Here is a 57500-nt window from a genome sequence, read left to right as displayed (position 1 = left end):
TGATTGCTAATTTTTCAAACTTCAATTCGTGTAGGTTTTTAGCTGATTATGGGTGTAAGGATGAAAGCTTGATTAAAGTCACCCAAGCTTGTAGATTTAGTTAGAGTTTACATTTTATTTTTGAATATAATAATCTGAGATAATCTGCCTGGTTTTAAAATAGTAGAAATTTTTCATATTTTAGATTTTTTCAGCAAAATCAGCATATTTTTCAGATATTATCAAAATAAGCTTCAATAGAAGGTGAGCTTTGGTGTAAGATAAGTGTAATATCCAAAGATCTTATCGAAAAAGGTTAGGCGAAAGGTATTATTTAAGTTCTTCGGTCATGTATAAGTATCTAAGATCTTCCTTGTGCATATTCCATGTGCATGTTACTAAATAGATGATTGCATATATCTTCATACACTCCCTAGTTTAAGTTTTGGCATCATTGCGAAAGATCCAAATCTATTCAAATCCAATCACAAATACTACGATCTACTCGTAACCAGCCTCAAATGGGCTCATATTGCAGTATCACTTCGTCCACATAGGTTGTGGGGTTTGTCTGCATTAATACCATCTGTAAGGACCCAGACAGCTAAAAATGCTACTTGGAAAGTGCTATTAGAGTTTCTTATTCCTATATAAGTACCCAAAATCCTCCGAATGCATAGCTGATGTGGGATGAAATAACTGCCTACATAGATCTTCACCTATATTTGCAACGATCTAGGATCTCATCCAAAAATGCTAGCATGAAGGCATTATTTGAGTTTCTTGGTCCTATATAGATATTTAAGATTTTTCTAATACATAGTTGATAAAAGAGCAAATATAAAGCTCGTATGGGTCTTCACAATAAGATTGCTTCATTATGATATTATGATATGGAGGTCATGAATTCAAAATGCAAAAATAGCTGCTCTATACATGAGATAAGGTTGCATATATCAAATCCTCTCCAAACCCCATAATGATGAGAGCTTTATTTATTGGAGCTCCTTTTTTTCATTGAAACAAGCTCCAATGTAGTATCCTATCACCATATGTCTTAAATTAATACTCTTTGTGCAGCACCATGATATCATGTATGGTAATGCTACCTCAAGGTGCACTAATATAGTAATACTAGTGGAGCATGCACTAATTTTAATATTATGGTTTAAATCTACATTCTGTTTTTGTTATTTACATTGTGTTAATTATATTGGACTGACGGCAACATGATAGTTTTTCTACAATGTACAAGAAAATAAGTAGCGATGCTTATAGAAAATTCCTACGTATATTAAACTACCAGTTAAACTAAGCTTTCAAACTATGGCCTGGAATGAACCAAGATTAACTCAGGCTTGGTTTGGATCATCTCGCTCTCTCTCTCTCTCTCTCCGCATACGCGCATGCATTTGAAACACTTTATAGTGTCAATATGCGACCTTGAGAATTTGGTTCCAAGAGCAATCCCTTAAATCTTATTTGTTAGAAATGAACCAAACTTGAACATTTGTAACTAAGTTTTGTTTAATTACCAAACCAGGCTTGAGCAGCCCAATACTTAATTCAACTTTGAGAACTTATTTTTTTATTGAATCTGGATCCTTTGTGATACATATTTGCCGCAGAGATCATAGCCGTAATGCCATGCATCTTAGAAACAAGCAACTATCATTCATCTCAAAAATAGAGAGTATCATATTGCTTGCCAAATTTATTGCTTTGGATGCCACACATATGGTGGGCAAGGAAAAAAGCCACAACTGTCCATTTTCAAGATGGGCGATATGGCACCTTTTCAAAGATGTATAGCTCTCCGTGGTGCAAAACAAGCACCGCAAAGGATCGTGGTTCTGGTTCCTTTTTATTTCATGTCATGATTGGTTCTATTGGCAATTCAAAGTATTATATAAGTTTTTTTGACTAATATCACTATCTTACCACAAGTGCATGCACGTTGTAATAATAGGGTAAATAGTGCTAGAAGTAGTGCATATGGTTGCTGAACTAATGATCAGCAGAATAGTTTCTATTTTCTTGAGATATTAAGGCATAGAGCCTTTTTATTTTCTATTATTATTATTTTTTTGAGAATGTGAAGGGATCCAATCTCCAGGATCCTAGCACTCACAACAGCAAGGCATAGAGTGAAGCCTTTTCTATAATTTTATTTTTTTATTTTTATTTTTTTTAAAAAAGAACGAGCTCTAATCCTTAAGAAGGCCTAGGTTATAGAGTCATTGGGGGATGGCCTCCAAAATCAAACCCCGACCTCTTACCAAGGGAGAAAAAAATTATACCATCTGAACCAAATTTTGATGGTCATCATCCATCTTTTTTATACAACTTTTATGAATCCTACCATATGGAAGGGGTTGTATTTTTCGTACAAAAAAATGATACATCTTTCTTTGTGCGTATTCACTAATAAATCATGCAGATGACGCTTTGATATTTGTGCATGTTGATGAATGAGAAAGTTTGAATTTCTTTGAGAGCCGTGTGGGGCATGATTTAGCTTACAGCAACCTGAAAAAAAGACCAATCATTTGTTCACGAGAAAGATGCAACCCGAACCTTGAGGTGGGACCCACACAATAAGTAGGCATTCTTGGGTTTTTTTTTTTTTTTAATTACTTATTTGTTAGCTGGTTTTGCCTGCAGGAGGACGTAGACGAAGCATACTTCTAATATTTCATCAAAAGGGAGAAAAGTCCTTGATCACATACGCCTATCTACTCTTCAATGCTTTCTTATGGCTTGGAAGCTTTACCAACTCTCAAGTATCATTTTGATGCAATGACACCATCTCATCTTCCGGGCAATCTTTAGCTTCTTGGAAGCATTTGGGTTCATCAATGTCACTAAACAAAGCACAATACAAACAAGAGGTTAATACCTTTGAATAAGCTTAGGAGATCTTGATAGTCACCTGTGAGGATCCGTGCGGGCATGTATTTAGTCCCACATCGGTTATTCACTGAGTAGATTTTCCGTACTTATACAGGATCAAACAACCCAAATAATACCTTCCGGCTAGCCATTTTGAATGAGGTCCTGGGTTATTACATCACCTCGACTCATATGTAGGTGTATTTGGCACATTCTCACTGTTTTCAGAATTACCCAGTTGATGCTCATTTGTATTTGTGCTTTCTTCATGATCAACAATATCATCATCATCAGCATGAGAATCATCACCTTGCACATGCCATGCAGAAATGGAAGGATTAGAAAATTGCATCTCAACTACTAATTGAATTACTTTTGCTCTTCACCCTTGCTTTCTTCAAACATCATGTCCTCATGAGAGACAACATCTCAGCTTCTCATAGCCTTCTTGGCCATAAGTTGCCAAAGCCTATAGCCTCTATCATCACCACCATACCGTGAGCAATATACATCTCTGACTTTGCATCAAGTTTAGCTCAATTCTCTTTGGGGATTTGAACCTAAGCATCATGTCCAAAAACTCTTCATAGGAGATCTTCTTAGTACTCCATAGAATTCCTGGAATGCCACAATCTAATGCAACACTAGGCAATCTATTTATTGACCACTATATTTGCAGATTTGGCCCACAATGCATTTGGAAAACCCAACTAAGATTACATGCTTCCATCATGGTCAACAATGGTACCGTCATTCTTTCATTGGTACCATTCTGTTGTGCTGTGTGAGGAACGGTATTCACCCTACGAGTGCTATTTTCTACACAAAATTCGTCAAAAGCAAGAGAGCAAAACTCTCTACCATTATCAATTTGCAAGCATTTGATATGTCTTTTAGACTCCTTTTTAACACGGGCTTCGAAATGCTAAAAGGTATCAAAAACTTGATTCTTAGATGTTAAGGTATAAATCCAAAGTACAAGGCACCGCCAAGCGATTTAACAAAAATGGGGCCACAAACATCAAAATAAACCAATTCTAGCGCTATACTTTTGCTATGAGCTTCTTTGTTTTAGACCAATTAACACTTATGATCACTACAGATGGGAAGTACAACAAGACCAAATAGCAAGCAATAGAATGGCACACACACAACCACAAGAGGACTCCAAAGTTACGTGGTTCAGCTAATTCAAGGCATACATCAATAGGAGAACAATGCAAAGATAGTTTTCACGATCAACAAAAGGAGATTACAAAATACAAGGAACATGTCCCCTCAAATAAGATGTAGGGGATGTTAAGGTATCAACCCTTCATTTGCTTTCTAACTTTAGGGAAAACAAGGAACAAGAACAAACCCTCAATTAAAGATACAAGATCTTCTCCTTGTAGAAAGGCCCCCCCAAAAGTTCCAGGAGAAACCTTGGAGGAAGTGCCATCCTATTTCCTCACATCTCCCTCTTTTTTCTTGTCCCGCAATGATCGAACCCAAAACAGCCTTTTTAAGTGACCAGCCAGCAGGGATAAATAACAGCCCTTGGATCAAAAGCCAAACCAGTGGCTAGTATTGAACATGGGAAAGTAATTTGAGTTAGTAGATAGGGAATTGGATTGGGCTTCGTTTATGGACCAGCCAATATAGCCCAACATTATAGTCTGTGGTCATGGTTTTCCCATCAATCTCCTTATATGCCTCAAAACATGGGTAGGGATGACACTAATTAGACAAAAATCACAATTGATGTAGCAGTTCATGAATGCAATGATGTAGCGCATGAGATTTCTTCCAGCATACAACCCATATGTCGATCCTCATAAAAATATTTTCTCTAGAGCAGCTCAGTCTGCTCCCTTAAGTCGGACCAAACAAAATAGAAGCATTCAAATCATGAGGTCGGCATCCTCCCAGCTCTTTTTTGCAACCTTAACTACTGACCCAAGCTGAGCAACATTTTTTCTGAGGAGCAGCTTGGCTTCCACCACCTTGGGAGTGTGCTTAGTCCCACCACGTGCTAGATTGTTATAGCATGATCCTAAGGTCATTACGCCATGTCAGCAGGCCATTGTGCCATGACCCCCCGAGTTTGGTGGTATGCCATCCCGAAAGATTTGAGACCTCAACTATAAATAGGTCCAAATGGCTCTCCAAAAAAGGTAACAAAAAATTCATTTGATTGAGGGAGACTCTATCTTTCTGCTTTTTCCTATTTCTTCTTCCTCCATTCCCACAAAACCTATACAGACTCAACAACAGAGGGCTAGGCTGAAGCCAATTTGGTGAGATTTTCAACCTCTGTCTATTATTTTGCAGGTCCACGAAGGTGGTCCATATTAATATCCTGAGATTGGTGGCAACAGATTAGCGTTGTCTCTAGGAAGCTCGAATGAGAATCCATGCCTCCGAGAAGGAGGAACCAATCTTCAGCATCGCCTATCAGATCTTAAGGTTCCCCAAGAGAGGGCCCCCTAAGAGAATGTCATCTCCCTTAGTCGTAGTCACCGACTCTGCTACCTCAACAAACTTGTAAGATGCCGGTGACCTTGGAGCAATTCAACCAGCACCATCAGCAGGTCAAATCCTGACTGATCATGGTGGTGCCCCTTCCTCCGAGATTCAAGATGCCTCAGGTGGAATCCTATAATGGGATGACGGATCCCATTGACCCCTAGAATCCTTCAAAGTCCTCTCAATTCAGTTTTTCTCTCTATAAGAGGCCTTTTAAAACCTTTGTCGAGCTTTTTGCACGGTAGATAAGTACATTAATGCATAGGAAGCTATGAGTGCTCAGAGAAAGGTGAGAGACGATTGAGCAAAGAAAAAGAGGAAGTGCCAAGAAGATGAGAAGATCCCTCATGGGAAGAGGAGGACAGCGGAACGAACAGAAGCTTTGCAGCATTTAAGGACTCCACCTCAAAGGTATGAAAATTATACTCTTCAGAACAAAAAATATGTTTAATAGCTAGAGAGGATGAAATCAAACCCAATTAGGACAGATCATAATAAGTTCTACCTCTTCCACTATGATCATAGGAATGACACAGAGGAATGATAACATCTGAAGGATGAAATTGAAAAGCTCATCTAGTGTGGTTATCTTACCAATTTGTGAAGCATGGCCAAGGGGAAGAAAGAAGAAGAGATCGATGCTCGCTTCTGAGGCACACTCCTACCTGTCACTCCCCACAAAACTAATCTTTGCTTGGCATTATCGAAGTTATTACAGGTGAATCGGCTAGCGGAGAAGAAAATATCTCAGCTTAGAAAGCTAATATCTATCATATTAGGGTGGAAGACCCTCTCCCCAAGAAACCTAGGACTAGGGAGATTATCACATTCTCAGATGATTATTTGCAGTGTGTTCATGCTCCTCATGATGATGCATTAGTCGTTTCTATGACCATTGCAAACTTTGAAGTAAAAAGGATCCTCATAGACAATGGCAACTCTGCTGACATTTTACACTACGAGGCACTGGAGATGTTAAAGATTCCCAAAGACCAGCTTAGAGCAATCAAGGCACCTCTAATCGATTTTATTGGAAACTCAGTCCAACCAAAAGGAAGCATCACTTTGCTTATTACCTTCTGACATTTACCTCACCAAGTAACTGTAATGGCATATTTTTTGATCATTTGAGTTCCTTCAGCATACAATGCAATTATTAGTGACCAACCCTCAATACTATGAAGGCCATCATCTCTACTTACCACCTAGTGATGAAGTTTCCAACTGAGCTTAGGATTAAGAAGGTCCGAGGTGATCAAGCTGCTGCTCGTAGTGTTGCATGACCTTCCTCAAGATAAAGAATAAGGGGGCATTTTCTATTGAAGGTTTGGATACCCAAGATGGGTTGAAGAAGCAGAGGGAGCTATCGGTTGAGGAATTGGTTTTATTGCCACAATGAGAAGAATATCCTTCTTGAACGGTGTAGGGGGGCTCCCTATTGGAGTCCAAGGCACGAGCTCAACTAGTTTATTTTCTTAGAGCTAACTCTAATATATTTGTATAGATAGCTGTAGACATGCTGGGTATTAGTACCTTAGTAATTGTTCATCGAGTATTTGTATGGATGCCACCTATAACCCTCTTCAGCAAAAGAAGTGCAATTTCGCTCTAGAAAGGCAACATGCTATAAATGAGGAAGTGGCCAAACTTCTCTGAGCTGGCTTCATCCGTGAGGTCGATTATCTAAATTAGTTGGAAAATATGATGATGGTGGAAAAAGCAAACGAAAAGTGGAGAATTTGTATTGATTTTATCGACCTTAATAAAATCCACTTGAAGGATAGTTTTTTTGTTTCTAAGGATAGACCAACTTGTCATCGGGATATGAACTACTTAGCTTCATGGACACTTATCTAGGTATAGTCAGATCAAATGTACCAGAAGGAGAAGAAGAAGAAGAAGTGCTTCATCATCAAAAGAGGATTGTACTACTATAAGGTCATACATACCCTTTGGCCTAAAGAATGCGAAGCCACTTACCAGCCGTCAACAAGATCTTCAAAAACTATATTGGCTGCAACATGGAAGCATATGTGGATGATATGTTGGTAAAAAGCCTAAAGGCTGAGCTACACATTGCCAATTGGAAGCGGCCTTCAGAGTGTTACTTCACTATGGCATGAAGCTTAGTCTCGAGAAGTGCGCTTTTTCGGGTATCATCGAGAAATTTATTGGACTTTATGGTGATGTAATATGGAATAGAGGCAAACCCAAAAAAGATCAAATTTCTATAGGAGATGATCCCACCAAAGATGGTAAAGAAGGTTCAGCGCCTCATGGGATGAGTCGCCAGCCTAAATAGATTCATCTTGAGATTAGCAGATAAATTTTTTTTCTTATTCAAGTTCCTAAAGTGTCTTAAGAACTTCATATGGACTGAGTAACACAAACATACCTTTGATGAGCTCAAAAGAGCCCTTGGATTGCCTCTGCACCTTTCTTGCCTAGAACTGAGTGTGGAACTCTACCTCTATTAGGCTGTATCCTTAGTGGCCATCAGCTTGGTGTTGGTTAGAGAAGAAAAAAATAGATAGAAGCCAATTTACTACTTTAGTCGGCTGCTTCATGATGTCAAGATGAGGTATCAAAGAACAAAAAAAATTAGCTTATACCTTGGTCATATCAACCCATAAACTAAGGTTATATTTTCAGGCTCATACCATTATGGTCTTGACAGACCAGCCACTGTAGTAGATCTTACAGAAACTTGAGACATCGAAGGATTAGTCAAATGGTTCTCAGAGCTTGGAAAGTTCGACATCCAGTACAGACCTCGCTCTCCCATTAAAGCTCAGGTCTTTGCAAATTTTCTAGTTGAGTGTATCCTTGCAAATAATAAGGTATGGAGGAATTTCCTACCTCGACCAATGATCCTCATACATGGACCCTATATGTGGATGGGTCCTCCAATGCAGCCGAAAGTGGGGTTGGATTGATACTGATAAGCTTCAAGGGAGAATCACTTGAACATGCCCTTCAATTTGAGCTTTTGACTTCCTATAATGAAGCCGAATATGAGTCCTTGGTGTCATTTTGAGGCTTGCTAAAGAGATCGAGATGGATATACTTAAAGTGTGCAATGACTCCTAACTCTTCATGAACCAAGTTAGAGGAGAGAATGAAGCTAAAGAACGAATGATGATTCACTTTTTGAATAAGGTGTGGCAGCTCATCTCCAATCTAAAGTACTTCAACATCCATCAAATACAAGATCCAAGAACAATAAAGCAGATTTACTATCAAAGTTGGCCAGCTCGGTATCACTCAACTTGGATGCATCATCCGTGCTAAGGTTCTACGTTGTAGGAGCATCGAGGATGATGTACCATGATGCAGATAGACCATCAACCAAGTTGGATGAATCCCTTGACCGGTTATCTCCGAGATGGAAGCCTACCCAAGTAAAAGGCAAAGACTAGAAGGGTCAAACTCCAAAAAGCTAGGTACATGCTCATCAATGAAAACTTTTATAAATGATCCTTTACTTTGCCATACTTGAGATGTCTTAGACTGGATGAAGCAGATTACGTCTTGCGGGATGTGCATGAAGAAATTTGTGGTAATCACTTAGGGACAGGGCACTTGCTTACGAGGTGCTGAGATAGCACTATTATTAGCCTACCCTAAAGAAATATGCAGTCAAGTTCATCTAGAAGTGTGACAGATGCTCGTGATTCTCAAATATTCTACACCAACTCGCAACTGAGATGGTTCGAATTATTAGCCCATGAACCTTCACTCAGTTAGGCTTGGACATCTTGGGGCTCTTTCCCTTGACTATTTGATAGAAGAAATTTTTGATTATGGTGATAGATTATTTAACCAAGTGGGTTGAAGCAGAACTAATATCCTGGATAACCGAGAAGAGCACAAGAAACTTCATCTGGAGGTCCATCATTTGCAGATTTGGCATTCCATGGGTATTAGTGATCGACAACGGAAAATAATTTAATAATAATCATTTCACTAAATTCTGCAGAGAGTTAGGCATTGAGAATGGGTTCACCTCAATGGCTTATTTGCAGGCCAATAGTCAGGAAGAAGTGACAAATAGGATAATTTTGCAAGATCTAAAAACTTAGATAGATAAAGCTAAAGGCCTCTAGGTGGACAAGCTCTCCAACATCATGTGAATGTATTATACGATTAGCAAAACATCCACCTCGAATACACCTTTCTGCCTTTGCCTTTGGAGTTGAAGTTGTGATACCTATGAAAATTGGAATGCCAATCTTTTGAGTGGAATGCTACAATGAGTAGCAAAATCGAGATAATCTGAGGGTTAAGCTAGAACTTATTAAAGAAGTCTGAGAGTAAGGATAGGTCTTCGTGGCTACATACTAGTATAGAGTGGCCAAATATTACAACTATAGGGTCAGGGAGCACATGTTTTATCTTGGGAGTTTAGTGCTACGAAGAACTCAACTGATAGAGGAAGGATTGGGAAAGCTCATCCTAAATTAGGAAGGACCCTACTAAGTTGCTGAGAAAGTGCATCCTGGAACTTAATGCCTGCAACATCTTGATGGAACTCTACTTCCTCAGAGCTAAGACTCTATGAACTTGAGAATCTACTATTACTGAACATTTATCATTATGCATCTTGAGTTTGTGTTCTCCAGTTTACATTATTAATGAAGGTGCAATTTTTTTCCATTGGATGTAGTTAAAAATAGAGATCAAAATTATTCCACTCTGAGTGTGACGAGAAAGGAAGATCAGGCTTCCACAACCTCAACCAACCAAGCAGCATGATTGCATCAAAGAATACAACTCATTAGTCTAATTTTGCCACTCTAGGGTTTGGGGTCTGAGGAGGCATGCCTCCATTATAGCCAACAACTAGAGCGGCAGCCTAGTTGCCCAAAGTTGAAAGCTATGGCTAGGCCAATTTTACCGCCCTATGGGATTTAGGGTCTAAGGAGATCCATCTCTATCACTACCATTGCTTGTAGTGGCCCTCCAGTTGGGCCAACTTTACCATTCTTTGAGTTTGGGGTCCGAGAAGGTAAAACAATATGGTTGGGCCAACTTTGCTACTCAAAGATTTGGAGTTTCATGAGGTACGCCTTTATCGCACCCTTCAACCAAAGCGGTAGCATAGCTACCCAAGACTGAGGACTATAGTTGGACCAACTTTGCCACCAACGAGGTTTAGCATCCAAGGAGGTATGCCTCTATCGTTGCCATTGAACATAGTGGCACTCTAGTCGGGCTAACTTTGCTGTCCTTTGGGTTTGGATTTTGAGAAGATATTTTTCATCATAGCCATCAACCATAGTGGCACCAGGACTGCCCTTTCCAATCCTTCCTAGCGTGATCACCTAGAAAGTAGGACCGAAGGCTTACACAAAGGCATAAGATTGCCATGGCAGCACAAAGACCTTCACAGTGGTGATTATCATGCAACAACCAAAGTAAGCCTTGAAGAGCAGCAAAACTTAAAGCTTCATCAAGCACGATGACCTAAAACATCTCATCAATTCCTCATCTTAAGAGCCCAGCTCATCCTAAAGGACAAACCTAGGCAAAGGTATGCTTGAGTGCCCTATTAATATACCTATATGGTCATTCAAATCTATTATACTCCAGCAAGCATTCTATACTATATCCTCATTCAAAGGCAAAATGCTAGTATATGCAAAAAAGTAAAATCTTTAAAAGGAAAAAGTTTAATACAAAAGATTTGCCAGTCCTAGGGCCAAAGATGATAAAAGAAGAGGAGGAAAAAAGCATAGAAAGATAAAGAGACGAGTGGCTCTAGCTCTCCATGGGCTCCTCAGCAAGGATCCCCGCAATCCCGGGCTTGAGTGTCCAAAAGTTTTGATTGTATACTCCTGCAGGTCGAAAGGCGGTGAAGGAAGGGAGGGATCTTTAAGCAGTGAATTCTCCATATAGATGAACACTGATGGTGAGTTTTGGCATCGGCCCCTCGCTATCACAAGCTTGTGATACTCCTTAAGAGGTGGATCATCAACAACTAGCTTCTTGTCCATCGGACCTTCAGTAGAAAGTGCCTCAGAGACAAGCCCTTCAGTTACAGGAGTCACCACTATAGACTTCTCTACAATTACTGGTCCCTCTACATGAGGCCTTTGCTCGTCCGGCCGATCTTCAGAGAGTAAATACTGCGATAAGCATCTAGGAGGCTAAGATCCACACCTAGGAAGAGGACTCCTACTTGCTCAATATAGTACTCAAAGCCTACTACATAAAACTCTTTTCTAACCTGCATGAGCTCTTTTACAAATATCGGGGAGCCCTTATACTCGAGGATGGCTTGCTAGCCCCTATTCGCCACCTCGATCTTCAAATCCCTAACTTTCTCCTCGAAAGTGGCCAGGCGTCTCTTGAGGATGGCCTGATTGCATTGAAGGAGCATGTACTCATGTTCTCAACTCTCCAATCTCTACTCGACATCTTCTGCCCGAGCTCTTTGCAATTTTTCACTGTTTGGCTACTTCATTAGCTTTTTGTAGGGCCTTGTTGGCCCTCCTCTTGGCGTCTTTGCTCTCCTTATTGACATCCTCTGTCTGGCATTGACCTTATCCAGGTAAGGCCCCATGCTCTAAAGACTATCCTGAAGAGCCCTGATGCCATATGCAGCCTGCAAGATGGATCGCTAGATTACATCGACCCTGAAACAATAAAAACATAAGGAAAATAAGGAGAGCTAACACTTACTATCATAGTTGAATGAGTCACCAGAAGCCCAAATTCTAAAACCTGCATCTTCCCCAATCTAACCTATTCTTGAAGAGCGAATATCATCCCACAAAGGGCATTAGGATTCTTGCGTTTGCTCTATACAGACTTTTCATCGACTAGATCGACCCACTTGGCTATGGAGGTCATCAAGCTTGGTTCAACCGCCTCAGAGCTCGGACCCTAGTTGGACTCCCGAGCCCTTAAGGCCTTGCCATGGTTGACCTCCTCCTGCTGGGTTGCAGACCCAAAAGGCTTATCTCACAGTGTTCTCTATTGTAGGCTCCGAAGCTAACGCCTCGACCGATCAAAGTGTTGTCCGTGGCCTTTTTCCTGGCATCTCAGGTGACCCTCATCAAATCTTCTTGCCACAATGTTATTTCGGCTGCTGCAACACAAGTTAACTTGGTGACATAAATACAAGACCAAGGAAAAAGCTAAATAAAGCAAGTATAGAATAGGTAGGTGGTTTACACGAGGACACAAGGTCCGCAAAGCCAACTTGAAGTAGGTTCTTAATTGAAAATAGCTGGTCAGAACTTATTGCCCACAACCGGCCTAAAGATTCAACTATTTTCTTCTCCTAACACTCCAAAAAGCATACCTTATTGGGCCTCTTAGTGGCAGCACCCCAACAGGTCAAGACAGACCAGCGACCAGAAAAAGATGTGGCCACAAAGTACCTGTCTTTCCACTCGTGAATGGAAGAGGGGTTGTCAGGCAAAAACCTAACTCTCTTCCTCGAGGTCAAGTACCACCACTCATTCTCGGTAGGATATTTCTTTAAAATAAAAATTGATCCAAAAATATCTACACTAAATCTTAGGTAGCGAAAAGCATAGAAACAAATAAAACCTACGATCATCCGCCAACTATTGGGGATGAGCTACATGGGGGCCAGCCTCTAGGTACCTAGCACCTTGATAACAAACAGATGAATAGGAATCTTATACCTGCTTTTAGGGTGTCCTCATACAAAGAAAATAGATTTGCCCTTTGGTCGAAGACTCTCTAATTAGGAAGGGGCAACTTATGCCCTGCGAAGATCAAAATGGTATATGTTCTCCTAATCTGGTTGAGGTCGACTTCCGAGATAACTCTATTTGACTCGACTGGCCTGTCTTTAATGGATGCTAGATGTGAAGAAGACAATCCAGAAGTAGGAGAAGATGAAGAAGTTATACTTACTAAGGACGGAAAGTACTCTCTATATAGCTACCTAAGCCCCAAAAGGTCCAGAACTCCAGTCTCAAGCACTTGGGAGGAAGAGGAAGGTGAAGAAGAAGGAGAAGGGGCATCACCTTTCTCTTATAATACCACGAACAACCCAGATGCCTCTAAATGCATGGCTTAAATGAAAGCTCCTTTTTACCAAACTCCTAACACAAACCGTACCCAGGGGGGTCTGCCATCTAGAAAGTGCCACATGCCCTACATGCTGTGAATGAAGTAGAGTCATTAAAATGCCGAATGACAAGTCTAGATTCAGAGCGACCACCATGATTGCAACGTAGGATTCCAAGTGTTGCATGTTCTAATGGAGGATTTCAGATTATAAGACAAGTATTAACTGCCGAGAAGCTGATGTCATCAAGCCTGACCTTCTGAACTGCCGAACATACTACTTCCTCAAGCCGAGATACCATTCTAAGCTTGGCTGAGGAAGTTGAAGGCACGTGATCGATGTAGCAGTTACGAATACAATGATGTGGTGTACGAGGATTCATCCAACATAGCCCACGTCGGTCCCCATATGCTTAAATTCCCCCAAGAGCATATCAGTTTGTTTTTTCTAGCTGAACCAAATAGAGCAGAAGTGTTCAAATCACGAGGTTGGCATCCTCTCAGCTCGATCCCATGATTTTGACTGCCGACCAAAGATGAGCAAGGTTTCTTCGAGGAGGAGCATCTCGGCTTCCACCGCCTTAGGAGCACACTCGGTTCCATCATGCGCTAGTTTGTTACAACACAACCTCAAGGTTGTTACGCCACGTCAGTGGACAATTGCACTACAAACCTGAGTTTGTTGGAATGCAATCTCGGAAGATCCAAGACTTCAACTATAAATGGATTCAAATGGCTCTCCAAAAAAGGCAATGAAAAATTCACTTTGCAAGAGGAAACTATGTCTCTCTATCTTTTCTGTTCATTCTTTCTCCTTCTCCATTCCCACAAAAATCTTTACTAACTTAAGCATTGGAGAGCTCGGTTGGAGCCGATCCAGCTAGCTTTTCACCCTCCATCTGTTGTTTTGTTGGTCCACGGAGGCGATCCATATCGGTAGCAACAACAATGTTTCTTATTCTGAACTAAAGTTGATCACTGTGTGGAGGAGGTTTGAAGTGGGACATGGATCAATACAGGTTATCTACATTTCCCATTTTTCATGCCTTACAAGGCTAAAATTTGGGCCAGGTAGCAGCTCATAAAAGTGGGCCTTGTCCCCTTGGTGTTGTCACCCGTCGGGGCCTCTTTGAGTTCCATCCTTGCTAACATTCCTCGTCTTGGTCAAGGGCCCAAGGCAGTGATGGGTTGGCCCATTCCATGCGGCTCTTTTAGGTATCGTTTATCAAAAGAGAGGAAAAAGGAATGAAGAATTTGTCTTTTTTTTAAAAAAAAGTTAGACGAAAAAGCTCTTTCTCACACTATGCATCTACTTCATATTATTTAATGGTCTCTACCAAGCTTAGTTTCCATCGCATGACTCTTAGATATATTCTTATGTCAAATTTCATTTAGATGGGATCACCAAATATTAGAAAATTAATATCTTGAGCATGCAAGCATTTGCTTTCCTTTCCATGTAAATGTGAGAATTTTAATCCTTTTTCATTTTTCTTTTATGTCAAGGGATCATTCCTTGTTGATGCAAGGTTTCCAAATCTTCCAGACAACTTTTCTCCAACTTCTCTTACGTATCTCTTTCAGTATATACTTTTAAAAGAAACTTCCTATTAATCTTGCTATATATCTTCATACCATCTCAATTGGCTTTATATGGTTAACATCCATTAGTAATGAAATTCCTAGGTTGCTTAGTTTGTTTAAAATTTTAGTACTCTCATTTCTAGCTTCAAGTCGCATCTATCTTAGCAATTTCATCTCTCCTTGGTTCATCTCCTGTGCTTACATTGACTTGCTTTCTATTTAATATTTTGTAGAGTTTGTCAATAAAGATGGTGTAAGAAATTAATGCGATAAAATGAGATTGTAGATATGGATGAGTGGGAAAACTAGGAAGGTTAGAATCTGGAATTAGCATATTGGAGGAGCTACACTGAGTTGCACCGAATATAGATGAAATGATGAAGAACAAGTCGAAACGGTATGGCACGTTCAACATGGTTCCAAGAAGGAAGTCGTACGGAGATGATGGCAAGGAGATATATCTAACACTATCTTTGGGTTTGTAAAGACAAGGCGAAGACTTAAGCTAACATGGATGCAAGTTGTGAAGAAGGCATAGAGAAGCTTGTGGTGAGACCACAATTTGTTCCAAATAGGACTAATTTTTGAATGGGGATTCATATGCAGACCTCCGATAGTTAGGAAAGGTTTGATGATTATGGTTATGGTTGCATAACTTCATTGCCATCCTAAATGTGATGACTAAAGAGTATGTCTTAATTTGCACAAATTCCGGTTTGCAAATTCAGTAACATGGTTCACCAGGATTGGACTTGCATAAGACTTCTTGTGTCTCTTGCACATATCAATTGCTAAAATACCCTTTTCCTAGGAACTAGTTTAGCTCTTTATATCCTTTCATCTTTTTAATCTATTCTTCTGTGCTTTGCTTCAGGTCGCATTTCATATGCTTGGGTGTTTCGAGGTTGTTTGAACTCTCCATTGTCAACTCCGTCAAAATTTTGGTTCTGTACAATCTCTCTTCACAGACATGAATTAAGGTGTTTTTTTCACCATATTTTCATGAATCAGGTATTACTAAGTGATTGCCAATTCATGATATTTATGGTTATGTGGAATTGTTTCTATCTCTTGGTAACTCATTCTTCCAAATGAATGAACATGATAAATTTCTGAATAGGTACTGTATTTAAATTTTATTAGCCTGCAATATTAGTTAAAGTAGGAAGCATATATGTCTTCTGTATTCAGTTGACAAGTCTTGTAGATCATCTTTCACGGTATCACTAGGCTGTAGGGGTGGCCACTTCAAAATTTCATAGAATTTTCTGAACATCTTGACTGACAAATAAAGAGTGATGTAGGCTCAATAGCAGGTATTGACTGAGTGCTCTTTTATATCAATTGAGGCATTTATTATATGGAGCATTTCTTCTACATACAGGTGCATTAAATTATTTACTTGCTTTAACAAACTGTTCTATGCTTCATATACTATCAAAGTGAAAACAAAATACTGCACGAACCTGTGATATTACCATGACAGAATTTTATCAAAATACCTGAAGAAAGGTGAAAGCACAATACAATTAGTCCTGTCCATGACAAGTGTTTCAAATTGAAGGATTTAATGAAGACAAAGATATAGAAGCTGAAAGCATGCTTGTAGCTTAAACAACGTAACAAGGACAGTGCATGATCTTTTTAGTCGTATACCTACCTATTTGTACATTTATAATTGTAATTGACTGATGGAATTATTGATTTTAGAAGGTATTATATCTCATATATAGAATTAATCCACTATCACTTTTTGCATAAGTTGTCACACTGAATAAGGCTATCAGTTTCAAAATATAGAGTATGAAGCGTAGGCCCCTTGGTTTGTGGGCACCTGAGGTTCATGTCCATATAAGCATAGTGGAATGACATGCCATTTGTTCTTGTACTGTAATTGTTCTAGCATCATAATGTCCCCCTCAGGCTCCACATCCATGCTGCCTTTATGTGCTTACATACATATGAATACATACATACATACATACATATATACTTATGGAGAGAGAGAGAGATTTGGCTACACACGTGTGGTTCTCCGCTCCGTTCCACTCAAATGAAGCCAAGTCTACCTCTCTCTGTATATATTTATGTATATATGTGTGTACATACATACATACATACATACATGTATGTATGTATGTATGTATGTATGTATGTATGTATGCCTCCTCCCAGAAAAACCTCTATCGTTTATTGTATTCTCATGTTGCATTATCGTGAGCATGCTTATGAGCTAGTTCTCTATCTGAGAATCAATGACTATATTGTAAAGATGACATTCTTGTTTGAGATAGTTGGAAAATGTGCTTGCATGTGTTCAGCAAGAATGATCCTCTCTACTGGTTCACTAACGGAAAAAATTTTAGGCTGGGAAAAAGAGAAACTGGCTGGAGTTAAATTTTATTAACATTTACTTGGTGCCAAGTTTTTCTCCTCTCTGTTTTATCTTTCTTTCTTTCTTTCTTCTTCCTTTTTTTTCTTTGAAAGAGAGTTCGTGCCAAGTATTTTGCCAATACGGATTGATAAATTGAACTAGAGCACCCAAAGGAATTACAACTGAAAGGAGGATTATAGATCCAACCTAATTCATACTGTGATTGACAAAAGGACAAATGAAGCTTACTTTTGCACACATTGAGTTCGGAAGTAGTAGGTATAGTAGTTCCAAAATGTGTGGACCGTCACACCCATATGATATTGATTATAAGGCACAATAATTACTGAAATAAAGGCGTTGGGGGTATGATTGAGATAAAGGAATAATATGATTCCATAAGTTGACAGTCCAAGTTGGAGGTTGGAACAGGCGACTCATTGATGAATATTTATTTTTGATGGAGGGATTTCATCAACATGGCTGGTAAAGATAGTTCAAGGAGGTAAAAAGCTTAAACTGATAAGATGAGGTAGATTTATTTATATATTTTATATTTTCTTATACTCTTCATATGTGGGCGGAACTTTTCTTTTAATGGGTGAAAATCACAACTTGTCCCAAAAGCTTAAGCTGATAGAATGAAGTAGATTTATTTATATATTTTATATTTTTTTACAGGATAATCCTAAGAGCTAAAGATGTTGAGTATTGGGTCAAATGTAGCACCAAAGTCCCACTGTATTCATAGCTAATTCAGGTGAGTAGATGTGAGAGTTTTTGGAATGTCGGTCCAGAAGAAATTAAAGAAGGTAGCTCGCTCGCTGTTGAACTAAAATTTGGAAGTGATTTCACAAAACGTGGACTAGGACACCACTTGCATGAGAAAGAGCTATTGGTTTTTCCCATCATTTCATTAAGAAGATGTTGTAAATACAAGAATCCAAGTGAGAAGCCTCGGCAGGTAGAAAGTAGAGACAAGAAGACAAGGATTAAGATAGAAGTGGGCATAATTAGAAAGATTGATATTGAAAAAGACTGTCAATAAACCAAAGATGTTTCCGGTAAGACCATGTTTGGTTGCTTGCATGCTTGACAAGAATTGGGAAGTGGTAATGGGTATCAAACTCCAATCTGATCTACTTTCATGTTTGGTAACTAATTTGAACATTAGAATGTTGATTCCACTAAGTATTGGATTCTCATACAGAGGGGTAAAACCATACCCAAGGAAAGATTGGATATCATTTTCCCGATCTTGGACATGTGTTGAAGTAACAATAGAAAATTATATATTTATTGTTATAATTAATACTTTAATGTAAGTATGCTACAATTATTTATTATCTATTATATCATATAATATTTTATGTATTATATTAGTACATATATAGCATATTTCTAATATATTGTATTGATATTTTATTATTATCATATGTTTAATATCGATATTTTCTATTTTATTAAGAATATGCTATTACTGACATCTGTACCATATTATAGTATATTATATATTATATATCATGCAATTATATTCCTTCAATTACATATAATTATAAATATTAAAATATTACATTTATTTCATTAAGTTATATGATATTATTTCAATTTGCAATACTTTTAATCAAAATTCATATTAATATTAATCAATATTGATTATATTATTTCAGCATTTGTAGTAAGTTAATGTTGTTGTTCAATAGCAAGATCTTGGAACACAAACTATCATGTTCGGGACATAACATAGCCATACTACCAAGGGGTACAACCCACGATAACATGAAATCAAAAATTTTATTTAACTTCGAAATTCATCTTAAACAAAATATAATAAATAAAGTCCAATTTCACTATCCATTAAATGCAACCAATACTGATTCAGAGCATCTAAATTTAAACCTAAATATCAAATCCATAATTTTTAATATTCAGAAAATTATTAACTATAAATTCATACTCAATTTGAAATATTAAAATTATTTTACAAAATCGCCAAGCTTGCTAGCCCGAACTCCAAGCCTGGACCATCATTCATTTCTATCGACTCTATTTGTTTGGAGAGAGAAAAATAAAAATAAACATATACGAGTGACACAACTCAATAAGAAAATCTTACTTTACCGGATCAAGTATAAGTTTTTTCATTACAATGCATCATTTAATAAAAATAATAGTTATTACCAAAATAAAGTATTTATAATACAGTATATTAAAACAAGTATAAAGCCAATCATACATACATAAATTATTCATATTTCATAATCATAGCTTCAAGTTTAATGTAAATAAATTCGTAAATCATTCTTCATATCATTTAACCCTGAATCAAATATTGCTCATGGATATTCATGCTATAATCACTATAATCCGTGATAGGGTCATTTTCATAATCGACAAGATATTATAGTTCTTATTCGTTACCAACTTTAATATATTGGTAGAGAGCCATTTTCATTTGATGCTAGCTCTAGAGTGTCGATTTCTCCAATTTTAGAAATCATACAAGGCTATCTGAGAGCTTTTAGAAAACTTATATATATATATATATATATATATATATATATATATATATATATATATATATATATATATATATATATATATATATATATATATATATATATATATATATATATATTTAAACATACATATAAATAGATGGAAAAATACTAAATAACATGATCAGATTTATATTTCATAACAAAGTTATTTTTATTAAAATATTTATGAAAATATTTTTATAATAAAATATGATTTTTATAACACATATGTTGATCTATAATTTTAAGAAAGACATGATATTTTTTCAAGCCAACTTTATACATGAAAAACATGATAATTTGAAAATAATAAGAAGTGCAAAATTTACTTCTTTCACCTTAGACCGTCAAACTTTGGTTACCTCTATTTAAAATATTAAAAATAAAATTATTTTCTATTCGATGATTTTAATAGAATTAAAATAATAAAAAAAGAAAATGATTGGTTGGGTGACAGAGTACGACAGCTTTGGATAGGTCAACTCAGTTAATGAATCATGGAGTATGGACTCAATGGGGTCAAGGTCATTCGATAGAGTTTATCATCATTGGGTTCTAGGGATACTTAACAGGGTCGGTATGATTGGCCTAGTAGGCAGCCCGAACACCAAGGCAGTTTAGAGCCTCTTTCCAAGGGTCAACTCGGGTTTATAGATCAGATCAATAGGACCCTATACTGGGATCCATAGGTCTCCTAGAGAGAGAAAGAAGGAGAAGAGAAAGAAGGGAGGAAATGAGAGAGACAAAGAGAGGCTTCTCTTCTTCTTCTTATCTTCTTTTTCCTCCTTTATTTATTCCTCTTTATTGGCAAAACAGAAGAGAAAGGAGTGGGCCGGTGGTTGTGGTCATGGTGGTAGTCAACACTGGAGGGCCGAAAATGTAGTTGGAGGTTCATTTGCAAGTGGTAGCAGTCGGCAGTGATGAATGGCGGCCAAAAAGGGAGACGATGATCAAAATAGGGGTGGAATAGAGGCATTCTTAGATCGGTGGATTTGTGTCTCAGCTCGCTTACTGATGGTTGGGGCTCTAGCACCGGCTAGAGGTCGACGTAGAAGAGAGGTCGGGAGCTATGACGACGAGCGGCGGCAGCGAACATGGCTAAAAAATAAAGAGAAACAACAAAAACAAGGGACGGTGAATAGGAGAGTTTTCTAATCAATTTTCAACGAATTTTTCAGCCTGTGGTTGGAGGCTTAGGGTCATGGAGAGAAGACGAAACAAAGAGGAAGAAGCTGGGTCGTTACCTCAGCTTTGCAGGTGTTAGCGACCCTGATTTCCAGCGAGTGCGGAGACGGGCAGCCGCGAACTCAGTGGAAAAAAAGAGGAAGAAGGAGAGAAAAAGAGGAGGATTGCTTGGAATGAAGAGGTCGGGAGGGAGAGAACTCTTTCTATATTGAAGAGCTCTAGGGTCTTAGAAGCCCTAAGACTTCAACTCCTAGTCGGAATTGCCGAAGGAGAAGAAGACTTCCTCTGAGAGTCTTCCATTCTTGTCATGCGCGTAACACGCGCTTGGCCGGCAATGGGCCGGGCTGATTAAGTGGATCGGGTTTGGACCAGGCCTTCACACAAACCAACACTTTCCATCTGGCTATAGTTGAGCACCATTTTGGGTGCCATAGACTTAAAAGGCAAATGAATTTTTTGAAGGCGCCTCCAGAGGATCAAATGTTGGAAACTTGGAAGGACAAATTATTGCTGTTGATAGGAAAGACTACTATAATCTGAAGTGTTTTAGTATTGATTCTAGATTATACCTTCTTTTTTTCGTTGACATCTACTTGAGTTCCTGCTAAGGTAATTAATTGATGTCATTGATCCTGTATCTCATGTCCTAACAGTATCTACATTTGACCCCACCATGGCACGCCATCTCATAGCAAACCGGACGGTATGGAATACGGGATCTGATATCAAGATAACATATCTTGAACCCCACAAAATCATTCAGCAATATTTTGAGGGTACCATTTAGTTTAGTCTATCGCGTCTGTTCACAGTGCACCTCATGGACCTCCACACCCTATTACATCAACAAGATGTTAGAAATCTACATGCAATTATGATTGGGAGACCAACGAGCAAAAGCTACTTAAACAGAGATGTTAGGATTGTGATGTATCACAAAGAAGTGAGACCACATGACTTGTTGATCCGCATTTGGAGGTTGGAACAGGAGAATCATTAATAAGCATTTGTTTTGATCCAGAAGATTCATCAATGTGGCCAATTAAGAAAAGTAGAGGTACTAATCTAAGAAAAATGCTTAGGAACACAAACTTGGGCATCGAAAAGAAATGCTTCATTGCTCCATCATTGTGAAAATCTTGGCTTTTCTACATCATAGCCCCACTATGCTTCAGTGCTTTGTCGTTGTGGAATAGGAAGGTGAAGCCCATGTTAAAATCTTCTAAAAAATCTTCACCCATCTGAACAACAAGCCATGCGTTTGATATCATAACTGCACCATCTATTACATAGGCCTGTAAACTGCACCAATTGATCCAATACCTTCATGCCATGAATTATTTTTACTTTGTGCCATGGTTTGTCTCCATGAGTTCCTCATTAGTAAAAATGCTTAGAGCCCAACCTTGGTGACACAAAAATGTGGTTTGGACCAAAGTCATGATGCTGACTTGTGCCGAATCTAGCACTGATGTGAACGTCGCGTTCATAATTTATTCAGGAGTTGATAAGTACGCAGCATGCTCCACTCTATGTCAGTTCTTTGGATTTTGCAGAAGGGACTTCAAGGTCCCAACAAATATAGATAAAGGATGGCAAGTAGACTGTCTCCCTTCTTTAATAGTTCTAGACTGTGCTGGACAAGAATTAGATAGGGTCATAAGTTTGAAGCAATAAATAGGATCAACAATGGCTTTAATTGGACTATTATTGTTTGTGAATGGCAACTATGTTACTATTTGGAAGACTAGAATGTCTTTGTCAATAGTAGACCAAGAGTACTTCTGTCTGTTTGCTGGTTAGGGTTGGGTAACAAAAACTAAATTACACAAATTTGAAGTTACAAGCTTACTATAATATGTTATAGTATACAATATTATATTACTATATTATAATAATATTATACTATATTACAGTAATATTATACTATATTATATATTCATGTATTAATATATGTTATATTTTATTATGCTCTGTTGTATAATACTATGCAACATCTTTTATGGTAATTTTTTCATATAAAGGTACTTTTTTAGTTTGTTTACCAAATACATGTTAAAGTGCCACAGCACTTTAAAAATGTAGTTACCAAACAACGAATAACTTTTTATAAAAGCTCTACTTCTGAAAGCTCTACTTCTAATAGGTCTATTTTCAAAAGCTCCACTACCAACAGCTCTCCCAAACCGGGCCTAAATGGTTATACCAAAAGATTTGGGTTCAAATCTCACCTTCGTCGAGGTCTACGAGTGGAGATACATTGCTGAGGGCTATCTTCCATTGTATAGTCATGCATCATCGGCTATAAGTTTTATAACAAATTTTAATTAAAACCATTGAAAATGAGAAGTCTAATGTGCATTTTGATTCTATTATCTTTCTATTTTTTCCTACAACAGGGTCTTGCTAAGCTAAATGCCTAGGATATTCAGATAATGGTAGTTTAAGAAGCCCCATCGAGTTAGAGGCCAAGGTATATTAACTTTTGGTTGCAACTCATTGCTAAGAAAAACATGCTAAGACTAATGTTTTGTAATTTTAAGGTGTAACAACCCAGGGCCTCACCCAAAATGGCTAGCCGGAAGGTATTATTTAGATTCCTAGATCCTGTATAAGTATCCAAGATCTACCCAGCGAACAACCGATATGAGACTAAACACACGCCTGCACGGATCCTCACATACTCCCTTCGTTCAAGTCCTGACGTCCTCGTCAGGCTAATGGTTCAAATATATTCAAATCTAATCACAAAAACCACGATTGGCCCGTGGTCAACCCCAATGGATCCGTGCTGCAGTGTTTCCTAGTCCACATAGTTTATGGGCCGGATCCGCTCTGATACCATTTGTAACAATCCAGGACCTCACCTAAAATGGCTAGCCAGAAGGTATTATTTGGGTTTCTTGATCCTGTATAAGTATCCAAGATCTACCCAGCGAATAACTGATGTGGGACTAAACACACGCCTGCACAAGTCCTCACATACTCCCCCCGTTCAAGTCCTGACATCCTCGTCAAGCTAAGGATTCAAATCTAATCACAAACACCACGATTGGCCCGTGGTTAGCCCCAATGGATCTGTGCTGCAGTGTCCCCTAGTCCACATAGGTTATGGGCCGGGTTTGCTCTAATACCATTAGTAACAACCCAGGATCTTACCCAAAATGGCTAGCCGGAAGGTATTATTTGGGTTCCTAGATCTTGTATAAGTATCCAAGATCTACCCAGTGAACAACCGATGTGGGACTAAACACACGCCCGTACGGATCCTCACATAATGAGTCTAAATTACAAGTTGGCCGAGAAACCCTCCGGTCCCTCTCCCATTCCTTTTTTTACAGTGGATTGTTGGTCATAAGAATACGAGGCCAAGGTACATTAACTTTTGGTTGCAACTCATTGCTAAAAAAAGCATGCTAAGACTCGAAAAGGTAGTGGTAGTGGGTTTCGTGCAATTCGAGGATATAAGCGCATTGGCTATTTCCGACGCTTCAATCGCCATTTCGACACCGGGTCATTTTTTTATGTCTTTACCGAACGATCTCGTAGCGGTGGCGAAACAAGATTCGATCAACGTACCAGGTTTGCCTTCTTGTGAGAAGGACGGTGATGAATTGTGTTATCAGTGCAACCTCTCAGATCGCGTTAGAACGACTTATACGCGTTCTTAAGCAATTCAATACGCATTTATCCAAGACGAAAGCATTTATAGAATAGAGCAAAAAAGGGCTTTCGAGGCCCGCCCGTTATGCATTGCATAAAAGAACCTTTCTTTTTATGAAGACTCTTTTTTCAGCCTCAGGTCGAATGAATACGAAAGGGAGATCAATCAAATAAATAGGCCATGAATGAAGAAGTGGAAGTGGTGGGCCTTTCACCTTCTTTCTAGTGACTCGTGGAGCTGATAAATCTACTTCAAAGGGAGGGAAGCTAGGAGTGCTAGTCCGAAAGGGGGGTGTTCTCCTTTTTTTTCATTCAATCATTTCTGCTAATGTTTTGTAATTTTAAGGAGTCTAAATTACAAGTTGGCCGAGAAACCCTCCGGTCCCTCTCCCGTTCCTTTTTTATAGTGGATTGTTGGTCATAAGATCAGTAAAAGGATATGAGGATATGCTTATGAAAATTGTTCCAGTCCCCTTCCTCTCCCTTTTTTTTTCTTTTCTTCTTTTTTTTTCAGTCTTTTTAGTTGTTGTGCCATTCATCTTTTTTCTTTCCTTTTCGAGCAATGGAGCTGGTTATGTGCATGCATCCCAAAGTTTTGTTTCATAATATAGCACAAAAGGATCGGCGTCTAAGCAAGAATGAATGTCATGCACAAAGCGTAGTTGTTATGGAGTTGCGAGGCTAGCATTTCCGCTCAAAGAAAGAGTTCACACCCAAGCCTTTGTAGGTCCAAATAACTTTTCTAATACACATAACTAATGCCCTAAAATATTTTTGATGAAGGAGTAGCAGACGTAACTTTAGAACTTATCCTAGTTCTCATGACCAATCACCTCCTCTTCTTTCATTTTTTGGTAAGGATAGCAATAACAATGCAAAGAGAGTTGTAGAATCTATGATGGTCTGCTCCCTCTAATGAAAATTAAGTAGATATTTTTTGTGAAATTTCCATCGATTTATTTATGTTCCAGATGTTTTCTAATTTTTCATACTATCATACATATTATATGCTTTTTTTCTTCAACTCTTCTTTTTATATTTCAAGGCATATTTAGTTTCTAGAAATAAACCAAACAAAGAGGCCTTCAATTTGAACTCATGAAGTTAGGTATATTTAGACTAGATTCAAACTATGAGACTCGGCCTAGCACTAAATGAGGCTTGATCCCTTAGCTAAGCTTAGCATCGAATGAGCTTAGCCCAAGGTAGAGCCCCTATTCAAGTTGGAGGAGACCGGCTTCAACTCCTTGCCGACTTTGCTAGGGGCAAGGATATATACACTAGTCTCTACCTCTACCTCTATATAGCTCCTCCCCCGACCCAAGTCAATCACCACTGCTTCTCCCTCTCTTTCTTCATTTTTCTTAGAGATTTTCTTTGTAGTGATGTCCTTCTTGAGGCCTTAACAAAGCTGGCATACCATATCTACACCTCACCTACTATCTCTACATACCTATCCTTTCATCGGGTCGTCGCCGTTGGCTTGAATTCTATCGACATCGCGCTTGCTTTTGCTATGCCAATTGCCTCCCTTTCTTCCACAATCAACATGTATCCTCCTTGTTTTCTTGTGACAATACCTACCACTAGTCCTCTGGCCAAGATCTCTTCGATCTCCTACAATCGTGCACCGGAGCTCAGCCACCAACGAGCAAGTTGATGCTCGAATTGACATCAAGCACCCTTTTGATCTCCTACTTTTGCCCAAACTCTATTTTTCTTTTACACCGGCCGCCCATTGGTCACTATTGTTGTCTACCATCGATCTTCCTGCTCTTGTCCATCGTTGTTGCCACCAATCACCACTAGAGTCATGCCCTCGACTTGAGTTCACAAACTGAGGGTCATGCCAACTGCTGCATACTCAAAGGGAATCCTCCCCACAAGTATGCAAGGTATCTTAATATGACATCATACATATACGATGGAGTAAATTTAAATAGAAATACTCAAGCTTTATTTTAAATAACTAACTCAAAATTTAAAGGTCTCACAATTTCAACAATATTCTAAAGTATTGCATCAACTTAAATAAACCTGAATCTAAGATAATTTGTGATAAAATTCTGCTAGTCGCTCTCCCATATTGAAACCCCAGTCAAGCTAGTTTTCTGAATATGTAAAATAATAAGAAGTCGTAAATAAGCTAAACAGCGTAGTAAACAAAAATCACTTTAGCTAAATAAATTAACAAAATTAAATATATAATAATTTGCAAAAAATAAGCATGTATGCAGTACTGTTATCCGAACCAATCTTTTCTGAACTTTAACTTTTTATTCATAAATTTTAATTCTTTCAAATATTCAATTGATCATCTTATCAATCCTAAGCTATGACCATAATTTTTTCTATGATAGGGTCATAATGCCGCACAACTTTTTGCAGTGTACTATACATAAGTTTGCAACAAAGTCCTTCAGAATTGTATATCTGCTTGAGATATGTCACACAACTTCTTATGATATAACCTTCAAGACAAATCAAGTGCCAACATAGCCCCTATTGGCAAGGTCCTTCACATAGCCACATCGAAATTCAAATAGTTTTAGGTTTAATATGTCAATTTGAAAAAATAGAAGAAATCATGCAGTGTCGAACTCGATCAATCATATCTATAACAAGATCATATATCATCATAATATTCTGAAATGAATATATTCAATAATATTATATTGCTCATCAAATTCATGCATGATGAATAATACTATTTAAAAGTTATAAATACAATAATTTTATAATTGCTGATAAATTTAGAAAAAGTAAAATATCACTTACCTTGCGACTGAATCCAAACTATAAGTCCATTCAATTTTGAAAATCCTTCTCAGATTTTGATATTTAAAAATTATATTCTCATCACAGTTTTATCATGATTATTTAAAAATAAAAAATCTAAATTCTGACACCCTTATAGGGCTGACCTAGCAAGAGTGTTCGAAATTTCGGTCGGTCCGATCAAAAAAAATTCATTTGATCATGCTCGGACTAGGATATAGGTAGTTCAATAGAGATTGGAGAAAACCAATTCTAATAGTATCTGAGAAGGGCCAAGGTAGGATGCTGGCACGGCGCCAGACAACCATGGATTAGGTTTCTTGACTGGGGTTGATCCAAAATCATTAAGAGAAGTACCTTACTAGATCTAATAGTAGAGAGAGAGTAAAGAGAAAGCCCAGTAAAGAGAAAAATAAGAGAGAGGAAGAAGAGAAAGAAAGGAGGAAACAAAGCCTCTCTCTAGCTAAGGAAGAGAAAGAGAGAGAGAGAAAGGATGGCTATGGGTGGTGCCTGGGGTCAGGGGACCCACAGCTGCCCATGTGGATGGCAGCCGATGGCATCCGGTGGTCGGCAGTGAGGAAAAACTAGGTAAAAATTAAGGGTTCCGTCCCTTTAACTCATGGAACCAAGACATTCCGGTGGTCAGGATCCCAGCCATCGCTTCTAATCACTGCGGGGAATCGAGGGAAGACCTCGGTGATGGGCGTCGGAGGCAAACTACAGTCAAAAAAAGAAAAGAAGGATCAAACTTCCAGAAATAGAAAAAATAGAGCTTTGCCCTTCTCGACTAAAATTCGGCAATCACCGTTCGGAATTAAGGCCCCAAAGAGTCCAAAAGAAAGAGGAGAAGGGTAGATCAAAGGTGGTCAGGTCCATATTTGGTTTATGGTGGTGTTTGGCTGTGGCGACGGCGCAAACAGCAATCGACATTCAAAAAATCGAAGAGAAACTTCGACAATGTGCTCCGATCGGGGATGAAATCTTTAGTAGAGTGGAAGAGGCACCACGAGGGCTTAAATAAGGCTCAATCGCGACTGAAATCTGGCCTAGAGTCGGATTGCATCCGACGAACATGGGTAGGAGGAAGACTCCCTTCGAGAGTCGTCTTCCTTCCTCGCACATGCTTGGCACACGCGCCTTAAATTTTTCTTTTTTCCATTTTATTTGGGTCGAAACATTTAGGCTAGTCAAGTGGACCGCACCCAGTCTATTGGGTGGGTTTTACAGTTAGTCCCCAAGCCCTCTTCTCTCTCTCTCTCTCTCTCTCTCTCTCTCTCTCTCTCTCTCTTTCTCTCTCTCTCTCTCTCTCCAACAACCCCAAATCAGTGGGCTTCTTCTCTCTTTCTCTTTCACTATCTCTCTCCATGTATTTTAGGTGGATCCCTATTGAGGGTCCCTTCCTCTCTATTTCTCTTCTATGTCTCTTGGTTGACTCTAGTAGTACATTCTAAATCGATGTTTTACAACCTCCCATTATATTAGCCTCCACACTAGTAGTCTTCACTAGGCGTCAATGGACCCTACCGTTAATAACCCCTCTTATGTTGCCTTTGCCTAGATCGAACTCTCATTTCTCGATCCGACCGGTTGTTATGTAGATTGGATGTATTTCGGCCATTAGATATCACTAAACCAACCTTGTCCTTTCTCTATCCTTTCCTCATATTTTTCTATCGTTGTCGTCATTTCCTTTGCAATCTTCTCTAATTGTTGGTCTTGATTCTTTATATCAGTGCAATTATCTAGACAAGAAGAAGTCCAACAAGAATATTCTAGTTCTTAATCAATAGAAATCCTAACACTTTTATTTATTTGATTTTGACAATTGGTATGGATCAAGGTAGGACAGGAAAATCTAGCATTAGAGGTAGTTGAGTATCCAAACTTAGGATTAGAAAATCTACAAATATTTAATTAAATTAGTATTGTGTATATGGTAGTCAAATGTAAGTTGGTTCTATGATTGGCTCACTTTGCTTGAATTTTACAGTTGTAGAGATAATAATGATCTCCGTGCATGATCACCTATATGGATGTATATATACGTATATTTGTATGTATATATGTTTAGTTATGCATATATGTATCATAAAATATCGATGATTTTGGTTCGTATAAAATGTGATACTCACTTGCATTGAGTTTTGCAAGGAATATAGTGTGAAATTATATTTGTGTTTGGCATGACTAAATTGGGTTTTGTATAATTGGATGGTTGAGTAAGAGGTATTTGGATAGATAATGTAGATTGCCAATCATAGGCTAGACCATGATATTGTGGTGTGGTACTATGGATTGCCAGTCAAGCTGGAGCGTGGTATTATGGTTATTTGAAACCACTGTTGAATAGAACAGTTATATGTATGAATGCCGGTCCCTTTGAAATAAGTGTTGGATGGTTGGTATATAAATCTATAATATCTATGTTTATTTGAGTATTTATTATTTGCTAATTTTTATCTTTAAATTGTTTATATAGAATGTGTGATGTAGATTCTTATTCAGTTGTTAGCTCATGCAATTTATTTAAAAACGATAAACAAAATTTGGGTATGAAGAAGGATGGCCTACACATGTAGAGTAACCAGTTCAAACTGTTAAATAAAAATGGATAAAGGATTGGCAGTGTGGAAGGACAAATGGAAGGCAGTGCTACATGTCCATCTTCCTCCTGCCATGCTGTCCTAAGCCATTGCATCCAACTGTTCAAGAACTGGTCTCCCTCCAATCCTAAATTTTATGAACTGTTAGATTGGTAAGATCAACGGCTTCTTGTCCATCAGACATTCATCAGAACTTTTGCATTATGTTCACTTATGCTACTCCTATGCTCATTCTAAATGTCTCATATGGGGAAAAAGGATCTTATGTTTATTTGCGAAGTGTCTGGTTTTGCGAAACATGTAGCGTATACAGGATTTTATATAGTTGTATTTTGCATGTTTATGTATTATATTCTGCATGCAGCATGTATCATATATGAGAAAAATTGATATATTGGTTTGCAACTTGCTGATAATGTTAAATGGTAAAGACTTGGTGCATATCCACATTGTAACTTATTAGATGTAACTATTTACTGACCACCAGGGTGACCTCGTGGATATTTGTATTTTGCTAGATGATAGTGTATCTAGTACTTTATTGTCTTCAGCCCAATTTGCACATGATGTCAGAGTGGTCATAATTGCACCTCCAAGCGCTGCAATTATTGATTAGAAAATCCAATCAACAATCTGACTTGGTGGACAGTCATAAGGGCTGTAGAAGTATCTTGGTTATGTTGTTATGAACTGTTGGATTTCTAAAGTCAACTGCTTCTTGTGCATCAAATGGATCAGAATTATCAATATGTATATGGTGCCATACTAGTCATAATTGCACCTTTGATTGAGCACTGCAATTGTCAATTAGAGAACCAAGGACCCAATCATCAATCTAACAGTATGTAGATGTTGACAGTCATGAGGGTTATAGAAGTATCTTGCTTTTGTTGTTATGAACTATTAGATTGCTAAGATCAACGACTTCTTGTTCATCAGACATTCATCAGAATTTCAAATTAATTAAGGTTTTTATTGTATATCTAGAGGAAATATATAGCACACTGAACTTCCGGTGAATAAGTCAATAAGTACATGGAGCAAGGAATTAAAATAAATATCTCATGAAAATAAATATCTCATGAATTGAAAGTTATAGTTGCTTTCAATATTTTCATGAGTACAAGGAGCAAGGAATTAACGCTTACATCGGAGAGGAGGGCTGTAGCGAAGCTCAATCGAGGCTTGAGGGCTGCTCGGTTGGCGCCGGAGGGGAGGAAGAAGGAGGAGATCTTCGGGCGGAGGCGAAGCTAGAAACTAGAAATAGCATGCGTAGATTACAAATAAGAAAAAAAACACCCACGAACACACGAAGAAGAGGAGGAGGAGAAGGAGGAGAACAAGCGAGAAGGAGGGAGGGGAGAGAGGAGGAGAAAAAATACCTCGGACAGAGGGGGTTGGGGTCGGTCGGTCAGCGCCGAAGAGGAAGGAGGAGGAGAGGATGTTAGGGTCGGACAGTCGACGCCGGAGAGGAGGAAGACGGGGGTAGAATGAGGGCCCAGCGGCGCTGAAGAGGAGAAAAACTAGGATAGAATGAGGGCTCGGGGTCGGGCGCTGGGTTTGGAGGGGGTCTTCATTTTCGACGATGCTTATAAGCATCATCTTAGGTCTTGACCTTCGACGACGCTTATAAGCGTCGTGGAAGGCCGGAGGACAACAACGACGCTTACATCGTCCCAGTTCCACTCCCCGCACTTTCCAACATCATCTTAGCTTTGGGCCTACGACGATGCTTAAAAGCGTCGTCTTTTTTTCTAAATTTCCGATGCTCATTAGAAGCGTCAGCAAAATTTGGCGCGGGAGCTAAACTTACCGATGCATATCCATAGTGTCGGCATTTAAGAGTCAACTTTTTTCTCTTTTTCTGTAGTGATCACTTTTTTTGTTTAGAGCGTAGGATGCTTAGTACATAAGGAATAGTCAAAGTGTCACTAATACTAGTCAAGTAATTGAAATTTATAAGTGGACATTTTTTTTTACTTGTTAATAATGAAATTATTATAGCTTGTTTTGAAACGGTGAGAACATTGTCTAGCAATATGGAAGTCATATTCATTCTGTTGGATTTGCATGTCTTGTCCTAGGAAATATCTAGACATATCACATGCATAGCTCGAGCTATGGGTTTGGGTTGGGATACAACCAACATAAATACCTTTTTATAATGGGTTAACTCAAGCCCAACCTGACCCAAACTATTATAAGTTGGGTTATGATTAACTAATGCATGTCTTTCAGTTAGTGAAGGTTGAAAATTGTAAGTTCAAATTCAAGTTGGTGGATTTAGGTTGAAGGTTTGGATAACTTACCCAACTCAAACCAAGCCAATATTACTACAAGAAGGCTCATTACTAACCCATTCCAAAAGAAACCCAATTGTTTTTACTATAACTAACAACTACTGGACTTGTTGCCATCGATCTCGAGGTCGGTGATGTGGATTTCCTCCGTCGATCTGCAAGACAGCAATAGATTAGAGGACTCACCGAATTAGTTCCGGTTGGGCCCTTCGATGCTTAAATAAGAGATGAAATTTAGTGTAGAAGAAAAAAGACGAAAGTAATGGTGTTAGGTGCTGTCATCCTACATTTTGTGAAGGAATTTTGAGTCTATATATAGGGTGTTGAATCTTCTGAGAATAGTGTTGCAACAGACTGAAATCATACCGTAACCATTCAAGATCACATCATAACTACCTTAAGATACTGCATAACTGCTTAGGACCATTATTAATTGTAATCTTTATTATTTGGCATAATAAGAGGAGTGCGCTTGAGCATTAGGCAGGGGGCTGTCGCCCAAGGTGAAAAGGCTCAGGTTGGGATAGATGTTGAGTTGAGTGTCTGTCTGCTCGGGCTCTAGAACTTTGTGTTGGATGGTACGTGACTTTGGAGGTCGGTTACTTTTAGTCTGCTCTTAGATCAGTCAGGGTAGATCTAGCTTGACCATGCATAGTGCCACACCAGCCTGGAGTCGGACAAATCCAATCATGCCATATTATAGAGCTGATTTTTCATCATATCACTTGCTATCAGGCTCATTTTCCGTGATATTAAGAAAAAAGCTTCCATCCTTAACCCACTTGAACCTTGTATCAATCCGATCTGACTGAGCAAACTTAGTTAAAAGTTTTAGAAGTCAATTTGAAACTGGATAGTTGGACTGGCTCAACATATTAATTGTTAAGTCAGACTAGCAAGTTTTTTTCGTTTATACAATTGAGAAAATGAAACGCGGTTAGCTGATCATTTAGCTCACAAGAATGTGAGGACATCTTCTTTAGATAAAGTAGTGATGTACATGCACGACCGGCATCTTATTATAATATTTACGTAACTTAATACTTAACAAGGCTTTTAAATTTGATCCTTGAAGCCTGAGATCCTTTATCTACTACTTGAGAAGCTTGGATTCATCCCTACTACAGAGGGTCACCTTCAATCCATACTTGGTGTACAGGGTTAAAGCCATCTTGGGGACCACGGGATGACTCTCAACCACCTTCACATGGTATCGATAGAGGATGGAAGCTGCGACAAACTTCATCTGATAGTAGGCAAAGTCCTTCCCCAAGCACAGCCTCGGTCCGCCATTGAAGGCAGTAAATTTGTATGCAGACTCGCTCATGAAGCGACCATCCTTGAGCCACCTCTCTGGCTTGTAGTCCCTGCAGTCCTTCCCCCATATGCTCTCCATTCTCCCCATAGAGTAGGTAGCATATATAACCTTGGTTCCTTTCTTCAGAATGGTTCCATCAGGAAACACATCATCTTCCACAACCTAAATCAAACAAGAAACATGCATAAAATTTTTGACTTGTGGTAGGAAGTTATAAGATTCAATTTTTTTCACAAGTTTTTCCACTCTATAGTTTCAAGAGTTTTAATTTTAAGGACCACGTAACGTCACAAAATGCTGTAGCTCATGCAACGAAGTACAAAAAAATTGACTTGGTGACATCTAGTTGTCATCATGGCTAAAGTTCATTTCAGTGTAACTTCCCGACACATAACCGTGTATCATTTTGCCTCAGATAGCAGTTTATGGAATACAAGCATGGAATTAATGCGCTATGTGCGCGTGTGATATATAGATCAATAATATCACGAGAGGGGAAGTCTGTGAGAGCCTACTCGATGCCATGCATCTATTTATCTTTTACCAGTCACCTTTTACCGAACAACACAAAATGACTCTTAAATCTTAACATGAAAACCTCTATCCATTTAGAATATAGCACTACCCATTTCTTTATAATTGTCAGAAACATTCTATGCACACATATAACCCTACGTACCAATATATATAGCAAATCTTAAAAGTACAGATACATGTATAGAAAAAAAAATAGAAGAAATCCACTGGTAATTACAAATGGATGAATATTTGTTTTGCATGCGAGCATGCAGGATTAAGTTGCTAAGTGTCAGTCGTCCAACTTACTTTTAATACGAAGATAAGTCATGTTTATGTTCTATAGTATGCATGGCCCAAAATTAACTACTACCATAATACCTCCTTGTGATCGACCGGCACAGGAGGGTACAGACGTAGAGCTTCTGAAAGAGCCGCCTGTAAATACTCCATCCTCTTCAGCTCCTCCGGCTTGAACACTAAACTCTTCTCTTCTTCCCCTTCGCTGTTATATCCTCTTTCCTCTATTGTCCTCCTAAGCTCCCCAAGAATCCGGTCCTCCGCCTCCGGATACCGGTTCAACAGCCAGAAGAACCACGACAACACCACCGACGATGAATCCCTCCCTGCTAGTATCATATTTACGCAGACATCCCTCAGAAACTTGTCAGAAAACGCCATCCCGTTGTCATCCTTCAGCTTCATGAATGCCGTCAAGAGGTCAGACTTTGCCGTCTTCTCCTCCGCGCCCGACTCCACCTCCTTCTTCCTCGTCCGAATCAAATCGTAGGCGAACTCATCGACGCACTTCAACGACCTCTTCAGCCTCCTCTCGCTCCCGAGATCAAAGAAACGTAGCACCTTCCATATGGCGGTCGGCATGACGAACCGAAGAAGAGTCGCCTCCGTGGCATTCTCGAAGGCCCGGGCAAATGGCACCTCCGGGAGCCCGGGCCGGAGGCAACCCGGGTCGATACCGAAGGCGACCATAACCAAGTTGTCGAATGCTAGCCTCAGCAGCACATCCTGGAGGTCAAACGGCGTATGGTTGTCATGGACCAGCTCGAGCACCGGGAGAAGTCTCAAGTGAACGAGCTCGGAGATGGATTGGATTGTGCTGGACCTGAACTCAGCTGAGTGCATTTCAAGGCTCAGCGTCTTTCTTTGGCAGCGCCAGACCTCCCCGTCGGAGTTGAAGATGCCATCACCGAGCATGTCGCTGGCGATGTTCCGGTAGTACTTCCCCTTTGGAAACTTGGAGAACTTGATCTTTAGGATATGCTCAAGGTTGCGGGGGTCGGCGGTCACGACGCACTGGAGGTTGCTGAACCAAGGGCCGCGGAAGGTGAATGTGCCGCCCCGGGCACGGAGCACGGCGGTCAGCCACTCATATACGTCGTTGCGGAGGCCAAGCAAGAGGGATGGCAGCATACCGACGACAGGCCATACGGCCAGGCCCTGGTGTTTGCTTTGTCTTAAGGCATGTAGCGTTGCGAAGATCGACAGGGCCACGAGGAGCTCGAGGATTTGGATGTCCGGCAAGAGACGCCAGAAGAAACTAAGATAAGTGGTGGCGGCACTGTGGCCATTGGAGAGGGAGGTCTGGTTGCCAGAGTTCATGGGGATGGAGGCGAGGAAGAGCGTGATGGAGTGGAGGAGAAGCGCATGCTTGAAGCGTTGGAGGGGTGGGAGTTTTATAGGGCTTTGGGAAAGTAGGAAAACAAGGATATTTTGCCAATTAAAGGGGGACAAAACATTGAATGTAATAATTCAGCGGTGACCACAATCAGAAGTCGACATATGTCAACTTCGTGGATCCAGTAAAAGTAAAATTTGAAATTTTGAACCTTCGTAGTCTTAACGTGGAATAGGATTTTGGTCAAAAATTAAGAAACCAAAAATTTGTCGGCTTGGATCAGAGTGCACAGCAAAACTATAATGGGCTAAGTTACTTTCAAGTTGCTCAGAAACAAGGACATGGACGGATGTGATACCTGGGCCCATGGCCCATGGTTGAGTTAGGATTTGTACGTCTTAATTATTTGACATGTGAGATACGTAGACTTCGTAGGATGAAATTTTCAAGAGAGTGGATATGTTGCCTAGGCCCATGGTCCAAACTGAACCGGACCAGGGCTAGGCCCATCCACATGAGAGCATGCCGTGGATAAGAATGGGGACGGCGCTCTATGGAGAAATTATTGCTCACCTATCCCTGTTGCTCACCCTTCGAACTAAGCCTTAGGGGGGGGGTTCGCTCAGTGCCGCCTCTTGTTGCATGTTAGTTAGGGATTGAAATCTTGACAAATGTTTAGGAACTATTTTAAAATATTAGTGTATCATTGATTCGACACTTGTGTGTGATTTTTGAATTATTAGGTCCCAAAGAACGCCAGTAAACTAATTAGATTATCTAGATTTTTAATATCACTTGGGCTTTCTGGAGAAATTTTCATTTTATGCAAGAAGACTTGCTCACGTGTATCCAATGTAGGACTAAAAAAATGAAAGTGTTTTAAAGTCTTTGAAAGACTTAACAAATAGGCGATGAGATTGGTTTTATATTTTAAAATTTAATTTTTCTTATAAATTAAAACTCCAATAATCATCTATAAAAGATTTAGACTTAGAACAAATTTATAAAAAAGAATATCTGGGCAATTTATACTATGCAATGAGTGAGGTGTCCTATGGACTTGAACCCCACTTGATGTTGAACTTGGGGTGATTAATTTACGATCAAGAAAATCAATGATCAATTTACATCTTTCTTTTGAGCAATCAACTTGGGGTGGTTAATTTAAGATCGAGAAATCAGTGATTAATTTACATCTTTCTTCTGAAAAGTCATTTGGTGCATGCTTGTAGTTGCCAGCCCACGCCCTCAAAGCCCAATTTGGGCTTTCTGGAGAAAATTTTCTTTTAAGCAAGAAGACTTGCTTACACATATTCTACATGGGACTAAAAAATGAAAAAAAAAAATTATAGTTTTTGAAACACTTAACAAATATGTGATAAGATTAATGTTATTTTTGAAAAAATCTATATAACAGAAGGAGAATGGTGGAGGGCGTGACAAGTTCTCTCTTTCTTTTTTTTCTTTTCTTTTTTTTTTTTTAATTTTTGGTGCGGATGCGGCTTGTAAAGGAAGGGGATGCTGAAACATGTGTGTGTGTGAGAGAGAGAGGCGTTGTTAATTGCGTGAGGGCTTGACTAGATTGGGTAATGCCTTAGTTAGATTGAGCGAGGACTTAGTTAGATTAGGTGAGGGCTTGGCTGAATTAGGTATGGCGTAGCTAAGTTGAATGAGTTGCAATTAGACTTGACTAAACTGGATGACGCACAGCTAGATTGAAGAGTTCTAATGGCACTAAAACTCTTAGGGTAGGATGGCATGAGAATGGAAAGAGATGTTGGGGTGAGAATGGAAAGAGTCTGACACTCACAAGAACTCTCAAATAGGATGGCATGGGAAGGCTAGGATAAATAAGAGGATGGGTGGAAGAATCCCATTTCTATTCAAACTCTCAAAAGGTTGGGCGGGAGAATGGGTGAAGAGTCCTACTTCACTCGAACTCTTCCCAAGGCTTATCGTCTCATCAAAAAAAATGGAGCATCACACTCAAAGGAGAATAAGAGATTCAACTCAGAAATTTTCAACTCTAATATGCCGATTTATTCATCATCCCTCCTTTTATAGAGTAGGAGGTTGGAAACAAACAAAAATAACCGGCTCTTATCTGCTGGAGATAAAAAGTTTGAAATAAATCAAACTCCTTCAAACAAGAACTTGCTAACACTCACTTTGAATGAGTTAAACAAACAAAGTAAAACAGAAGGACTCTCGTAACTCTTAAGAGTTGGCTTGCATATGCCCTGGGTAGGTTCACGTATGCCCCCTAGTTCCCATTCATCTTAATTTCCGACTTGGAATGGGTCAACAAAGGACTTAGTAACAATTCAAACCTTTGATCTTAATTTCCGACTTGGAATGAGTCAAACAAACAAAACAAAACAAAGAGGACTCTTCTAACTTCATGGCAGCAAAATTCTGGACTCAATATGGCTTCATGCATGCCGCGAGATTAGGCTCACGTATGCTCCTGGTTGGGCTTCACACACGCCCCTGATTGGTCTCCATGCTAGCTTCATGCACACCCCTGGTTGGGCTTCATGCACGCCCTTGATTGGGCTCCATGCATGCATGATTCTGGATGTCACGCAATGCTCCTAATCTCCTTCATATACGAGCAGGAATCTATATCGATTACGAACACTGGCCCTATCATGAGTATAAAGTGATCATAGCACGAATATCTATGAGCAATGTTTTAAACTATGATATGACTAAATGGCAGAAGAATGATTTACGTATTTATTTGCAAAATAAACTTGGAGCTATGTTTATAAAATATGAATGATTTATGCACACATAATTACTTATAACTTATTTTAGTCTATTATATTATGAAATGCTTATTTTTGATATCTGTTATTTTTCTTAAATGATCATTAGCATGAAAAAACTTATGCTTGATATAATAAGGTAGTGAAAGATTTATTTACTGAGCTGTGTCGCTCATATATCTCTATTTTTATTTTTCTTTCTCCAGACAAATAGGATTGATAGGAATGAAGGATGGTTCAAGCTTGGAGTTCGCGCTAGTAAGCTAGGCGATCTATATAGCAGAGCAGAACCTTTGTTCTTTAGTTGATTATGAAATTGTAGTTAGTGATTTTCTGAATAGTAAGGACTACGGGTTTGGTATTTATGTTTGGATTTAGATGTTCTGAACTAATATTTATTTTTATTTAATGAATAATGAAATTGGATTCCTATTGATTCTGTTATATTTGAGATGGATCTGAAAGTTAAATGTAATGTTGGCTTTGTGTTATCATGGATTGTACCCATCGGTAGTGCAGCCGTGTCATATCAGAATTTAGGCCATGACAAATTATGCTCCGGATCTGGGTCGTGACATCTTTCTTCTTGCTGAAGGTGTTGTATCTTAGAGAAGCATAAAGCAAACTATTGTTGCATCATCCACTATGGAGTTATAATTCATCACATGATATGAAGTTGCTGATCTATATCATTACTCAATTCATAATTAAGTATATTGCATTATTCATGTCGTATCTTTGTTTTGCATGCTCCATAACTTTAAATCCTTAAAATACTTTTAAGATTCAAGTTAATCATGAAAACAAACATATTCATTCATCATATGAATAACATAATGAAATAATATAATCATTTTACATCATATGTAAAAGATCACATCTTGCATAGATATTTTATATCACAAAGAACCTGGACGGGCTCTGATACCACTGATGGTGTGCGTGCAGAGGGCTAAGCATGAATTTCAAAAAGAGATTTACCAAGATGGCCAGGTAAGTGAGATCAGCGGAAGGGTATGCCATTAACTTGACTGGACCGAAACCCAGTAAGTAGCTCCCAATTAAAAACCTACTGATTACAATTGCCTTTAGCACCAACTGGTTTATCAATTTCAATTCGATCAATATCATAACTCAAGCTCAACCACGAAGCCTAAATCAACATCCATTTGGTCTAATCAAAGACATGGACTTGATCAACTACAACTATTGCAAAGATTAAGAGTAATCTTGACCTAATCTAAGAAACAACTTTAATTAGATTAGATCAACTACTCTACCAAGTTTGATTTCAACCATTGAGTCCAAATCAATTGGATTTGATTTAGCTAACCCATTACCCCATGAATTATGCAATGTTTTAGACGTTCAAATCACATTTAAAGTCTAGGATCTATATCATTACTCAATTCATAATTAAGTATATTGCATTATTCATGTCTTATCTTTGTTTTGCATGCTCCATAACTTTAAATCCTTAAAACACTTTTAAGATTCAAGTTAATCATGCAAACAAACATATTCATTCGTCATATGAATAACATAATGAAATAATATAATCAGTTTACATCATATGTAAAAGATCACATCTTGCATAGATATTTGATATTACAAAGAACCTGGACGGGCTTTGATACCACTGATGGTGTGCGTGTAGAGGGCTAAGCATGAATTTCAAAAAAATTTATGCGGAAAGAACGGGTTAAACATTTTAACCCAAAACATGCTTGATATTTTAGATATTTTGACTCTGGTACCGGTCGAAGACAGTCTTCAACTGCACATCACATATGGCGCGGGCTCAGTCCCAATACATAGAGTGACACCTGCGCGTGCCTATCAAAGCACTCATCATATGAGCCCCCGAGTGGAGAGCCATGCTTCGTCACACGATCACGCGTGAGAGTTTTCGGGAATCGGATAGTCTCCACTAATCCTTTGCTTTGACACCAAATATCACAAAGCCCTTAGATCCCGAGAATTGTGTGATTCAAATAAATATGCATAAATCACAACTTCTTGTGATTTGAAGATTGAGATCATATCTCAACCGTAAAAGAGATCAGATCTCTTACCTTTAGAAGGAGGTTCCTTCAAGGATGCTTCGCAGCCGCACAAGCGTCCGGCCTCGATGACTCGTCCACGCGAAGCTCCGGAATGATCAGCTTCCCGAGGAGTGCTAGCTCGCAGGAAGACAGAAGGTTGGCTGAAAGGGAGAAGAAGGAAGAAGATGGACCTTCATAACTCAAGAACTCCTTCTTGGGCTTTCACATTCAAAGCTTCTCTCTCCTCTCACTCACTTTCTTTAGTGCTCTTCATCTTAAGAAGAAGGAAGAGGGGTGGCCTATTTATAGGCCAAGAAGAGGGTGAGGTGTCCGATGAGGTATCCGATGAGGTGTCCTGCCAGGACACATGTCACACATGCAAGGAAAAGAGGTGTCCTGCTCCGCCATGTGTCATGAATGCAAAGGGGTGAGGTGGCCTGGAGGGTGATATCATGGATGACCTCATGAGGCAGATGAGGTCATGGATGACATCAGGAGGACTGTGAGGTGTCCAGGGCCGCCACATGTCACACATGCAAGCAAAAAAGGTGTCCTGCTCCGCCACGTGTCACGCATGCAAAGGGGTGAGGTGGCTGGGATGTGGGTCCCACATACAGTATGTGGGTCCCATAAATGCAGGACGTGGGTCCCACATACAGTATGTGGGTCCCACAAAGGGAAGGAAGTCCTAGTCATACTAGGATCATAATTGATTTCAATCCAATTTGGCTCAAGCCAAATCTGATTTGGTTGGAGCAAATTAGACATTTTTTACCAAACCAATTTTGGTGTCAATTACGGTTTTACCAATTTCAAATCATATTTGAATTTGGTCAAGCCCAATCTCTATTACTCAATCAAATTGAGTCTAATCAGTGATCCAATCACCAATTAACTTCTCCAAGCAACAATTGCTTAGGGCAATCAGTCAATCACATTGACTATTTTACCTCTAGACGATTCTCAATCGTCAATCAGCCATTTGATCAATCCAGAAACTTCTAAGCATGTGACCTCACAGGTTCGAACCGAAGCCGGTAGTACAAGAACACTTCCTGCACTAATCGAAGTAACCATTTAGCAATGGGACCCGACGACCGAATAGGTCGAATAGATGCAAAGCAACATTCTAGAACCTATGGACTATGGTTACCGCATAAGTCATCCTCTTGACTAGAAAATGCCCAGGATGGGTTCAGAGTCTGTCTACCCTGAAACGATCCATCCGAAAATATGTTTCAAATCAATAAGTCAAGTGATAATGATTTGACTTTTCCTGGCCATGGTACTACTTAATTGAAAACACAAGGCATTCATCCTTATTTCTAAGGGTGGTCAATCTCATCTTGATCTGCAACTGACTACCACAAGTACTTGACTGAATCTAGAAACCTTCCGTTGCTGAATTAGAAATCCAGGTAGTCCGGCACCAAAGTACAGTGAGTTGTTTGCAAGCCACCGGTTGCAATCTCAGATCTAAAGGATACATATACCCATATCCACTCGGAACAACTCTTGACAAGAGAGAGTCCGTTAATTGGTCACGTTCAGTGAACGTACACTACCATTCACCTGTATACCATACTAGTATCTCTATACTCTTTGGTTTGGAAGATAACCAACAAATATGATACACAATGACCTACGTCCGATAATACAATCGTCATATTAATAGTATATCATACGGTCATGAACATTTAAGGACCTGTGTGACAACATCATATTTCATTACACAAAGCAGTCCTAAGAACTTTATCACATCGGAGTTTGTGAAGATGTTCTGGTGATGAATAAATATTATGTTATTTATAATTGATTCAAATACATTTACAATCAACAATTGATTGGATTTAGGACACAATTTCCAACAGTTGCATCACAGGTACTATGGTTGAAGAATTTTATATCTAGCCTAAAGGTTATTGATTCTATTGCTAGGCCTAAAGGTTATTTTCTTCTCTAAAAATAACAAAAGTGGAAGTCGAAAGAAGCACATCAACATAAAGTATTTGATTGTCAGAGAATGTTAAAAAACAAGAAGTGGTTATTGAGCACATAAATACTGGGTTAATGATCGCTGATCCTATGACTAAAGGTTTGCTAGCAAAGTTGTTCAAGGAACATGTATATCATATGAAACTTATTAGCTTATTTTGAGTTATTGCTTTTAATTCTCTGACTATTATGTATGTTTATAAATATATTTGGTTAATTAATGACATGATGACTATTATATGCATTAAGTAATTTGTCATTTACAAGATCATTGTTATGGCCCGAACCTAAAGCGTAACAGACGCCGCATATCTATATAGCGGACCATACAAGCATGCAAGGCTACAGATTGTATCCAAGCATCAATAATTCTTAAAAATTTATTTAATCAAGAACTTATTCAAATAATTTTTACAATGGTTCCAAAGTGACATAAGTTAACATATGCTAATTATTTACTTAAATCAAATAAAATATTCTAACTAGTCTAAATAGTATGAGTAGAACTCCAACAACTGAAAGTATCTTCAAAAGATCTATAGCACTCCTCCAAGTCCCGGGCAGTCATACATCTGGATTTGAAAAATAGAGAAAGTATAATAAGATTGGAGTACAGGGTCGGTATGCCACCCGGATATCAAGATGGTGCAGGGTCTCCACCTTGGGTCAACTTAGATATGAGCAAAGAGAGTCATGGCCTTAAACTAAGATTTCCTCGGTCCTTCTTAGAGAGAGAAAGAGATACACGATATCAGGCTAGTTGAGCTTTCGGGCCTGATCAAATTAGTTTTTGGTCTAATTAAGGACTTAGCCTATTCAGTCCGATTTGACCAATATAAGAAAAGAGAGATTTGGCCTGGGTTTACTCGGAACTTTGGGTTTCATCTGTTGATGACTCGGATCAATTAATGTATATGGTCCACGAGTCAAGTAGAGAGAGAAAAAGAGGGTTTTTCTTTTTTTTAATAATTACAATGAGGGGAAAATGGGAAGAAAAATAGAAAAAATAAGATGAAGAAGAATGGAGACGAGGAAGAGAGGGAAGAGGAGGAAAAGAGGTTGGGGGGTGGGTGATGGCAGTCCAGTCACAGTGATGAGGGATCACTAACCAGCCAACAGTAGCCGACGACAATTGGTGAAAGTATTTGAACATGTCGATTAGTAAGCAACCAAGGCACTGTGTTGGACCAGAAATTAAGGCTCAACTTAGGGAATATTGAAGGAAGAAGAGGAAAGGAGCTCACCGGAGTGTGGCCCGGGTGGTGGATCTTGCCGAGGATATCCGGTCTGGCGGGCTAGCGGCGATGATGCTCAAAACAGGGAGGAGGAGAAAAATAGGGCAGCCAGGAAAACTAGAGAGAGGAGGAAGAAATTTTGACGGTGGCACTTGGCCGAGGTGGCACACCAGTCACTGGAGAAGAAGGAGGAGAGGAGAGAGCTTCATGGTGGATCAAGCAGAGGGGGAATGGGATTTTTATGGAAGATTTTAGGGGAAGAAGATGAGTTTGGCTTAACAGCGAATCCGACCGGTTGTTCGTCGGTTGCAGTGGCCCTCAACAGCTGCTGGCTGTTTGCACCGGCCCGACAAGTCCCCACCAGCCATGGCTGGGGGCAGTCTTATCCCATGCCCGGGGATCGGACAGAGGAGGAAAGCATCCTCTTCTGTTTCGATCCCAAATGTAGTTATGTAGGAAACTACCTATTAAATATAGTTATGCCTAAGGCAGTTTCCTCGATGGAAGAAAACTAACGAGGTTTTGGTTACCTAATAAGGGTCTCTAGCCTAGGCTATAAATAAGCATGTGATATCCATCGGTTTTATGGCTTTTATGGAGGCATAGATTAGAAAACTCCATCTTCTTCGAGTCTCCTGTGGATTAGAAGACTCCTTCTTCAAGTCTCTTGTGGATTAGAATCCTCCTTCTTTTTCAAGTCTCTTATGGATTAGAATACTCCTTCTTTCTCAAGTCTCTTGTAGATAGACTCTAATTAAATACTTGAACAATTATGGCTGGAGATATGTCTCACCAATATTATTGTTGCACAATATTATTTTGGTTAAGATAGTTTCTCACATGCTCACCTAGAGTGAAACCGTGTTTTGTGCTGAACAAAATCTTTAGAGCTGGAATGGATGTAGAACCAAAGTTGCACCCATTCTGATCCAAATCAGCTCAGACAGACATCTCCTGAAGAAATGGATACCCGAGGTATGGCAGGTGTTGCCCAAGGTGACAATCCAAGAGGGGGGGGGGGTGAATTGGTTTCTTCTAAATTTTAGTGCTTTTAAAACTTTCTTAGTTAAATGCGATGGATGCTTTCTTAGGTTATTTGAGTGAGTTAAACTAATGCAAGAATAGAAAGTAAAGCAAGAGAAAATGAAAGCACAAACACAATCCAAACACAACAATATATAGTGGTTCGGTGCTCTCCTTAGCACCTACGTCCACTCCCCAAGCGTACCCTTGGGAATTCACTATAATCTCGCGGATTACAGTTGGATTGTTTTCCGGGCTCGCAATCCAAAAACCTTGTTGGTTTTACGGGCTCACCAACGAACCTATACACTTGGTTTTCCGGGCTCACCAAGAACCTTGTTGGTTTTGCGGGCTCACCAACGAACCTATACAACTTTGGTTTTCCGGGTTCACCAAAAATCTTTGTTGGTTTTGCGGGCTTACCAACGAACCTTTGTTGGTTTTGCGGGCTTACCAACGAACCTTTACAAAGTGTTTATACAAATGAAAAGAAAAGATTTAAACTCCTAGATGAGCATATAAAGCAATATGAACAACAAGAAGAGTTAGAAAGAAATTATCGCTTTGAAGTCGCTTTGCTCTTCTTGGTCAAGGAAGCTTCACTCTTCAATGAGGGAAGGAGCTCTTAATGCCTCTTTGAATCTGCTCAATCCCTTTCTTTGATTCTTGAATGAAGCTCTTGATGAAGCTTGTCTTGCTAGGGTTCTCTCTTGAATGCACTTGATGTATTTTTCCCAAAAGCTTGCTTCCTCTAATGAATACTCCTTCTTAAATACTTCTCCAACCTCCAAATAGTCCTTTCTGACCGTTGGATTGAAGAAACTAGCCGTTTATAGCCGTTGGGAGTCCAAAAAGCATTTCTGCACAACTAGCCGTTATGTTCAGCCCGTGTTTGGGTCGGCTCAACCTGTCCTTGGGTCGACCCAACCTTCACTTGGGTCGACTCAAACATTCCTTGGGTCGACCCTCTCAGAAAACACAGAAACTTGAAATTCAGCCTTCCTTCCCTTGGGTCGACCCAACCTTTCTTTGGGTCGACTCAACCTTGGGTCAGCTCAAACTTTTCTTGGGTCGACTCAACCTTGGGTCAGCTCAAACTTTTCTTGGGTCGACCCAACTTTCAGAAAATTCAGAATCTTGAATTTCAGCCTTTCTTCATTTGGGTCGACTCAACCTTTCTTTGGGTCGACTCAAGGCTTACTTGGGTCGACTCAACTTCTTCTTGGGTCGACCCTCTCAGTAAATCCAGAGAACCATTTTCTGAGTTGTTTGAGGATCTTGATGTTTGGGTCGACTCATGTTTTCCTTGGGTCGACCCAACTCACTGTTCATCTGTGCCATTTTTGCAGAAGTGTGCCAAATGATTTCTTGATGTGCCGGGGGCGACCTAATCATCCTTTGGGTCGACTCAATCCACACTTTGCTGCATTCTCAAGGTTAGTTTCATCCAAATGAACAAGACCATATATATATTTCCAATTAAGCAAATGTACTGAGAGCAATGAACTTATAAATGAAGTATCAATTTTAACTTATAGCATACTCTAGAGAATTGCTTGTTAATCATCAAAATAACACTATCATCCTCAATCTCCCCCTTTTTGATGATTACAAAATAAAGAGTATAAGCCTATTGATACTTGTCTTTAAAATCAGTTTATAAAAAGGATTGAATTTCAGAATTTCAGCTTTTCATATATATAAGTGAAATCTCCCCCTATATCATTCAAAATTTGCCAATTTGATTTTTTGAATGGCTCCCCCTTTCATTTATAATTCATTAGCAATGAAACTTCAAAAATTTGAGATAAAATAAGAGTTTCAGCTTATGTATCGGGGTGAGAAAGGAGCGTGCCAAATTCTGAATTTATATGTGCCAAATTCTGAATTATGATAGAAATTTTTGATTTGATGATTTTCATTGTTACAAATTGCTCCCCCTTAGATATGTAAGCTTTCTTATATGATTTTCAATTTGTTTGCCCATTTATTTCTCTTTTCTTTTCATAACTTCTTTACTCACTCTTTCTCACAAAAGTAATACTCTTTCTTCTCAAATGAAATACTCTTTCTTTTCTTAGAGTGAATACTCTATCTTTTCGTCTCCCCCTTTATATACTCTTTTCTTCTCCCTTTATACACTCTTTCTCCCTTTATATACTCTATCTTTCCTTCTCTTCTCTTTTATATACTCTTTCCTTCTCTTCTCCTTTATATACTCTTTCCTCTTCTCCCTTTATATACTCTTTCCTTCTCTTCTCTTTTATATACTCTTTCCTTCTCTTCTCCCCCTTTTTGTTATCATCAAAAACATATATATAGGAAAAGATGCAATAAAGAATAAACTTCAGACTTCATTGATCAAAATAGGAACATTTTCATATATTAATGCTCAAAATGATGAAAAGTACAATGTTCCACAATCAAGATTTAAAGATATAAGGGAAAGACAAGATTCATAAGGGAAAAAGCAAGATACATATGAGAAAAGGCAAGATACCTACGAGAACTAGATTTCTAGCCTAGGCTCTAAATATAGATGCTAAGATCAGCCTAGGGAGACTCTAATTGAGAGTGGGAAATAGGGTTTTCGGAAGAGGACAAAGGGTAAACAGTGCCCTAGATAGCTCACGGGTCCCCCTTTTAACAGTGGGGTCCCGACGTTGGGTCGACTCAAGAAATTTCTTGGGTCGACTCAACGTTGGGTCGACCCTATTCTGGGTTGGGTTGACCCAAGTGCAGAATTTTTCTTTTCTCTTCCGTTTTGCTTCTAAAATGTTTTCCTTGCTTCCAATCCTTATAAACTCTTTATGGGACAATGATACATGAGTAAGGAATCTATAGATTACAAGTTTGACTCATGTTTCATAGGTTTTTTAGAAATGAGAAGAATGTATCATGAGATTGCTTGCTTCCTTTTATATCTCATCAATAAGACGGATCACATATGCCTAATTTCCTCCTTAGCGTGCAGAATCTATCTTCACTCAAGGGTTTTGTGAATATGTCGGCTAATTGTTTTTCAGTGCATATATGTTCATATGTTTCCATTTTGCACATGATCCCTAATAAAATGATATCTTATTTCTATGTGGTTGGCTTTAGGAATGAGATATTTAGAATGTAAGCCAGAAGTGATCTCTAAATGTAGATTCCAAAGATAGTTTTAAAATCAAGTGTAGATGGAATCTTTTTCATGTTATTTCAAGAAGTATCAAGAATAATATTCAAAGAAAGGCACGGATGAAAATCCAACATTTTTTTTTTTTAAATATATTAAGTATATAGCAAAATGAGAGCAATCTAATTAATTTTCAGAGTATAATATAAGAGCAGATAAAGATCAAAACTTATATACTCGAAAAATATAAGATTATGTTGAATCCTTAATTCTTAATGACTTCAAAGTTCTTTCATGATATAAAAGTATTGGGGCATAGATACCAAAACATGAATTTATGCAATGTAGGATACATTAAATTTAGGGCTTTGAAAGTTCTTTTAAGGCTCTCTTAAAGACTTTCTTTTACTCCTTTAAAGATCATAACATCAAAATCAATTAAAATGAATTGGCTTAGGATTGAAACACTAAGGTGCAAGCCAATAAGAACTCATAAGTAGATTCAAGATAAATTTTCGATACTAAGACAGACGGAATCCTTGTCAATTAATTTTCAGAAATAAATGATTTACCGATGAATACAGATGGAAATCCAACTTTCAAAAGATATTCAATAAAGCACATAGTTTAATACCACTTTACATTTAGTATTCTTTGTCTCATCTTTAGATGCGAATTTATACGATTAAGTTCTATATGATCTCTCCCTCTGAAATTTTCTTTCTCTCCCTTAATTAATCATTCCATTTGAGAGTTTAGAGTTTGAAGATAATTTTCAATAAAGAGATTGAGTATTTAAAGCTCCCCCTCAAAAGATGCATTTTCTTTTAAACTTTCTTTTCTTTTGTTGAATTTCAGATTTTAATGATAAACGTGAATAAAACTGAAACTTTATGATATCAAGAATGTAGAGTGATCTAGAGTTATTCAAAATTTATAGCAATCACTCTTTTAATCTTTTAAGAACAAGTTATGCTTCCTCTTAATCTTTGAGAAAATGTACTGAAATATTAATCAGAAAATGATTCATTTGAAGCTCAAATTCTTTCAAGAGCATTTACATTTTCTTTCTTTTAAGAATCATTTGAGTGAGCTGAAATATTTCTAGACTTGAGATCATTCACTCTTTTAATAATATATATACATATATATTTTGATGAAAGTCTTTAACAATGTAGGAGAGGAAAAAAAAAATATATAGATGACCATTGAAGTATATGTATTTATAGAACTCAATTTCTTAATCAAGGTTTTTCAGCAATGTATATATGAAGCACAATAAATCTTTTCAATATCAAAATAAAATCATATATTAAAAAATATTTGTTTGCAATCAAGATCATCAAAAGATACATCATTCAGACCAATATTAGTACACTTTGAAGATAAGAAATGATATGTTTCAGATGCGTATCAGGGCAAGCAATCAAGGCATCAGAATTATTCTATTTTTCTTAAGCTGTAATTTTATCTAGAAATTCATATTGAGTTATTCCCCAAAATGATGCAATCATTGAAGCATATAATGAAAGTTACAAAAATACAATGATAGAGGCATTTTTAAATTAAGTTTAAGCTTTTATACAACATCAGATTCTGAATTTCATAAAAATTTTCAAGGAGCCTTTCAGGATTATAATTTGAGATATGCATCTTCTACATTGTAGCTCATCTTAAATTATTAAGATTGAAGACACATATTTCAAGAACATTAGAGCACATCCAGAATCTTTGTAATTCATATTGAATTTTGGTACAAATTGGAGGATATTATGTACTAGTGTTAGGCAAGATAAAAGATATGTCAGAATCAATCCATTTTGCCTAATTTGCAAATTCAAATTAAATTTTTTTTTATTTTTCCAAAATATAGTCATTAAAACAAAATGATGTTGTTGTTTGTAATAACATGTTTCAATCAAAATTTATAGGCATAAAGCATTACAAGTTATATCTAGGAAAGATCTTTGCTATTTGAATATTGAAAACACATAATTCAAAATATGCAAAACATAACAAGCATGTCATGGATCAAAATCAATTCTTTTCAAATAAAATTTTCTTTATTTAAATACAATTTAGCACTGATTTTATCCTTAAGGTGTGTTTTCAAGTGATTCAAACTTCATTTGATTTTTCACAACCTTCTTATATATTTTTATTTATTTATCATTCATTCCCCAAATTTTTAATTTCTTTCTTTAACCATTCAATGAACATTTTGATTATCTTCATTTATTTTTCGGTTTTACTTTTCTATGCTCTATATTCTATTTGCTCCCTATCCGGTGGAGTTGGAAGGGGCACGAGGTACTACCACTAGCCTCCCTCTTGTGCCGTCCCTAATATGCCCTGCACCGAATAGTTGGGTCAAATAGTGCCGGGTACTACCACTAGCCTCTCCATTGGCACCATCCCTATAATGAGCAATGTAGAAATGTTAAACTATTCTCTTTAGCAACAAGATATTCACTCCAAACTCTCCCTATTTAAATATAATTAATTACGGATTTTATCCCTTCCAAAAGAATGTTCACACAAGTCTCACAAATATGCTGAATATATTATGCTTGTGCTGCTTTTACTTAAGATTGGAGTATTTACTTAGCTTTTACTTCTTCTGAGCAATGTTCATTTTCTTTTTCTTTATCTCTCTCTCTTTTTGTTATTTTCAAGTAGTTACATGAAAGAGCAGAATAAAGAATTAATCTAATATGCTGCATATAAATATATATCATGCAAACAACATTTTCATTATGCCCAATGATTCATAGCTTATCACAAGTTATTTTGAATTAGAGATTTGAGGCATAAACTTGTGTATTTCATGGTTATGCATTATATAGGAAAAAGTAAACTTCAATTTAATCACACCATGAAACAATCATCACTAGCATGAGAATGAAGCATGATATCAAGATGATCAGCAATTAAAGGTTTAATCATGCTACCATATAATTTCAGATTATTGATTTTGCTCAACTAACTCACAAGAGAAGAGTTTAGATTACCAGTGTATTTAGCATTCTTCAAGCCAAATACCTTTTAGATTCTTTACACCCTTGGCTGAAGAAAATCTCTCTCCTTTTTTTGTTTGCAAAGGAATGTTTATTGTATCTTTCATCAAGGTGTCCTTCAAGTTGAAATTTCTTGCTCATAAATCCTGTATCATTAATAAACTCTTTTTCTTTCTTGAAGGAAAGTCATTAGTTTCTTCAAGATACAAAACATTCATACAATATATTTCTTTAGCTAGATGACTCAACATAAGATATGACAATAATTGAATATTAAGTCACTTTACTCAAAAGATTGTCTAAATATAAGCAAGCACAAGTCACTTGAACTAAAGAGATAATTTTATTAAATAATATGGTTCAAGGACACCCATGTGAGGCAATAGGAAGATTTATCAAAGTCAAACCAATTTTTTTTTTTTATTTTCAGAAGCAATTTAGCTTAGATTCTATTTGCTTAAAATAATTATCAATAAGATATACCAGTTAAGTTTTAATCAAGTTATTTTAAATAGTTGTTTCTATCAAAATTCTGGTTATGATTCGGCTTTCAATACAAATAATCTTGTTTTAGAGAGATAGGCAATTTTCTTTTAGATTAATTAAGATTTTATATTTGACTTATGGGAGATGGTTCAAAGGAATTAATATTCATACTTTTAGAATATTTTTATGCTCAGATTAAACATGACGTGTTAACATTAATCAATAGAATTCAAGATAATTTTATGTAAGGATATTAATCATTCAATCAAGGATACAGTGATTATACTAAATGAGACACTTTAAAGATCAGATTTATTAATCTTAGATTTTTTGAATAGTCTTGAGAATTACAAAAAAAAGAATCATTGTTATAAAACTTTTTAGTAGAATTTTCATTATGATCACGACACATTAATCATTTATGATTGAAACATATGATGCATACATGCGACTTATAGAGTAAATCATAATATATTTCAAATAATCACATAAGGAATGAGTGATATTATGATAAATTATACTCATACCTTCACAAATAATGAAATAAGATTTCATAAGTATTATGCTCAATAAAGTTTTAACATGAAGGTATAAAATCAGCATCAAGTGTTTATACTAGAGAGGAAATTTAGATTTTTGTAAACTTGAAGAAGAAGGTTATATATATATCCATTCATTGTTTTCTTATCATGATGCAAGCACTAGAAAGTTTCATGCTAAACTCGTTGAGATAAAATTTAACATATGAGGCATTTAAAAACTTTGATGCAGAGAGTATCGTAATTTCATAAAAAAGATAATTTCAATACACGAAGTAGAATGTTAAACCTTATACTAAATTTAATGAATAAAATGAGACTTATCTTTAATTATGTGTCAATGCACCCATTTGTATGAAAATTTCATTTGTTCCATGGGTAGCTTGGCACACCTACATCTATACCCTCATATTTTTCATTTTGGGTACCCAAGCTTGCTTGGGTCCTTGAGGGTTAGTGCATATGGTTCCTTTTGGAATCCAAATTTGTTTAATCGTAATAACTTTACCATTTGATTTATTCGAATTAGAACCATAAATAAAGTTTTTATGCCCAATCTTTTTATATTTGAAATAAGTTATCTTATTTGATGGTTTGCTTGGCAAATTGATAACCTTTTTCTTTAGGGTTTTATTATTGAGCAAAGGAATCCAGCCAAGTCTTGATTTATCAAAAACAGCATGTTGGCTTTCAAACATCGTTTTTAATTTTTCTGAACTTACAGTGAATTTGTTAATAAAAGATTTTAATTGGTTGATTTCTTCATTTAGGTTTTGATTTTCTTTAATTAAATTCTGATTTTTCTGAATCAATTGTTCTGAATTTAACCTTAAGCTTTCATTTTCAGAATTTAGTTTGTCTTGTATTTCAGCAAAAGAATTTCTTTCTTTTGAAATTTTTAGATTTAGTTTCTTAGAATTTTTATTCTTCATAGCTAGTTTTCTACATTCATAATACAATTCATGAAAAGCATTTAATAATTCATCATAAGAAAATTCTTCTTGAAAATCATTTGATGTAAGAGTAGATTCAGATTGTACCTTATCTTCTTGTGCCATAAAGCACAAGTTAGTTACCCCTTGTACTTCTTTGGAGCTAGTATCATCATTGTTGCTCCTAACTTTTATTTTCTTGCTTGACTCTTCCTTGGTCAAGGCTTTCTTCCTTTTTATCTCTTTCTTACTTTCTTCTTGCTTCCTCTTCTTCTTTGTCTTTAGGAAGCTTTTGAATTTTTCGGTGTTTGGGTATGAATCCTTGTTTTCATCACCGAATTCTTCATTTGTTGTTCTTTCTTCCGGATTGGGAGATTCAACATCGTTTTCTGCAGGCTCACTGTTAGTATGTAATTGAAGCATATATGAGCTAAACAGAATATTGTCATAAATATTTTCTAAAGTATCCCAGATTTTCTTAGCAGATAAACATGCAGAGATTTTATTAAATTCAGTTTCATGGATAGCACAATATAGTATGTTCATAGCATTAGCATTCAATTGTGCTAAGTCTTTTTCATTAATAGTGTGAGAGAGTGAGTGAGGGCCTCTGGTAATGATGTACCATAATTCATAGTTTGAAGCTTGAATGAATATCCTCATTCTAGCTTTCCAATAAGTGTAGTTTGTGCCATTAAATAGAGGTGGTCTATCAATTAATTGTCCCTCTCGTATAGAACATCCCACTTGGGTTGTCATGATCTTTAACTTTTGATTGTGAGATCAATGGGTACTATTAGAGCACCTTGCTCTGATACCACTTGTTGCCCAAGGTGACAATCCAAGAGGGGGGGGTGAATTGGTTTCTTCTAAATTTTAGTGCTTTTAAAACTTTCTTAGTTAAATGCGATGGATGCTTTCTTAGGTTATTTGAGTGAGTTAAACTAATGCAAGAATAGAAAGTAAAGCAAGAGAAAATGAAAGCACAAACACAATCCAAACACAACAATATATAGTGGTTCGGTGCTCTCCTTAGCACCTACGTCCACTCCCCAAGCGTACCCTTGGGAATTCACTATAATCTCGCGGATTACAGTTGGATTGTTTTCCGGGCTCACAATCCAAAAACCTTGTTGGTTTTACGGGCTCACCAACGAACCTATACACTTGGTTTTCCAGGCTCACCAAGAACCTTGTTGGTTTTGCGGGCTCACCAACGAACCTATACAACTTTGGTTTTCCGGATTCACCAAAAACCTTTGTTGGTTTTGCGGGCTTACCAACGAACCTTTGTTGGTTTTGCGGGCTTACCAACGAACCTTTACAAAGTGTTTATACAAATGAAAAGAAAAGATTTAAACTCCTAGATGAGCATATAAAGCAATATGAACAACAAGAAGAGTTAGAAAGAAATTATCGCTTTGAAGTCGCTTTGCTCTTCTTGGTCAAGGAAGCTTCACTCTTCAATGGGGGAAGGAGCTCTTAATGCCTCTTTGAATCTGCTCAATCCCTTTCTTTGATTCTTGAATGAAGCTCTTGATGAAGCTTGTCTTGCTAGGGTTCTCTCTTGAATGCACTTGATGTATTTTCCCCAAAAGCTTGCTTCCTCTAATGAATACTCCTTCTTAAATACTTCTCCAACCTCCAAATAGTCCTTTCTGACCGTTGGATTGAAGAAACTAGCCGTTTATAGCCGTTGGGAGTCCAAAAAGCATTTCTGCACAACTAGCCGTTATGTTCAGCCCGTGTTTGGGTCGGCTCAACCTGTCCTTGGGTCGACCCAACCTTCACTTGGGTCGACTCAAACATTCCTTGGGTCGACCCTCTCAGAAAATACAGAAACTTGAAATTCAGCCTTCCTTCCCTTGGGTCGACCCAACCTTTCTTTGGGTCGACTCAACCTTGGGTCAGCTCAAACTTTTCTTGGGTCGACTCAACCTTGGGTCAGCTCAAACTTTTCTTGGGTCGACCCAACTTTCAGAAAATTCAGAATCTTGAATTTCAGCCTTTCTTCATTTGGGTCGACTCAACCTTTCTTTGGGTCGACTCAAGGCTTACTTGGGTCGACTCAACTTCTTCTTGGGTCGACCCTCTCAGTAAATCCAGAGAACCATTTTCTGAGTTGTTTGAGGATCTTGATGTTTGGGTCGACTCATGTTTTCCTTGGGTCGACCCAACTCACTGTTCATCTGTGCCATTTTTGCAGAAGTGTGCCAAATGATTTCTTGATGTGCCGGGGGCGACCTAATCATCCTTTGGGTCGACTCAATCCACACTTTGCTGCATTCTCAAGGTTAGTTTCATCCAAATGAACAAGACCATATATATATTTCCAATTAAGCAAATGTACTGAGAGCAATGAACTTATAAATGAAGTATCAATTTTAACTTATAGCATACTCTAGAGAATTGCTTGTTAATCATCAAAATAACACTATCATCCTCAGCAGGGTTAGTCTCCAAAATGTGTTCATGTTCATGGATGAAGAACCAAACTTTATCATTCCATCATAAAAAACAAAAAGTCAAACACAATGAACAACCAATCAGAAATCATCATAAAAAATTATCATATATAAATTTAGAATTAAAAGTTTCAAAGAGGATGGAGTGGGCACTGTTTATGGAAAGAAACAAGAAAACTAAACTCCGATCTTATCATTTGGTCCCATGCATAAGAAGAAAACAAACCAACAAAAAAAGAGAGATTCAATAACTCCAACTGGAGGAATTCGAGTGGATCATAGCTCTGGTTGAGGATGAAGCTTCCCATGATCGAGAGGGCAACATTATCATCATGGCGACACCGGCGGCAACGACGGCACTGGAGCCGAGGCCACCACCGAGGGGGAGGCCCTTCTTGAGGTGGAGGAAGAGACTGACGAAATGGATGCCGATCGAGGGTGTGCATGGTTGCGATGCCGACAATGCTATCGCAGTTCCAGAGGGGTTTGCAGTTGAGCTCGGCAAGATGGCAGAGGCCCGGGTGAGAGCCTCGGTCTCGGACATCTTGAGGGAGAAAAGCTAGGAGCCCAGGTCGTCGATGCCGAGTGAATAATTGGATACAGCAACCAAAAATCTTTGGGACCAAAAGCGGTTAGCAGTGACCATCGAAGGGTCGGTAAGTGAGGATTGGTTTGGCTAAGCTATCGTGCTTTGATCTGTAGCGGTAGGGCGCTATAGATGAAGAAACGAGACTTTAGGAAAGAGAAGATGCAGGAAATACAATTTTGAGTGCTGTCAGCTGGCACTCCTGTAGGCTCATCTTGCATACAAATTGAGTGAGTGCCAATAGCTCGATCTGTGTTAGGTCCAGCCTCTTTGAGAGCCTCTTCAGCCGCATCATGGTAGTAGAAAGAGAACAGAGAGCCAGCTCTGATGGTAAACGGAAAGAGAGGGGAGCGAATGGGGTTAAAAGGGGAAGGAGAGGCCATCTCTTCGAGATATATGGACGATGGTGAGAGATAGAGTGGCCTTTTAGGCTAGGCATATGTTCAAAGAGGCCAACGGAGCCGTAGACTAGGTGGCTTCTTGTGTTACCTACCACTCTAGATTCACCTTGTAGGTTGGAGAGAAATAGTTGCCAAGGGCACTCCATGATTTGTTATTTTCTAATCTTATTGATTTATCCCGTTTTAGTATTAAAAAAAAGTCATCTAAAATGCCTTTGAAGTTCACAATAATTATAGAACTAGCAACGAACTTTATTTCGAAATAAGTCAGCATGTTGATATATTTACTGCACCAACCATGCACATAACTGGCTACAACCGGTTGCTGGTGGATAAATCAAATCCAACCATGTTAAATCGAACTGAGCTGAGGTAAAATGATGCAAAAGATCTTTAGAGTACTGTAGCAAAGCCTACCATTATTTCACATACTCAAATTGTTTTTTCTTCACATAAACAAGGGAAATGTTGTCCAATCAACAAAAAAAAGTAATCTTTAATCTTCTGATTTCAATTGGTCCGATCAAACAACATTTAAGGCTAAATGCAGGAGCAAATTTGGAGCCAAGCAAAATTTAGTCTTATTTTATTTATTCCATTGAGTATAATGAATTACAAAATATTAGGAATAATTTGTTCCGGCAAGTACTATCAATTAAATTTTCTATCAATTAAGAACAAGAAAAATGGCTTGCTTCCAGTGAAGGCAGACCTCCCATGATGTAATCAAGTTATAACAGAACAACTTAGAACTCTCCATTGGTAAACCTCTATAGGTACATAATACTCATGTCTAAACCAATAATCCACCCAAGCACGTTTTAAATAAATATCATATCAAACCCAATCAACTATATCGACTTCACTACAGATGCAACAAAGTCATGAACTCAACACAAATGTTTAATTTTTTGAAAAAGAGAAATGAAAAAGTAGTTTTTCAATAGAAAAAGTAGATT

At 38.0% G+C, this 57500-nt stretch overlaps 1 protein-coding gene and 1 long non-coding RNA gene across 2 annotated transcripts; both read right to left on the bottom strand.

The window, feature by feature from the left end:
• Window positions 1–33456: 33456 nt before the first annotated feature.
• Window positions 33457–35940, bottom strand: LOC103711958 (cytochrome P450 86B1-like). The gene is made up of 2 exons (XM_008798292.4): window positions 34671–35940; window positions 33457–33935 (listed from the first exon to the last, which is right to left on the bottom strand). The coding sequence occupies exons 1-2, from the start codon at window positions 35907–35909 to the stop codon at window positions 33549–33551; spliced, it is 1626 nt and encodes a 541-aa protein (XP_008796514.2). The 5' UTR covers window positions 35910–35940; the 3' UTR covers window positions 33457–33548.
• Window positions 35941–37942: 2002 nt separating this feature from the next.
• Window positions 37943–40936, bottom strand: LOC120109111. Its single transcript, XR_005510147.1, has 2 exons — window positions 40772–40936; window positions 37943–38571 (listed from the first exon to the last, which is right to left on the bottom strand). It is a non-coding gene; the product is annotated as an uncharacterized LOC120109111 (long non-coding RNA).
• Between the last annotated feature and the right edge of the window lie 16564 nt (window positions 40937–57500).

The sequence above is a fragment of the Phoenix dactylifera genome, unplaced genomic scaffold, assembly GCF_009389715.1.
Source record: "Phoenix dactylifera cultivar Barhee BC4 unplaced genomic scaffold, palm_55x_up_171113_PBpolish2nd_filt_p 001821F, whole genome shotgun sequence".
Taxonomy (NCBI): domain Eukaryota; kingdom Viridiplantae; phylum Streptophyta; class Magnoliopsida; order Arecales; family Arecaceae; genus Phoenix; species Phoenix dactylifera.
The sequence above is the reverse complement of the archived record's forward strand: the minus strand, read 5'-3'. Positions and strand labels throughout refer to the sequence as shown.

Excerpts from the sequence above, each read along its gene's own strand:
- LOC103711958 (XM_008798292.4), bottom strand. The coding sequence starts at position 35,909 with ATGAACTCTGGCAACCAGACCTCCCTCTCCAATGGCCACAGTGCCGCC. Across the intron at positions 33,936-34,670 it reads TGCCGGTCGATCACAAGGAG|GTTGTGGAAGATGATGTGTT; the intron begins GTATTATGGTAG and ends TGTTTGATTTAG.